At 41.0% G+C, this 68,397-nt stretch overlaps 4 protein-coding genes across 6 annotated transcripts; 3 read left to right on the forward strand and 1 right to left on the reverse strand.

Moving 5' to 3' along the window:
- Positions 1–1,393: 1,393 nt before the first annotated feature.
- bmf1 (BCL2 modifying factor 1) lies at positions 1,394–10,858 on the reverse strand. 2 transcript variants are annotated; one of them, XM_031278866.2, is made up of 4 exons: positions 10,592–10,858; positions 8,460–8,656; positions 7,607–7,809; positions 1,394–2,588 (listed from the first exon to the last, which is right to left on the reverse strand). In XM_031278866.2, the coding sequence occupies exons 2-4, from the start codon at positions 8,629–8,631 to the stop codon at positions 2,472–2,474; spliced, it is 492 nt and encodes a 163-aa protein (XP_031134726.1). In that variant the 5' UTR covers positions 8,632–8,656; positions 10,592–10,858; the 3' UTR covers positions 1,394–2,471. The 2 variants fall into 2 exon arrangements, with proteins under 2 accessions (XP_031134726.1, XP_035850621.1); XM_035994728.1 differs by lacking the exon at positions 1,394–2,588 and adding an exon at positions 2,601–6,378.
- Positions 10,859–29,505: 18,647 nt separating this feature from the next.
- Positions 29,506–33,554, forward strand: LOC116035880 (adhesion G-protein coupled receptor G2-like). 2 transcript variants are annotated; one of them, XM_035994982.1, is made up of 12 exons: positions 29,506–29,764; positions 29,894–30,050; positions 30,137–30,265; positions 30,422–30,532; positions 30,634–30,673; positions 31,042–31,142; positions 31,216–31,337; positions 31,421–31,686; positions 31,782–31,872; positions 32,149–32,253; positions 32,346–33,284; positions 33,344–33,554. In XM_035994982.1, exons 1-11 carry the CDS (start codon positions 29,751–29,753, stop codon positions 32,389–32,391), a joined length of 1,182 nt encoding a protein of 393 aa, XP_035850875.1. In that variant the 5' UTR covers positions 29,506–29,750; the 3' UTR covers positions 32,392–33,284; positions 33,344–33,554. The 2 variants fall into 2 exon arrangements, with proteins under 2 accessions (XP_035850875.1, XP_035850874.1); XM_035994981.1 differs by having other exon boundaries at positions 29,571–29,764; positions 31,970–32,253.
- Positions 33,555–53,337: 19,783 nt separating this feature from the next.
- Positions 53,338–56,265, forward strand: LOC116035878 (cytochrome P450 1B1-like). The gene has a single exon (XM_035994980.1). It carries the CDS (start codon positions 53,603–53,605, stop codon positions 55,178–55,180), a length of 1,578 nt encoding a protein of 525 aa, XP_035850873.1. The 5' UTR covers positions 53,338–53,602; the 3' UTR covers positions 55,181–56,265.
- A 1,074-nt stretch (positions 56,266–57,339) lies between these two features.
- LOC116035879 (cytochrome P450 1B1-like) lies at positions 57,340–59,988 on the forward strand. The gene is made up of 2 exons (XM_035994979.1): positions 57,340–57,378; positions 57,563–59,988. Exon 2 carries the CDS (start codon positions 57,583–57,585, stop codon positions 59,152–59,154), a length of 1,572 nt encoding a protein of 523 aa, XP_035850872.1. The 5' UTR covers positions 57,340–57,378; positions 57,563–57,582; the 3' UTR covers positions 59,155–59,988.
- The last annotated feature ends 8,409 nt before the right edge of the window (positions 59,989–68,397 follow it).

Here is a 68,397-nt window from a genome sequence, read left to right on the forward strand (position 1 = left end):
TCTTCTTCTAAACATATAACAGATTCTCAAGGTTACCAGTAGCCCACAAAGTCTGTCCCTGAGACATCTTTAAGAGAATGAGAGGAAACCCTAATTATGCAGTGATAAACTTGACACATTGTAAGGAGCAAGTAATTACAGACCCCTGATATGTACTGCTCCTTGGGTCCACAACTTGGCCTGGGTTCAGCAATAGAAAATATAACAAACAGCATCTTCAACAGTGTCTTTAAACATGTTCATATTTCAACAATAATTACAGTCTTTTTCACTTTTGTCTTTTTGTCTGCTGAGTGGTTATTTGTACTAAAAATGTCCCAAATCTGGATCTGAGCACCAAGACAATATTAAAAGAGCACCCAACAGAATATTAAACAATGTAAGACCCCATAAAAGTAGCCTGAGATGATCTGTTTTACAGATTGATCATGCAGTATTGTATGGTGTGAAAGACAGGTTGTGAAAAACAAACCAGGACAGAAACCTTTCAATGGAGGCGCGTGCTCTATTGTAACTCTATTGTAGCCTAAAAAAAACCTCTGGTACATGAAATATCCAGAATCCAATCCAGAACCCAGAATGCATTCATTCAGGTCTCAACATTGATTATTTGTTTTGGACATAAGAGTGAATACATTTGAAATGTTGTGGGCATGAAAACAAGTCATAACTGAAAACCTTCATACAAGACAGAGGTTAGCATGGTAACAATCTGAACTCTTGAAGGGTGTACGTCTAGTGCAAAAACAGTGGATCCACAGCTCCACTTCAAGGGCATGGAGGTCTGAAAACAATCACATGAAAAGAACACATCGAAAACACAGGGAAATCTTGAATGTGAGAACAACTGAGGAGTCACGAGAAGAGTACCTGGTGTCCTCATTGCAATTTAAAAAATAATCACGGTAGACTTGGCCAAATTGTTTTGTTACCATTTAGGTAAAGAATACTTAAATTTGCTCGGTATAACAAACAATGTGCTTTACTCTTATGTTATAATTTAGTGCACAGGTGCTAGACCTCTGAAACGCATGCAAAAGTCATCACAACATTAATCTAAATATCTTTTTATGGATCCTTTAAAGTTTCCCACCCAGCCCTTCTTTAGTGTGCTACATCTTAGACAACATCCAGCCACCCAGTAGCCATATTAAGTAAGTAATAGGCATTAGATCAAGCGGCATAACTTATATATAATAATACTAATATATAATAACACAATAAGGGAAGTTGCATAATCAGAACAGTAACTAGACATATCAGTAACAGTAGTGAGATAGATATAGATTATATATATATATATATATATATATATATATATATATATATATATATATATATATATATATATATATATATATATATATATATATATATATATATAATCTGCCAATTAAAATTATCTTTTTAAATGTTTGTGTGTTGCCTAAAAGATTTAAACAGTGTGTTGATCTTAAAGTATTGATTCAGTGTAGTCATTCCACTGTTGATTATGACTTCCCGGTTGTTTGTTAATGCACCTTGGTTTTGTCAATTAACATAATACCTATTAATTACAGCTAACTGCTTTCTGTGTTAATAATCCCAATTCCTAATATTAATATTAGCTGTTGAATGCCGTACACAGGTTTGCTGGCAGTCACCAGGCTTGTTTGACCAGTCACTGATGTTAAGTACTGCAAACTCCACCCCAATACTTCCTGAGTCATCAAAATGTACTCACGGTTTGACATGTAGCATGTGACTGAAGAAAGGCTGGCCTTAAAACATCTGTGCAGATTAAAAAAAGATATTTAGATTACAAATTAAGCTGTGTAGACTTGTTCCATGTGCAAAAAGTTTGTTCCCAATATTATGAATGACACTGAGGGATCATGTTCAAACGTAATACCATACCAAAGAAATTGGAGGAGTAAGAAAACCAAAACAGAGAGCAAAATAAAGGAAATAAGAATAGATAAATGTTCCATTGAGGTGAGGTGCAAAATGCTTTGTTCTGAGAAGTTGCCTCTTTGGAAAATTAGTAAATCAACTTGTCTGGTCACCTGGGAAACTTCAGAAAATTAAACCTCACACCACATTTCCTTTCAGTTCCTAACCATCTCATCTTGCCTTCATCTCACATTTTCTCAATACTCATTCTGGCAGAGGACATTGAATAAGGCATTCCCAGGGTGTGTAGAGGTCATTAAAGATGGATAAATGTTGAAGTGCAAAACATTTAACAAGAACAATGTACTGTACAAAACTACTACAACCACACGTATACCAAAATATGAACATTGTCCTGTAGAGGAATCTCGGAGCATCATGGCATCTTCTACTTCTTGGAAAGAAAAAAAACACTACCATGTATAAAAGTTGGTTGTCTCCGTCCCGCGGTGACCGTTTGTCGCCCTCACCCCCCAACCCGTGTTAGATTTGACAGTGCCATTAGGAGTCCAGTTCCTCGGAGAGATGTGGAGACCCCCTCACCTCCGTCCTGCTCCACCTCCTCCATCAATGAACCCCCTGTCAAAGAGAAGGCTGAGCAGAGCTGCGGCCAGGCGCCACCACATCCACCCCTGGTTCCTTTGGTTTCGATGATACTGAAGCAACAAATGAAGACAAAACATACCAAAGTTAGTGCACTCTACCGAAACTCAACAAAATAAAGTACTAGAAATAGTCACTAGTTTGGGTTTTCAGTGTCAGCTTAAGTGTGTTTTGCCTGTGGTGTGTGCCTATTGACAGTGAACAAAGTGAAAAGGATCAACTGAGAAAAGGGTAAGACAAAACTAGACACCAGAACGACACTGATATTTTCACAACATTCTGCTTCTGTGCCCAACAATACTTATTAGAGAGGCCTCCCTTTGTGTGTGAGATCCCTACACAATCCAGGCTTCCCAACAGACATTCTAAAGCATAAACATATTCATCATACAGTCACACTTTTTCTAATCTTCCTGGCAGAGACCAGCAGCCAGTGGCTCAGGACGACTCTTTCGGGTTTGCGAGCCAACTGGATTGTGTGCGATTAAGGGGATAATGCTATCTCTGCCATTGAGAAGCTGAGATAAGATAATTGCACCGAATGGGATTAGGGAGCTCTTGATGAGAGGCAGGGAGCTCTCTGGAAAACACGTATCTGCATGAGAAAGGTACAGTAGCCTCACAGCTCATCTGCAGACGAAAGGCAGACTCCACAACGCCTGATAATGCTTTGGCTATTTTCAGATCATAAGGGTTGTAAACTGAGGGACATGACAATGCACCAAAGTGTACTACCTTGTTCTTGGCAATATTCTGCTATTGTTTACGAAAGCCAAAATATCTAAAGGCAGGGATTAGATATGCCATATTTACATGACTCTTATGGTGGTGTCAAACATTGACCTAGTTAGCAGCCAAGAACTGCAATTGTGATAAGCCTCTGGGTTTCTTTACTCTTATCAATTTGTGGTGAACATTGCAGGATGTTACATAAGCTTTGCCAGGTTCCAACCAGCAAGTGTATTGTATTGTTTCTTACTACTCGCTTATTTTTACTCGCTTAATCATGGCAAAGACTGCTGGGAGTCTTGATAAAACTAGTTCTCTGTTGTATGACATATCATCTTACCTGGGGTATTTTGATAAGGTCATAATAATAATAGCATAATTTTGCTTCATATACACATAGGCATTATTTATATGCAGCACAGAGTGGATAAGCTGGCAGCCAGAATGGCTTGACTTGACATGCCTTAAGTTTTTAAATTTTAAACTAAATTAAATGAAAGACTGCAGTCAGTTACAACTCTGGGATCAGAGAAGAGGAAGACAGAATGGCCGCAAATGTACATATAGTATGTCAATAATGTGTAATAGGTAATGGTGCTTAGAGTTTCAACATTAGATACATAGTAAAAAAAAATCAAATGAGAGATTTATTACACTACAAAGCTTGTGTATTTACTACAAGCTACATGAGAAGCAATTAATCTTTATAAACAGAAACAGAATGATCCTGTGGCAGTGACCTTTTGCCCTCCACTCTATCAAGCTGAGAGAGACACCGAGCCAAACAGAAAAAGAGAGAGGGAGAATGAGAAAAAGAGGTGTGCTCAGGCCTGTCGCAACTTCATGAGTCACGCCACCAACTGTCAAAATGAGACTCGGGCTCTAAATTTAGCCAGTGATAGAGCTGCAGAGTCTAGCCAGATGCTTGGTTTCGTCACTGTGACACTAGCCTGATGTGCTTTATCAGTGTCCCATGCGGGCTGTCTGTCAAGCCAGCTGCTCAGAAGCTCTGCCTTATCTCTTGAGCAAACAGGCCAGCCTCAATGGCAAGAAACTCTGGATTAGTCACATCAGGGAGGAGACAAGGAGCCACGGAAAAGTTAATTTTTTTATCGAATAATAGAGTGGCACAAATGGACATCACAAACATCGTGAACAAACATCATCACAGAACAATGAATGAAAAGTAAATATCCAAAGCTTAATATGTTTTTATTTCCAGTGCAACTCCACTCCTCCCCACTCTACAAGTGCTGAAAGGAGAGACTGCCGTGCGCTCACTGGAACAGTAAAGAGATAAAGAGATATAAAGACACACACACACACACACACACACACACACACACAGCTTTCAACACCTTCTACGAGAGCAGCAGGAGTCGTCTCTCTTAAAAAAACATAGGGATGAAACCTAACTCTGCTCATTGCCCTGTGCAGGCTGGAGCAGTCTTCCTGCCATTGTGACTGTCATTATTGCCTTGTCTCAAATGGCGGGCCGGCTAATGTCAGCCAACCTCTGGGGACCTCAGTGTTCCCTCCAGCCCTCTCTGACTGAGGAGCAATTTATCTGTCAGCATCCACCAGCACTCCTTCGCTATCTAATCCCTCCTTTCGCCAGGGGCCACAGGCTCCCATGGAGAATGCTCACAGCCACATTACTCCCAAATCCATCAGGAAGATGGCAGTCAAAGGCACTTGAATGGCTTAGGGACAAGTGTCTGCACTGAATAATTGCAATCACCTACTGACAGGAGCACACAGGAATGAGACCTGACACACAGTAACACTATTATGGAGTGAGAGTTTTTGTACTGACTGTCAGACCGTGTGATAGTGAGAAGTGAGAGATACTAACATGCAGAAAAACAAGTATGGGTGTATTCAAGCATGAGCATGTACACGCGCACGCACAATGCAATTAATTGCACAACCAGTGCCTGAAATAGCAATTACAGAGGCTGCAGTGGAATCACACATCCAAAAACGCACATCCGTGTTTTGGTTGTAAAAACATCCCTCAGCAACAGCCAGTCGCACAGATCCTGATCACTCATACACACTGGCAGAAACGTATGTATGCTCCACATGTTAACAGTAGTTACACTGGTCTCAATACAAGTTAGCGTTTAAAGTCCCCTTACTCTTCATGAGGCCAAAATATTAATATTATATTCACTATCATAATATCAGTGTATATGTGTACTGTCGCTTGTAGCTTCAGGATATGACTTCACAGGGCCATTCTCACTCTGACTGTCCTCTCTGCTGTTTACTCAACCAGCAAAAGGAGCACAAGCCACTTCCTCATCCCCTGACCCAGGCCAGCCACCGTCGTGCGTCAGTAGATCCCAGCCGCACACACATCACAAAAACCCTCCTGTCTGATTGTCTGTGTTTGCCAGTGTCACAATACATGAGTCATGCTGAGCTGCAGGGGTATAAATAACTTCATAAGCGCATGAGAAAGTCAGAAACTGTCTTGCACTTCAGAGTATGAAGTAAAAAAAAAAGAATTATATTATGTGCAGGGAGGTACCATTTCCCAAAAGACAACTGAAGTTGTAACTTGATCATTTGAGGTTCATTTTCAAACCTCTTTCCCTCATATTAATGCTTACTGTATATGTGTATCATTATGGATCCCAACCCCCCTCTCTAGGGCGGCGTAGACCTCTTATTTGGATGTCTCCTGTGGCCGCTCCTTGCTGCGGGAAGGGGCTGACTGGTGACTCCCTGGAAACACAGCTGTCCCCCTGGGGGCTCACGCGCTGAGCTTCGGGTTACAACATGTTTACCTTCTCCCGCCACTTCTGCTTTTTCCTGGACATATCGGTATGTGTGGCTGTGTGTGTTTAAAAGTGCACGTGTGAATAAATAGGTGTTAGACTGTTAACCACTTGTGCAACAAGAGACTCTGCAGAAAATCTCCTGAGGGTTTGTGTATATTTTTGATGTAACAGCCAATGGAACAACAGTGTCTCACGGTCATACAACACCCCCACAGCAAAGCAACTTTATGCAGCACACGGACTTAGAGGACAGTGTCACCCTGACCATAGTGTAATGTGTTGATTGAGGCCAGGCATCCTTCATGCCAGTTGCCTCCACAGCACACTGAGGAAACAGGAGAAAAAGAGAGAGAAAGAGAGAGATAAATAAACAGGAAGAGAAGGCAGGGGGAGGGCCTGGGGTTGGTGAGGTGGGGGAAGGGCTGTCCTTGTTCAGCAATGTTTTTGGCTTGAGGGTAGGAGGGGGGAGATGGGGGGCTCTGGGCTCTGTAAGTTCTGCATGTGCACAGTCTCTCCAAAACAAATATGAAGCATACGCAATAAAACTAAGCAAACTCTTGTCCCACCATAAATCTTTGTCAGATCAACATGGTATCAATAACTAATAATAAAAAACTGTGTGAATGATGTTGTAAATGGGTGGAATGCACTTTTTTCTGCTTTGATTTTAACCTGACACACACAAATTAAGACACGCACAAACAAACAACATCTAGTTTGATGGCAGTAGAGTTAATCTGCAGCATGGCACTATCGTAAAGTGATTATTGTGTATAAAAGTAACATTGGCTGATTAAAAATAAAAGCTGTGTGGATTGTCCATGTAAGACCCATATAAGCTACTGATATAATGAGCCATAATTAGAACAAAATATAGCATTACCATTAAGTTTCAGTTGACAATTGAGACCCAGAAGTCTCCGGTCCACACTAAACAAATCACATTTAACTGAGAAAACAGCTCCTGGTAATTAAGGGGGCACACTGGGTCCAAAGTCACTGTAAAAATAAAGAAAAGTCTCTCTTTCATCTTCAAATTGGTTCATGTGCAGCATTTGGTTTCTAAAGTAGCTTATTTAACAAATTAAATTTCCTCCTGCATAACAAATAATGAGGTGTAAGATTCTTTACTAATTCGTTACTACTGCTTAAGGTGAAGAACCAAGAAGTGTTCATGGTGTTTTTCTCATATGGTTATCAGTATAATATTAAAGGGACTGTCAAGAGTCTGATTTGTATAATAGTATATCCTCCTGGCTTTACTGCATTTTATTTTGCCAGCTCAGCTTAAGTGTCCTATCTAGATCTATCCAACTAATGAGAAAAAATGTGGGTTTTTTTTTGGTGGCAGTCACAGGTAGAAATGTTCTAAACAAATGTGAAAACTGTCAGAGGAAGGTTTATAACACTCCTACACACGCAACACTTCATGGAGGACACTAAGGGGGAATACTGTTACTGCTTGGGATATTATTGACAAGTTGCACTTGTTTACGGACATCAAACTAGAGGCCAAGGAGTCTGTACAGCAGGATGAATATTATACTCCTCACCAGTTGTAGGTGTTCCCGGTGAAACTGGTCTCCTATCAGCTGGAGTTTCTGGCCAATGCAGGCCTCCACACTGCGGGCCACAGGTTGCTGGTGGGGAAGCTGCTCCATCCCGTTTTGCTCCCCTTCACTTTCTTGTCCCCTCGCTTCCTGATCCCCAACAAGCTCAAAGTGTGCCGGGAAGTGCAATCGAAAACCTGCGTTGCCTGTTGAGGGTCAAGGCTGAGGCTTATTATTTCGTCAACAACCTTATATAAATTTAAGTACAGCAATGACACCTGACAAGGTGTTTTTACGTTGATACAACAGGTACAAAGAGCCGCCAAGTATTGCTGAACGTGTCATTGACCAATCAGATTGCTTGGCTTTTACCACAACTTTCTCAGCTGTGTGTTTTTTTGTAATCAAACAAGGTGAGTCATTTAAGTGTTTCATAAGTCACTCACACACAACAAACTCACATGACACAGATTTGAGGTCAGTCAGTTGTTATGGAGCTACTTTGGAATGATTACTTGTATATTGCGCCAATGTAACTTTGCTGTCACTGATAATCAGTTCTCTGTGCAGTTGCTGCTTACGCAGGTAAGCACTCCTGTCATGTCCTTTCAGTCACACTGCCAGTCTGGCGCCTTTTGAATAGCAAAGCAGCTGGGTACACTCCATACAGACCATAAAGCCACTGTGATCACGACTACCAGGCGCCAGGGGTGAGATCAGTGCAGCAACACTGTAACCAATTTCTCACAGTAAGTCTTATATTATAGTTTCGTACTTCAGTTTATTACACTGGTTATCACGCACAAGGCAATGTTCCTTTTTTTTCTTTTGAAATACGGTATGTCATCAGCCTCACCGTAGAAGAGTGGTCTGGGCTCCTCTGCGACTCCACAGGGCAGCATGCCGTTGTTCAATGCCAGGGCAGGGCCAGGTGTCTGTGTTCCCCGGTCTTCACACTTTATCTCCCTGAATGTGGTGCGCCAGCAGTGGGGGTCTGGCTCAAACACATCATCCTCCTCATCGTCCATACGGGTGCAATATAAGATGAGCAGCCTTAAAAGTAACAGGGCAGAGAAAGAAAGGTTATGGCTATAGCTGAATGTAGAACACTTGTCTTCCAGTCAGTATATAAATGAAAGGCATCCCAAGTTCCCTTTACTAATGATGGAAGTAACCTTGGAAAAGTCTGCATTAGGCCTGATGAGATGATCTCAGACACATTCATTATGCGTTCATTTCAGTTCATTCCTCCAAAGCATTAATTATCTTTATAGACAACCTGTCTGGTTTATAATGAGTGCCCTCAAATCAATAAAACCACACTGGACAAGTCGGGGAAGAGAAAAAAAGGCAAACGATCTGCCTTCACTTGTGGCAAAGAGCTCAGTGCTTATTCAGACAAATGGCTCTGTTCATGTCAGTGATGAAACCGCACAATCCACTGCGGTTAGTAGACTCGGTTGAGCCACATTTACATAATTGGGAGTTTGGCTGACTAGGTTAAATCTCTCCGATCTCTGCTATAAGCAGCTCTGTGGACAGGACCCTTGCTTCTTAAATAACTTCCCCCAAGATTACTAACTTATATATCAGGTATCAGTGCACATATAAATATCTGAAATGTGCAGTGTGTAAACTTGATGACAGGAATAATTCAAATGCATTATTAAGCAACTCTACCGCAGTGTAGCAAGAATCAGGGAGCACTTCTCTCCAGTGTTAATGATGGACTGCACTCAATAAATATTATAGCGGGTCGAAGAGTTATCAAAATAGGGTGAAATTCAAGTTGCCTCAACAGTTAACCCCCAAGTCACCATCGAGTTGTAATACAGGGTTAGACTACTACCACACGTCCAAATTAGGATCCACAGCAAAAGGGTAATGACAGTCTTTGAGGAAAATCCTAAACCACTCTCCCTACCCTGGCCTGTCAGCTTGCCAGCTCCCTGAGAAGGAGTTTTCATTCCAACATAAGCAGATTGGCCTGTCTCTAGCATGCCCAGACCTCACGATATACTGTGTGCGTTCACAATAAACCCTGTGTGTAAAACCACTTAATGCTTTGTTTTGACAAACACAGAGTAAGAACATGGGAGGCTTAGGAAAAAAAGCCTAAGCTCAACTTCCAGATACCCTGGTCTTGCTTTCTGTACGGATCTACTGTCCCGACTGAGAGCTGTGTGTTTGTGTCAGACAGTGGCTCCCCCTGCTGCAAACAAAATAACCCTAACAAAAGGTAAAGGGTGGTGGTGAGGCAGCTCTGTTGACACCGTTTCTGTCCACTAACATCTAAAACCTCGCATCACACCATTTTCTATTATGTAAATATTAATGCACATTAAGACCTCAAATGTATGAGCTCTTCGAACTCAAAGCAGTGCCAGAGTATCGCGATATGTTTTATCCAGAAATCTAGTTAATAATCCACAGGGGCATGTCTATAAAAAAAAGCATGTTCTAAACCAAAATGATGTCAGAAAGAAAAGAAAATGCGAAAATACACATACAGTGACGTAAAATAGATAAAAACACATTTGAAAAAGAAATGTCTACAGTACACAGTCTAAAATATGTAAGTACACGTTTGCACGCGTAAATGATTTTAATCTAGAAAACGGATGTCACTACATTTCAATACTGAAACACGACAGACACAAGCCGTAAAAATAAACCGGCCGTCTTTAGTCCATTCACCGAGTGAGCTCTGTCAACCGGGAAAGCCGGTATATTTCAAATCTCTGTTGTATGAACGACACGCTGAGTTACACTAAAACTGTTTTAAGTTGGAGTGATTTGACGTTTCGATAAATTAATATACACGAACTATCGAAACAAATGTATTGCAGCTGTTTTAACGACAACAACGACACGTTGTTGTTTCTTCCTAAGGACGCGGATGTTACTTAATGTTGAAGCTCGTGCCGACTAGCTGGTGTAAAGTTTACACTGAAGTAGGACATTTAAATGTGTTTTTGAGGAGCTTACCACAGAGATTGGCTTCGTTGTAAAGGTTGTCTTATACTCAGAGAAAAGGGAAAACGGGTTCAATATCCTGGCGAGTCAAGCGAGTTTAGTCCGTATCACCTCCACGACTACTTCCATTCTGTGAGGGAAAATGCAGCAAGCCGATTTCATTTCGCCGACGTCAGCTCTAAACTGACTCCGCCGCCGGGGCGTGGTGCTGAAAGTTAGTAAATAAACCCTCCTTAAAAACGCGAGTGTTTCTGTCGTCCAACTGTATGCGACTCAGCGGAGGCGGGACATGCCCATTTAAGGGTGATTTACATTCACGTTGTAACCAATCGTCGAGTTTGTTTTTGTCCCGCCTTCTCCATCGCGTATTCAGACACGTGGACGGGAAATTCCCCATAGCACGAGACCGCTTTTACGCCATTACCATGCTCATCTGTTCAGTTAAGTGACATTAAAGAGAAACTGTAAAGGAAAACACAAGGCTACAACGTGTTCATAGTGACCTGATGGTGCCATAATTGCCCTCCATATTTATCCAAATGTACGAGTTTATTAATTATTGTATTAATTCTGTAAGTAATGCGAATTAATGAAAACCTTTTGTCTGGCTACAGCGTATATTGTCTTATTATAACAATGTACAGTGCATATTCAGTGTATAGGTATAAATAATAAATATATCTATCTATCTGACTGTTCCAGCTTGAGGCATAGGCCTATGTCTACAAACTGAAAAACAGTAGATTTTCCCATTTTATAACAACATACCCAAGTTCACATTTCATTTATATTTCACATTTACAGCCAGATTTTAAGTTTCTGAACACCCTATGTATTGGTTAAATCAACACACAGTTCACTGAGAAACAGTTTTGACTTTTTGTTTATTATAAGTGGAAATGACCCAGATCCTACTGGAAGTGGCCTAGATCTTGATCAGTATAATTAGGCACCTGTAGAAGAGAACACATATGTGTTTGTAGGTCGTTTGTGTCACACAAAAAAACAGGTTTTCGACATAGATCTGCCTTGACACCATAAGTTAAGTCTTAAAGCAGTCATCATGGGAGGCTTTATTATGGTACCTATCAGTCAATATAACCACAAACATATTTCAGTTTAGATATAGGCTACTAACATTCTTTTTATTTTCTAGGTGATTTACAATCAGCTCATAGCTTGACAGTTAACCATGTCCACGCTGAGCAGATGCAGGTGCTGGTGCTCTGCCCCCTCCCCTCAGGGCTCTCACTGATCAATAAACCCTTGGACAGCTGGAGCTGACCCTCTGCATTCTCTCACAGAGCATTACCCTGCCCCCACCTCCCCTTTCTTTCTCCCTGTCCCTCAGCTGTGATCATGTCCCACCACTGGGCTGCGTGAGAAGTCACGGGTCCCTGCCTCCTCTGTCCTGCCTGAATTGGATAGACCTCTAGGTTCGGACTTTGTCCCACCTGCGGCCACTCCAAAGAGGTGGGGATTCACTGTGGAAGAGGGGATTGGTTTTCTCGCTCACTGTGATATTGAAAACTTGATCACTTCTTGCATGAGTGACCACTGTAAACAACAAAAGGCTCAAAGATGTGGGAGCATTAGTTGCAGCTTCTTTTTGTGCTTTAACAAAACAAAGGAGACTCCTCCCTACTAAAGACCATTAAGAAAACACCTGTAATTACTAAAGAGAAAGTCAGAATCCTTTATGGCCAGGTATTTGTCACAGTATGAAAGTTAAAGTGTCTCAGTGCAGAGTAATGTAAGTTGTGAAAAAAATAGAATCAATCAAGTCAGATAACATTTTCATGGTAATTTGTTACCAAGCGTTTAACTGGTTCATTATTCGAAGAGCCTGCAATGAAATATTAATGAAAAACCCAAGTATACAGGATTGATGGCAGTACATATATCTTAAGAAAACAAACCTAAGTTATTCATTACCATACATTAGTATGTGATGTATTAGTGTTTAAGAGTAGCTGCAGAAATCATTAAAGCCATAAGGCATCTCTCAGTGGGACACATAGACAAGCTTTTATAACATAAATAATGAATATGGATGAATTCACTGCAGCTCTTACCACTATCCAGGAACATGAATTTTATATTCAGCACATTGTTGACTTAACTAATTGAGCCATGTCTATCAGTATGTGGATTATGGCTCTTGACAAGTCTTTGAAGTGCACACCCACAAATTAGCCTACATTTTTATACACTTTATCCAGACAAGACTCCATCTCCACTCCAGACTACATTAACAGAATACGGTGTCTGGTAAATATCTGTTAATGTCTGTTTCTCTCACTCTCTCTAACACTAAACAATATTGTCATTGACTTGTGTTTGCATTGTGGAAAACAAGCGTTCATAAATAAGTTCTCATAGACGCCTGAGAACCCTGGGAGAGAGAAGACTGGCATCAGTTAATGTTACACCAGAAAGCATGTTGCATGCACACCCACACACACTTGCAGAAGCATACATGGACACACCCGTGCACGCAAGCACGCACAAACACACATGGCTGCACAATCACATGCCCTACTTCCTCTGTAACCTCAAAAGTCCATTCTCCCTCTTGATATTGCATTCTCTATAATATAGAGAATGAAATACTGGCATAACCCAGTTATTCACTTAACCGTATACGCCGGTTACTGCTGTGCATGTAAACACACTGATTGTTGACAGAGTTGAAGGTTTAAAATTGCCTAAGTCACAAAGGCATGTTCACAAATTTGCCTAAGTCATTTATTCCTCTTATGTTGCATAATTGACAGACATTGTTATTAGTATGTCAATAGTCATCTATTGTCATAACATTTTTGAGTGAAATTATTAATAAATATATATTCAGTATTTAGTTCAGTGTTGTGTTTTCTGAAAAACTTGAAAAAATGACTTGGGCCATTATTTTAGGAAGGTGACGATATGCGTTGTGCACACACATCTATCACAAACACACACACTGCCTTTCTCCCACCAAAACATTCTCAGCATGTGAATCCTGCCTGGAAACTAGAAAGGAGGGATTTCATTTGCTCCAACTGGACATGTTCCATGGCAACCGCATCCTGACTGCGAGCCAGTTGGATGAGACATGTGCAGCACACTGACCCAATGGCAGAGATCATGATAACAAAAGGGAGCTTGCTTCTCTGCCCTCTCTGGCACTACTCATGACAACTTCAGCTAGATAAGCCCAAAGACATCACTGTAATTCAGGTAGTGTTTAGGCGATTTTTTTCCCTGGAAACTTGACGATCAGCAAAGTCTGATCTGGACCAAATAATTTGACAGTATCTGAAGTTGCCAGGTTAAGTATGCACACACACATGCATCCATCTAGACATCTGTGTAAACCTGTGGGAATAGCTCATCATCAGAGTCATCTGTTATTTGTTTTATGTCAAGTGACCTGGAGAAATGTATGCAATATCTGACTTTTGCCTTTACTCTTTCAAACATCAACAATGTATATTGTATTTACTAGTATGACCCATATAAGTAAAAATAGTCCCTTTGCATGAGTTTTAAAATATACGTTTACATGTCTACCTGTTTTTTTCATAAGTTGTATGATATTTAGCTGGTAGGTAACAGTCAGAAATGGCAGCTGAATGAAATGAAGACAAATGGTGGAAGTGTGTTTATTTTTCTGTCGGTTTACAACACCTGCAGGTCCTTTCACATTCACTTATTGAATAATGTAGCAGGCGTGGAGAGGTGGAGTGGGGTCATTTTGTGCTTGAAACCAGCCTTTTTCTAGAAATTGTGAAGGTGAGGCTAGTTATGAGAGCAATGACACCTGATCTGACCGCTGTAAATGAGAGCCGTGACACAAACGGCCACCTTTGTAAGGGCTGTCTGGTAATCATACATCCCTGTCTGGCTGTAGACTACTGGCCAAACCTCACACTCTCAAAGTGACTCAGATACAAAGGTCTTTGTTATTGTGGGGGATCATCTCACACACAGAATATATATACTGAAAAAGCAAAATGTGTTTGGTGTAAAAAATATCCTAATGCTGTGCATTTTAAGATCCCTCAGTGAATGAGGTCATATCGGAGTTACTTACTGTAAGGAACATCCCACGTCTTTGTGTTTCCATTAGTCTAGATAATGACTTATAACACTATCACTCTGACATTTCCCTTAAAACATAAAGTTGGTAATATTCTATAGTTTACCTTTTTTTCAACAAATCCCATGGAAAGACCAAAACCATCAATCTGTGTAACCAAAGCCTGATATATCTTATTTTTCTGTGCCATCTACCTCCATTGTTGTCCAACAACTACACAACAATCACTGTTTACATCATAAACATAGATACTGTATTTTATTTTGAGACAATCCCATAAACACTGTCCGCCACAAATATGTGGCTGAAAACAGTCCCCAACAAATGTGCAATTTACTTCTGTTTGAGTAATGTTTGCTGAAAACTGCAGTGTCCATCTGATTTAGGGAACTATTTAGCCTTTAACAAGTATATATTTAATGAAGTGCATTTTAAAAGATTTATTTCTTCAGTAATTGGGTTTGGGGCTGAGATGTTAGGGAAGCTGAAGTATTAGGAGACACACTAACACACTGTTGTTTTTAATCTTTTCATGAGAATTGTTTTTACAATAAGAGAAATATATATATAGAATATTGTATTATGTATTGTATTATCCATTAATGAAAAATAAGTTGTGTAATATAGTTTGTTTGCACTTAATCCTGCAAATTAGCTTTTGGCATTTAATGTGCTTAAAATAATTAATTTTGTTTTACAGGGAATTATTTGTTATTGTTTGATCGACTGTTTAACCTTTGAAACCATGTCGGCTGACCCTTGTGAAGACTGTATGATGCTAACCACAGAACGGTCACCATGTCAGTGCATTAATCCCAGCTCATGGAGGCTCTCCCGTGTGGGAAAACTGAACTATTGTGGCATTTGTAACTGTTCTACATTCACTGACCCTTTGCTGAACCAACCAGAACTTGATTTTTGCTGCAGGCAATGTAGCATAGCCCTGCATGATACGTTGTAGTTTATATTATAGCGGAGACACATTGAAGTCCAGCAATTCACAGACTGCAATTGATACTTTCATGTCAAGTGAGAAGAATCAATTGAAAGTCCTGTCTTTAAGTTTCTCCAATATTTTGCCCGCCGGCTACTGGTAGGCAGGATTGGTCTCAGAAACTCTGGGCTTCACATAATGAGACTGACCGGTGTGTCAAGCTGTTCTGCTCGCTCTTTGGAGAATATGAAGGTGTATGTGTGGCAGCAGCAATAACACCCATTCACGAACATGCAAACAGTGGATAAGATTGGATAATTGTGTGGGAGAGCTGACCAGTTATCCAGCCTGCACAAAGGCACCCTGTTAATCTGCTCCACACATTAAAGCCACGGCACCTCAAAGCAGGCATGTCCTAACAGCTGTGGACATGACTCCGTCTCTCTCTCTGAAGTGAGGCAGCACAGCGGTGTCCACAGCCATGCAGCCGAGAAGCATAGGATAAAGACTTTGAGACTGCTCGCCATGAGTGAGTCAATCTCACACCAGGGTTATGACAATCCAAAGAGCCCTCAAAACCCAACACAGCCCTTCAAGCATGCACAAAGGGCTTTTCTCCACCATAAAAGGCGTCACACTGGTCCTTCAACGCTTTGAAATGCTGATATTGTTTTCTACAGGATTTTCGTCATGCTTTCAACATGAAATCCCCAGAGGTAATAAAAATGTAACAAATGACTTAATATTTAATCACTGTTGATCATTAAACAATTTAAATAAAGCTGATTACAGTCAGCGCTCTGTCTTTTGAAACAGTACAGAACCACCACAGCTGTATCAGGATTTATTTATTTGCAAGTTAATTAACTGTGGATAGCTCAAAGACGGCCTGCTGCTGCACTGTGGAGGTCCAGCTCAGAGGCCTGCAAGCAGTGTGTGGAAAAGCACCATTAATGGTATCCATCATCAGCTACTAATTATGCTGCCTGTGGGCCCCGACTGGATCCGATTTCAGCTTTGGGCTCCAGCCACCAAACACTTAGCATTCATATTTAATCACACCTCATTATCCACCAACAATGTAGGAAGGAGACAGAGACCTTACCTGATATGCCAGACAGACACGGTCAACATACAGACAAAAAACAAATGTCACACACACACACAAACCGCCACCTGCAAAACAGAAACCCCAATGGCCGTTGGGAAAGAGGTCTCCTCTCTTGAAGTTACTCAACCTCTTTGATGAGTGGTAGAGCCCCAATTTTATGCTCTCTCTGCAAGTTTGTCCTTTCATGTGAGATCCTTTTCTTTTCAGTGTTTTCTGGTTCAAAGAGCAGCAAAAGCAAACGGAGGCTAATCCTTTATCCTCACAACAACTGCTGGTGTGTTGCTGGGTTATCAGCTTAGAGTCATCATGATGTCACACTCTTCAGGTGTAAGTAGTCTGATGTTGAACATCAAATATGACTTTGGTCTGCTCAGGACACCTGCCCTTGTTATTGTCATGCAGGTGAAACAGAATACACCGAGTCATGCTCTTCCCTTATCGTGCAACGGAGACAGTTTCACGATAAGTAATCAGTGTCATGTTTTTCTTTTGATTTGACTGTGTTTGTTCACTTGTCTTCAAGTGTTCTTTATTTGCTTCTATTTGCACTAGTAAAAACGTGGTCAGTACGAGTTAGCAGCCAACTGGCGAGTTACTTTATCTGATGTGCTTCAGCAAGTCTATTCAGGAGCCGGTCCATGCAATTTGTACTTAACACTGGTGCGGATAATTATCCAGCACTTGTTTGTCCAGTTCTAGGACTCTAGCCAGCTGAAACTGGAGATGCTCCTGAAAGATGCAGGAGCCATTAAACAAAAACACTCTAATATCCTGTTTCTTTGAGCTGTGAATCAACATATAAATCTAGTCCCTAATGACTGATTTTTCCCTTTATGATTTTATGAATCTAGGAGTGAAAATCAAGCACTTATTTTCGTACATCCCTCCACACAAACAGCTGGCCTTAACTGACTCATCATTGAAACCATAGACAGTATATAAAGATTGGATCTATAAGATAATAACTGCCATTCAAAGATCTGACTATTAGTACTTGGTGTTATTTGAGGTATTTGGTGGCATGTCTTTTGTGAATATTTTGGTTAAATATGTATGTTATGTTTTTCACTAACATCTACATCTTTTGTATGTCAGTTACATGTCCCCAGAGTCATGTCATGTTTTCCCTCCTTGTCACATTGTATGACACGGGACCACAGAATCGTGGACACTGCATCAGTTTTATGCAATCTTTAGGCCCCACTTTACTTGGTTCAGAGCCGACTCAAGGTTGTAGAAGTGTAAACAAAACATTTAAGAGTCATTTGACCCCATGTGGGGACAAGTAATCATTGTGTGACCTCAGACACTGCCGTCTCTTATTTCTCATCACAGACAGAAGGCCAAGAGGGAAAGTCGTCAACAGGCACGTACACTGACCCCTCAAACTCCCTAAATACATAGAATACATGAATATATGGATCTGCAAATACACAAGTAAAGCACTATGACGATAACATACTGTACATGCATAGAGACAGAGTCCTCTTTCATCTGATCCAAGCCTTGTTTTTTATCAATTTCTACCAAATTTCAAATCATTTTTTTTTTTTTTTTTTTAAATCAAACAGAACATCTTGATGAAAAGCATGTAACGGAATATGCTGAAGGTGTCACAAGCTATAACCCTGAATTATTCATTCAAGAAAAGCAGCCTGATAGAAAATCATTCAATCCTGATCTGATACACAGTCTGCTGAAATATTAGCTGTGGGGAAACATCATATATCAGCCCATGAATGCTCCTTAATGTATATCCCATTAAAAATTTACACTCTGGTCAGAGAGTGTGTCCAGTATGTGTGTGTTTGTGTTCAAGTGAGGTAGGGTCACTACATCCACTGTCTAGCCTCGGTCTGGAGGGCTGACGGGCTGTAATCGGGGCAGCCAGTAGACAGGAGGGGGTCACATGGGTGTAGTGACCTCCAGGCAGCGTTATGTGAACCCCCTCATGGACCGCGATGAAGTCAGATTGCCTAATCTACGGAAAACAAAAGTGCTGTCAGTCAGGCTGGACAAGTCATCAACAACAGCAACACCAGCAGCCTGGGAGAATTTCACCAGGCAGGCCGGGCCCTCGGCGTACAAGCAGCGGCCCACTTATGGGATATTGATGATGGAAAGACGCCTGGCTTTTACACTACCAGTGCTAATGGTCTCTAAGTGTGCACTAGTAAAAATGTATTTTCTGTTCGGTTAAATAGGATATGACCATGCTCTGTGTTTTATTGTAAGTGCTTTTTGACGATTGGTCTCTGAGTGTCAAATAACAATCAATGCCTGGCCTTTAAAGCTGCATATGGGACTTAATGTATGACATGTATTTAGATGGGAGATGGTTAGAATAAACAAAGGAGTTCTGTGGTTGCCAATATGGACGGATTATATAAATCTCCTGAAATTATAATCCAACTCACGTGTAGCTGGGTGGTGCTTATCATTCCCACAACACTCTTGAACACTTTTCAAGTGACTAATACACTTTTTGTTTTCTGATTATTGTCTGGGTAGTTTGTTGTTGGTATGATAATCCAATCCCAGTGCAATCCAATATTAATATTCACACTTTTCGATTAACAAGAGAAATACCATATTTAATGCACCACACGCTACACTGTTTACATACTGTCTGCAGTTGTTTGTTACTCTGAGGATAAGCATCTCCAGTGAACCATTATGCGCATTATGAATGAGATCATCATCCGCTGTAATGTTCAGCCAGAACCCGAGAGCTAACAGTTTCTTTTGGTGGAACCCCACTTTTCTACTGAACTCGTCCTTTCCTTCCACTTCAGATGATGTCATTCCAACAGCTTTTGTTATTCTTTGTGAATATGTAACCCACATAAGCAGGCGCTCAGACAGGATGAGCCAACTAAGAAGTAGAGGGATGCGAAGAGATGTGATACAGAGAGTGAGCTGGACCGGCGCTTGACCACATGCCAGGATTATGAGGTGACCGGTGGTTGACTGCCCCGCAAGGAATCCCTTTGATAGTGCTCCTATCTGCCCAGCGATCAATACATAGCACCGTGCTGATAAAAGAACACGGCTCACATCAAAGCGCGTCTGCTACGATGAGGGGCATAAGTAATAAGATGTCAATTATTAATGGAGGGGAAGGGTCCCCTTTCAAGTGGGAGAGAATTTAGATAATGAAAATCAAACAAAATCCATCCTTTCGCAAATAACATCCTCAAGGTATTCAAATGCTTTACATTTTTTTGTCAAAGCCACTTCTCATGTAAAACAAAAGCTATTGTTGCACGATGTCAATGCTGCTTAAACAAAATCCAGATTGTTTTGAAAAGATGCATTTTTGCATCAACAAAAGATGTAACATTCCGGTAACCTTCAGACAACATCGTTCCACAGCTGTGAGTTTGAACCTGCAACCTTCACCTCCACATAACCTCGCATCTGTCCCTCCAAACTATGGATGCACAGATCCATATTCACATGTACCTGAACTCTGCACACCTTTCTGTGGCTCTCGATCAATATGTTCCCCCTAGAATGGCTTGTTCTTTCATGTTTTGATTCAGGTGGCAAAAAAAGTTTTTTGTTTGGTTACAGCTGAGCTGACCTTTGAAATCCATGTCTTTTGATTCAGCTTGTCAGAAGCTATGATTTATTGATCAGGATGCCCATAATAACCAAGGAAAAAGAGATTGACACTGGACTTAGGACCTCTCTGCTGTTATTAGACAATGTGAAGTTTGTATTATATGCCTCAATGTGGCTGGAATGTTAAATATTCATGGCAGAAGACTCAACATATGGATTAACATACATATTTTATGTTGGCAGTCCCATATAGCAAAGAGATCTATTGTATAGCACCAACAGGCTATGCAATAAAAACATCTTCCTTATCTGTCTTTTTGCCCTTTTCACTTTGCCCATAGGCAACTGCTTGCAGTCTCCGCTCTGCTGAAGTAAAAAAAAAAAAAAGCAAGCACAATCCCTAATGAACCTCTGTGAGTGTTTCAGGGTCATTCCATCCCGTGAAGTTCACATGAAAGCAGTTTTATTGATTTCTCAGACCAGACAAATGTGCTGTGAAGTTCTCTCTCGGCTCCCACCTCAATCCTCGTACCCCCTAACTACTGTCTGTGTGATCTCGATGGAGGGTCATGTTTGTTTGTTTTCATCCTACTGGTCGGGGAAATTAGTCTCTAAATACACCACTGTTTTATTTGCCTCTATTATTTGCTGAAGATTGCTTACTGAACTCCTTGGCATTTTCCTTTGAATATTAATTTGAATTTCCTTGGGAGATTAACTATACATCATGCATAAATGCAGAGCTACAGTCTGTGTCTATAGGTCTGTGAATGCATTAGTATAAAGCAAACAATCTTTGACAAGTGCCACAACATATAAGTAACAACAAGCAAAAGTAAATTCCAGAGGTCTAACAAAAGCAATATAATACATTTAAGTTTATTAGTTGGTAAAACAATCATAAATGTTTACGGCTGTAAAGCAGTGGCAGTCAGGGGGTGAGTGGGGGGTGCAGGGGTCTCTCCCTCCAGCTCTCCCTGGTTGGCTAATCTGCTCCCTTTGACAGGCTAATGTGCTGACTCTGGGATTCTCCAGCACTCAGCAGGGAGCTCCTGGCCACCTGCAGCTGAGGACAGCCCAGGAATGATCACATCACCTTCAACAAAGGGACCTCTCAAAGGTCAAGCTGGGATGCCTTTTTTTGCCCCCCCCCCCCCCCCACATCAGGGCAGTGACCAGGGCAAGCCCCTTTACAGTGATCCCAGGGGAGTAAAGGATTCCTTTCCATTATCGCCTTCATTAAAATCAAATAATGGAAACCCAATGACATTTTGACAAGATTTAGCTTGTGCAGTGGCAACTCAATCTAAAGCTGTTTGCAATGAAAAGTAATGTTTACCATGTTGAGGCTTATAAAATGAATGTTTGCTTGCATTTAAAAGGAAAGCTCTTGGTAGGAAAGTCTAGAAAGTCATGGTATTTATATTGTAGTGTTAGTAGTGGAAGTTGGTGACAATAATTTGGCAAGTGTGTATGGACAAAAGAGAATTTTTTTGAATCAATTAAGTGCTACATCAGTTTTAGTGTCGCAATTGTAAAACAGTTTGTAATTAGTCCTAAATATCAGTATAATCGTCCTGTGGGAATGTGTGGTTTATTTGTCTGTTGTTACAATCAACTCTTCATAATTATGGTACAAAGGCTTGTCGACTGACCCAGAAGCTGCTAAATGAACAGATTTGCTTTATCACCTCCGCCATTGTTGTTGCTTTTCATTGCATTTAAGTCACCACTAATTGCAGTTTCCATCACTTACAGCTTACCTCTTTCATTTCAAACTGCAAGTTTAATTACTGCAAGTGTATGATGTGAAGCTTCAGTGAGTCCATATAACCGCTATAAACAGAACATTCTGGAAGAAATGCCAAATGTAAAAGACTACGACAAACCACAAAGCACTTAGGCTTTGTAAGGAAGCACCACAAAGAATCATTTCGATCAAATTGCCTTGAAGTATTCCCGCTGCCACACATGCAGTATGTAACTCTACCGCTGCATGATGAAATCGTCAATTCCTAATGAAAGTGGATCTGTAGGCGTTTCCCACAGTGAGATCATTCCTTTCTTTATTTGCCACCCTGACTTACCTAGAGGGGTATTTAAGAGACAGACTGAAGGGATGTGGTTAAGTAAGCTCCAACAAATTGCAGTGACAATTTGGAGAATAGAATGGGTTAGTGTTCCCCCTTGTGTATTCTTTCTTTTACATAAATCTTAAACTTAAATCTCAAGTAGACATTTTCACATAAAGGTTAAAACTTAGAGGAACAAAGACTTAACCCTATGACCCTTCCAAATATTTAAAAAACAACTGTCGTCCAATGTTAGTCTTTCTCATCTCCCCACGACTCTCAGCAGACCTCCCAATGACCCATCATCATCTGCGCTTCCACGTGGCCTTCCTTTGATTTCCTGCTTTTTCACACTCCTTTGAGACTCATCTCCTAGTTCACACCTCTATTGTTACATGGTTCCAAGGTTTGTAATCTCGGTCCCACTCTGGCTCCCTCCCAGACCCTTCACACCTCAGTGTGGCCTCCACACCTGAAAGGAGATTAGCTGACCCCCCCCTCCTCCTCCCACTTTAGTCCTCACTTCTTCTCACTCTTCACCTAGCTCCTGTGTCGCCACTCGCTGCTCTGCCCCCCCCTCTCTGTGTAGAGCCTGAGGTCCAGGATAAGGTTACTGTACTGGGGTCACTGACCTGCAGGAAGAGGTACGTTATTGGGTCATAGGAAGAAGAGAGACACCCCCCACCTCGGTGCAGACGCTGATGTCATGGCGTGGCGCCTCAGGGACAAACTGCAGACTGGTGATGTCATAGTATGCTTGAAAATCTGGTGGGTGGGTGATGGAAGACATGGGTGTATGAATGTGTTCAAAATTAAGCAGATGATGGCAAGTTCAGTGCGGCAAGATCGTGTCACTCATACTGTGTTTCTCATTGATGCAATGAGGCTATATCTGGTGCAATTCATGAAAACAGGATGGAATTAGTAAAAATTGACATTGTCCAGAGATTGTGTATATTTTCTCAGCTTTTTCCTATTGTCATGCACTACAGACAAAAGCAGCAAAGATCTTAAATCACAAAAGTCCCTCCCCTGGCCAAGGTGACCGTGAGTGAGCCTACTGTAATTCTAGCATGGTGACGAATGCCTCTCTGCCAACCACAAAGACGTTCCACTTGAGAAGGTTACAGTGTTCGTCTGTCTATGTTTATGTTTGTTTGTTTGCTTGAATGGTGGAGGACTAGGGAGGCACAGCACTGGCCAGTATAGGGTGCCACCTGTGTCCTTGTAAAAGAGAAGTGATGAAACATTTATGTATGAAATTTGACCGCTTGTTCGTTTGTTTTCTTTTGCTATTCAGAATCTCCACAGTTCATAAATTATGTCTACTCCATACTTTTCGACACAAAACAATTGTACGGAGACCCAAAGCAGGTTGCTGTGGTTGTAGTTAGTTAACCGAAGAGCGACCAAGCTGCATTAAACTGATTTATATCTGTAATGTGACATTTTTTAGCCGCATGCCGATCAGGTTTTCATTGAAGCTGTAAAGCAATCAATGAGCCCAAAGCTCCACCACATCAGTCATGGTTGTGCAGGGTGACACACAGTCCCTGAGGTGAACAAAGAGTCATGCACAGTCACTGACACTGTACTGTACATTTAAAGATACCACATTAAGGATTAGCTCTGAAGTGTGGTTGCTGTACACGCCTGTGAGTGTGTTATTTACCAAAGGAGAAAGTGTTGACCCCGCTGTCCCCCCATGCCTGTGGCTGACTGAGCAGATCAGAAATAGCTGTGTAATGTGAGGGGCAGCTGTGATGTGTGTGTGTGTGTGTGTGTGTGTGTGTGTGTGTGTGTGTGTGTGTGTGTGTGTGTGTGTGTATATATACAGGCTCTGACATGCAAAGACAGCATAAACAGGTGCCTTGAAAACACACACACACACACACACACACACACACACACACACACACACACACACACACACACACACAACCTCTGCTATCCCACATTCCAGCACAAGGCCGAGCCAGCTCCTCATTTTCCTCACACCCTTCAACACTTTGATTGCGAGATCCATTTACCCTAACAGACTGATAGTGAAACATTAGCGGGAGGTAACTCTCTGTCAGAGTTATGGATTGTGCTGTATAGAGGATGAGGTCACCAAGGAAATACATAGCTGATCTGCCTCACTGTCACTTCTGTAATTGGACTGACAGGCTGGGTTACATCGTTCCTTTAAGTTAAGTTAAGATCTTAATCTCCTCAACAGGATTGATGCCGACAATGTTTTATACCCAGTGGACATAAATATTGACACACGTATCCAGATGTATATGGGATGATGTGTAACATGAGGCTGTCCCTCTGTGATAGATGACAGGTGATCTGCTGACCTTGGTGATCACAAGTTCACGCACAGGGCGTACTGCGAGGGATACAGCTGCCTGTGAGGGCTGGGTGCTCGGGGGTGTGGATTTGGTACATTGTGCCGGAGCATTGGAGCTTCAGCATCATTACCAGTTGTCTGCCTGATAAGCTTTATAGCTACCCCCCCAACCAGTACGATGAAATCACGGGCAGCTGTTGTGTGGAATGGCCAGAGAGGCAACCAAATTCACCAGGGAAGCGCCAAAATGGATGCCGACCACATAGCTCCACCATCTGCAGCGCGTGGTGGGAAAAACAGAGCTATGGCATGAGAGCGAAGCTCCATTAGGGGCCATCAAATATTCATCTGCCATACGGCACAGAGCCCTTGGCTCTAGCCTCACAGCATCGTGCAACGAACCACCAAGAAAAACGGCTCCTGAAAACAACAACAACACAGTGAACAGCCTGCAGTGCAGAGCGAAGAAACAGCTTTCATTACTTTTGACCTCACACCAGGAAACACTGATTTATTTATTGATGAGTACCGGCAGAACTAAGAGCAATACACATAAAACTACCAAGCATTACTAACTTAACGGCTGTTCAATTTGCACAGTGCTTTCATATGACAAACTAAGCTAATGTTTGTGTAATGGAGGGAGAAGTTTGCTTTCTCACCTGCCCACATTATGCAGCGCTGACAAACAACTAATGGCCACACAGACATTAATGAGGATAGCCATGACATCATCAGACCGACCACATGGTTCAATACGTTGAGTTAACTCCAAACTGTCAATAAAAACTCCATCAATGAATCCAAGCAGGCCTATCCAGACTGCGATCGGGTCTTAAATGTGTTTAGTGCTGCTGGTGGGGCGGTAATTGCCTTAGCAGGCTAGCAGGCTGGCTGTAATGACATTATCAACCTGTTAACAACCGCAGAGGAGCTTGAGTTGTTCCTCTAAAGGCTCTGTCATCCGCCAATTTACGGTCAGTTGCAGTGTTGTTTATTCTACAGTGCTATTTGTTCAGGTCTCTCATCTTTTGAGCCAAAGATTATCAAAACAAAAAAAGGCTTGTATTATTTAATATCAGCCAAATGGTGTCAACCAATACTGGGAGTAAGCATTCAAGTTTTCACCAGGGGGCAGCATTAACACATTTTTCAGACATCAAATTCATACTCAGTCCCCTTCATTTATCCCTCCCCCCGTCCTTCCTCTGAGGATATTTACCTGATCATTTAAGAGCTCAAACAAGGCATTGTTGCTGTGGACAGTTACACATGAAGCTTTGACTGTATTACAGCACACAAATGCAAATTTTATTTTGCTTTCTAGTATCCAAAATCCTTGCAGGGCAGGCTGTGACTGTAATTTGTTTATTCCATTTGCATCAAATAAGCATACAGGACACAAGTCTATCATTTTACTGTATGAATAGACACAACTTTCCATTACGCTTCAGGTGAGAATCAAACACAATTTGTGATCCTGTGTTATGACTGCAAGTTTCAAAATTGAAACAACATGCAACCTATAAAAAAGAATAAAGATGGATGAAGTTGACAATATTTCCACAACTTTCCCTTAGATTCAACTGCTTCATCAACATGTTCCAGCTCTTCATTGACACTAAATCACACTTAATGTACAGATATATTGATTGAAATATTCAAACATCAGACATCATGTTCAGACATCTTCTTGTATTACTGGTTGCGCCAGATAAGAACTAGGTGCCTTTATAAAACATTTCCATGTAAATCAGCAGGACAAACAATTGTCAATAAGGCCTATCAGCATTTTTTTAAACAATGTTTTTTTTATTAATTTTCATTAAATACAATTTTCAATAATGTTGTCGCACTCCCAGACACAGTACATAAATGTTCCTTTAGCCTCATTGCATTTAAAACAAAGGTCAGGTATATTACTGATGTATTTATTCAATTTAACAGGAATTGTGTATGTCTGCATCAGCCAGTTATGTTGGAGTAGCTTTAAATTAGAGTTTGCTGTTTTTTCTGAGACATGTCATGAGTTTTCTTCTAGTCGTTTTCTGAAATGTCCTCTTTTAAGTCTATCCTCCATGTGCCAATTAAAAGCAATTTAAAGTAAAGTTTTGTAGGTTTGAGCAAAACTTCTCTGCACTACAGGAGTTTGAAACCAAGGACAAACAAGGTATATTGTGTTAATTACTGATCTTTACTTTTGGACAGAACCAGTCGAGCTGTTTTCCCCTATTTTCAGTCTTTTTGCTAAGCTAAGTTAACCAGCTGCTGTCTGTAGCCTTATATTGATTATTTCTTTAACATTTTGTCAGCAGTAAAAATCATGAGCTCCTCCTGTGACTCTGAAAAGGAAAACACATTCATACAAACTATTATAGTCTACGATACAAACACGAGACTACAGCCATGTTAGTGGCACTGTGAGGCTGTGCTTTGAGCTAAATGCTAACATTGGCATGTAACTCATGTGCTCACAATGACGTTGCTAACATGCTGGTGTCAGGCAGGTATGATGTTTAAATACCATGCTCTCCATTTGCTGATGAACAATAAACACAGACATTGCCAGTACAGCTCAGGCAGATGGGAACATAATTAGTTTTGCAGGTATTTGGTCACAAACCAAGTAGAAGTCAGTAGATCAGCAAAGTTGTTACAATTTGTTTATTTTAATTTATTAGGGAGCTGTGAATCAGAGCCCTTGAAAGAGAGGGCTCTGGTGGGAATGTGTGTGGCAAATTTCATGGCAATCCCTCCAATAGTTGTTGAGACATTTCACTCAGCCTCATTGTAACACTAGAAGAAACGTCAGGGGGTCGCCAAAGTAGGATTCATTCTTTGGGAACCATGAATACAAGATTTAATGGCAACCCATCCAATACTGTTGTTATTTAGGTATTTCAGTCGGGCACAAAGTAGTGGACAGACAGACGGACATTGCCATCCAGAGAGCTACACACAGCATGACTAAAAGTGAATCAATGAACCGATGAATGAGCTATTTAAATAAAGACTTTCTTCTTCAATAAACCATAGAATGTATTCACCACTTGTTTTTAATCCATCCTATCATGTGAACACAGAGACATAACTACAAGAAAGTACTACAAATTATTGTAGTAGTTGGTATGATAAAGTAAGTACCAACCACCACAAGAAAACAAAACTAAATTTGGTTGATGGTTTCAGCAGCTTACAGGTACACCTCATTCCAGTCAATAATGAAACGTGGCAGTCTGTTTCCTTAGAAAGCGGACACAACATGTGGCGTGATATGTGGACGAGCTTTATTTGCAAGGTAAATCAGACAGGAAGAACATCAGTGGTATATCTAACAGTGACATGTAATAACTGTAAGGTGGATGTGAGTCGCTCCCAAGAGTGACAACGCAGAAAATCACCTCACTCAGGTAATGAAAGCTGCTATACAGTTAGGTGACACTTAAAAATAGATATGTCAGATGACTAAATCCCTAATTATATAATGCACATTGTACTTACTGTACATTGTACTTACTCATCAGGATGTTACCACTGGATGCAAACCATCGCTGGATGTTTGTAGCAATCCTGTTCTATGGGATATTGGTCAAGAACAACATAGTTGGGAGCTCAGGTGAGTGCGTTTAACTATAACTAACTTGAAACAAATCAGTATTTCTCAACACAATTAAGCATCTGTTGTACAGATTAACATGTATACCATATTTGTCATTTTGTAATTTTGTTTTATAGACACAAATGACACCTGCAGACAAAAGAATGTACTGTTTGCCAGTGCCATAGAGTCATCATATCCGTTTCCATCTGGTAAACTTGACAACACTGTTGAAAGATAAAGGTCTTCAACTGAAAGTTTAAAAGAAAATTCAGAGTAAACAGTGGTTTCTTATCATCTTTCAGAGGTTGTCTATAATAAGTCCAGTGGAATGAAACTCTGTTTCAATATCAAACCACAGGAGGGGAACAAAACACCAGGTACTGTTTCCTAATTAGCCTGATTTGAGTCTACTGAAATCAACCATTCAATTGTTTTTCTTGGTCATTTGATGAATGTGAGTGTTCAATGGTTTGTATTTTAGCCTGTTGTCAAAATGCAGATTTCAACTGCAACTTCACAATAAAGAAAGGCCATGAAGACGACATCTGGATACTGATTCTGAATAATGAGACTCTTTCCAAGCAGGATATTGTACTGATGAGTTCACAAAATCAAGTCTTGAAGTCATCAAATACAAGTTCAGGTATTGATGAAAAACTCCTTTCTATGTGAATACTTAAAAAAACAAAAAAACAACTAGATTTGTACATACCGGTAGTCAGAATGACTGAATCCAGTCAACTCTCTACTTTCCTTTTGTTATTAATTGTACTATTAAGAAATACGTATGCAAAATAAAATGTAACTGGCATTATTGCAAGTGAAAGCTGTGCACACTTTATTAAAGAGTACATAATGGCACACAAAAGCAGTGAGAGATTGCCCCCTATTGGTCAAAAAGTTCTGTACTAAAATAACTCACAGTCAAACCAATCATCTTATAGAACCTTGCTTCTGTTGCAGGTTTCCTCTTATACATTCACCAATGGTTGAATACAGGTAAAATCACAATTCTACCACATCTCTTACTTTCATATCTATAAGAGCACATTTAACAGCATTGATAGCACTCTTAACAAGGCACATGTATAACTAGAATGTAATGTTTTAATATGTTTAAGGTAACCCAAATATTAGATTGAGCCAAAACAGCTTCTGTGAAAAAATTCAACCCTATGACGAAAACGCTTGCAAAGGTATTATCATTTTTTATTAGATTATATTATTTACAATCTTCTATTGCTAATTAAATCAAGTGTTTCTGTTTGTGTATGTACGTATGTGTATGTGTTTGTGTGTGTGTGTGTGTCCTGATATGCAGATTTAAAAGGAACAGACTACAACCTCACCATTTCTATTTCAAAAAAGAGCCGCCATTGTGTACCATGTAAGCCACCTGGAAAAAAGCCAGGTGGTGCTATTACTCTCCCTCCCCCTGATAGCAATAATGGCACTGGTATCAGCATGGAAGATGCAGCGTAAGTATTTCAATAATTGACTGGCAACAGGAGTCAACTGCTACATTTCGGTGTGGTGTTGTTAGGAACTGTAATGATGCTCACAGTTTGCTGGAAATGGGAAATGATTTGTGTGTTTTTTCATTACAGAAAAATCGTGAATAATATCTCCTTATTGCTGGAACGCATGGTCAATGAAAGCACAGCAACCATCACAATAGGCAATATTAAAGGGGTGATCACTAAACTCCCCCCAAAAAATCAAACCGACATCATCTTTGGCATTACAACAAGTGTTGATATAAATGTATGCAGTTTGCCAGTAAAACACAATATTAAATAGAGTTAAATCACCCTGTAGTTTTTCTGATAATCTTTTTTGTTTTTATGTAGGTTCTTGAGGATAATGATTCGATGACGGGCTTTTCTCGATCGGTGCTAATCCCTTCAGAGGCCAGCACTATGGCAGTGAAAAGAAATAGTTCATTTGCTGCAGTTCTAGTTTTTCCGGGAATTCGTCAGGTAAAACTTAAAATACGACAGAAAAGTTGACTTAATTGCACATGAATTGTTTTGGACAACTTTAATATAAACACAATGATTACATAATTATATCTACAACCCGGAAACTGTTTTCCCCCCCTGTGCCTGTCATGACTTATACGGTATTTCCAACAGGATGACCCCAAAAGTTTTTTTCTTAACAATGAGGGAATGGGAATTGAAATGGGAACAGATATATCCAATCTCTCACATACCATAGACATCCATTACAGAAATGTGGACAAGGTAAAAGAGATGATGAAGCTATATAGATATATTAACAGGTTTATAATAACTGCTTATGGAAAGAATGAGTGGACTGATTTTTCTTTTTTATTCCAATACAGAATGGAAGAATTGCTTCTTGTAGATCGTGGGATGGAAAAGGTACTGTAAAATACTCAGTTGATACTTTAAAACTGCCTTAAACAAACCACAAGTTTCTGTCACACCTCCGCCAGTGGTTAAAAGCTCAATTGGTAACTTTTATAAGAAATGCATTTTTGTAATATTTGCTCAAACTGTCACAATATCCTGTTACTATATTGGACAGATAATCAGTGGAATCTTGCAAATGCCAATAGGAGCACTAGGAGGAGGCAGAGGAACATGATTTTCCCACAGATTATCTGTCTCATCCGCTACTGCAGAATATAGACAGTTTCAGCAAATATGACAAACACTTACGTTTATAAAAGTTACCAACTTCAGCTTTCATGTGAAAAGGACTTCAATAGCGTCTTCTCTCTTCGTAGGGAAAAAGGTGATCTGGATCAAAGATGGCTGTAAGACAAAAGAAACCAGTGGCAGCATCACATGCCAGTGCTCTCATCTAACATTTTTTGCAATACTCATGGTAAGATGATTGTGTTAAGTAATTCCAGATTCATCATTCCACACATAATCTAACACATCTGTCTCTAAATCAGTCCCCTCCACCTGGAAACATAAGCTCTTCAGATTTCACGTCTCTGACCTACATCACCTCAATCGGCTGTGGCCTGTCAATGTTTTTCTTGGCGGTGGCTCTCTTCATGTATTGTTTTATCAGGTAAGGGCAACCACGGGGCATTTTTAAATTTTAACATATAATATTAAAGGCTTTTGCTGACACAAACCTAACTCCCTCCACAGAAAAGGGAAAGCAAGCCAAGCAACTAAGATCCTGATGAACCTGTTTGTTTCCATGTTCACCCTGAACTTGTCCTTCCTGGTAAATGAGAGCATTGCCAACTTGGGAAACTTCGGCGCATGCGTGGCGGTGGCAGCAGTTATGCACTACACTATGTTGGCCACTATTTCCTGGTTTTTTATAGAGGGTCTACACTTTTACTTTACTCTATGGAAGCTTCCCACTGACATCAAACATTACATGATGAAGATTTGCGTCACAGGATGGGGTAAGAGAACTGAACCTGGCATAGTTGAGCAAAAAATAATGTGCTTAAATTCATACCACATAAGCATAACAAAAATATGTACACTTTTTCTTTAGGCACACCAGCTGTAGTGGTGATCGCTCTTGTCGCCGTGAGACAATATGATTACATGGTCATTTACACTGATGCTGGGAATTCAGCAAAAATGTAAGCAACTCTTACTGATTGCCAAGTGTCATTTCTTATTTAAAAACAAAAAGAGATTAATGTCACTGAAGTGCATTATTATTCATGATTTTTTTAGGTGCTGGATCTCTAATGCTGTTGTCCACCAGGGGGTGAACGTTGGTTACTATGCTGTAGTGTTCATCTTCACCTTCATCGTATTTATCATGACTGTGCGGAAGATTGTTCTCCTGAAGTCTGCAGCAGGGAAAGCTCAAGACACTAGCTCCATCAAGACAAACTTTTTCTCCATTCTAGGCCTGTTCTTCCTGCTCGGCATCACCTGGGCTTTTGCTTTCTTCAGCTTCGGACCTCTGCTCATAGCCTCCTACTATATCTTCACCATCCTCAACTCCTTTCAAGGTAGACTCCAAAAACTACAAACTGTCTATTTTGCAATGGTAATTATGTATGTAATGTAATGTTAATGTAACCCATCTACCCTGTTTTTGCAGGTTTCTTCCTGTTCATCTACTATTTCAATTCCAGCAAGATCGCTAGAGAGGACAGAAGCTTTATAGCCAGCGGTAACACCACAGATACATCAAACACAGTTGTCACAAATCCACATTGATACTTCAAGTGGGGACAGAAAGTGTTCTGTGCCAGAGATTATGTTGACACAAGAGGGCAGCATTTTATTTCATATAGTCAAGCAGAGCCTCTGTTGAATGAGGTGCTGGTAAGATGCTATACAAAGGTTCTCATTCTCCCTGACTACCCAGCTAATTTGGATTACCTTCATTGAGAAAAATGACTAATGAGTCAAGCACTGACACAGGAGATTGAGTAATCTCCTGGAAATAATTTGTGCCGATGACTCAACAGAAGCCCTGTTTTACTCACTGTGAAACACTCAGTAACGATTGTGATTCACTCAGAATATATCACAAAGGTCCTAAATCAAAGCTTCAGTCATACACTGGAATGTTCAAATATGTTCAATATTATAATAATGTTCAATATTCAAATGCTAAGAAAAATATGACCGATGTGGTTGTCATATGGACTGAAGATGGCAAAGCACAAAGAAAAAAAAAAAGGTGCAGGGAAATCTTATCTCTCACACTCTTTACAGTGTTTGGGGGCTGAGCTAGCCAGCTAGCGCTTTGCGTGCCTGCAGATAATTACCTTGTGTCTACAGAGAGCAGTATCCACTGTGCGGGGAGCCTTAACTGGCTAACAAGAAATGAGCTCATGGCTACCTATAGTGATAAGAGGCCTGAGGGCACGCCACTATGTTGAAACTATTCTCTGAAATATTGCTGTAGTTAACTAGCATTTAAACCTTTTAATAAGTTAAGTGTAACTTGGTGAAATGCATTACCTTAATGACCAGGAGTCATTGGAAATTGTGTATTTTTTTGTGTGTAATTGTTTCCTATAGATTTAATGTATTAAATATTACGTTCATAATAGATCCAATGTTAAAACATTAACCATGATATATAAGTTTTGGATATATAGGTTTTGGATATTGATATACGGATGCCTGCTTCTTTTCTATTTATTTGTTTTTGTGTTCTAATAGCCTTAAAAGGCTTGATCCTTGATCCTTGATTCAGCATCTCAGGACAACATATGTAGACCTAACTAAAATGTGTAAATTGCTTTAGTGAGATTGCCTGCAGAAGTGCAATAAAGTTTAAGGTTTCTTAAGTGGACACCAGAGGAGTCTTTCCATCTGCACAACTCTGGGTGTATAAGGTTGGGGAGTGACATTCAGAGAGCAAAGTATGTTTATTTCTCCGTGACTGATTAATCTTCTAAATGACCGCAGCGTGCCAGCCAAAAACTAGGGTAATTACTGCCATACACATCTGATTTGTGTTGCCCCCCCCAAAAAGGCCTTTCATGCAGAGCACAGCGGGCTTCTATGATACCTGTGTGTGTCCATGCATTAGAGCTCTCTAGGTAAGCCACAGCAGAGCCTTCTTCTAGGAACTGAGATCACTGTGGTAAATGATGGTGAAACACACTGTAGAAAAAAAATATGTCAATTTCAAGAGCTAGGTAATTGAGCCAAAAATCACTGCTTTTTATTCATTAATTTACAAAATCACAAATCAGTTTCACACGCAAAGATAATGGTTTGAAGTGTTTTTCTACTGCTTTCCCAAAAACATAAATCTAGACATGTATGAAAAGAAGCCCTTGTGTCTGGGAACATTTAGCCAATCTAATTTATTTCAAAACGAGAAGGGTGAAGAATGTCACGCTATCCCATAAAACTGTCTGTTACCAGAGTGAAAATGTGGCCGCTAGAATTGAATTTGAACATGAGTAGATGTGTTGCTTTTAGTGGAGGGAAACTGAGAAAGCACTTTTAATTACTCTGTCTTAAACCACATGTACAGTAGTGGCTTGGAGATTAAACACCAACACCATTGGCATGTATCTTCAGATTTTGTAAGACAGTACAATGGCACAAAACTCTATGATACTGAAATACGGTGAGGGAAATAATGGGTGGATTTCACTGCTGCATGCTCCTTGGAAAGATGCATACCTAGATTAAATAAGTTTTATTCCGCCTAATCAAGGGAATTATTCTTGGAAAAGTGCAAGATTCCTATTTCCTAGATTTCCTGTCTAACCACAGTTTCCCTGGGAGATCATTAGTCTTTAGCAGAACAGGAACAGTAATACTAACACTGTTACTAATCACAGCCAAAGTGTGAATAGGTTTGGTTTTATGATTGGCGTATTTCAGGTGCAGGAAAAGAGACATCGGCTTTGCATGTATTTTATTAAATAGAGTCTGGACTGAATCCTGCCCTGTAAAAGCCAAATTGCCCATCTCAAATGACCTATAAAGCCTTAAGGTCTTGTTCCTGGAACCTTGCGTGTCTGGAGGAAATATGATTAGTCAAATATAGCTACTCATGCACCTAGATGTATTATTTATTTAACTTAATAATAATGTAGAGCTATATAACTGGCTTTTATCAACATGGAGTTACCACGAAGATAAAATGTGACCCTTCTTGCACTTTATTTTATGCACCCCTTGTTTTGCAACCCACTTCTTAGCATCCCCCCTCTCTCCTTTTTCATAAATCCCCAAAATGATTTATTTCCTAGTAACTTTGCTTGTGAAATTGATGTGGACCCGGGGCCTTTGTAGCGTCTGGTTTCCCTGCTGGCTGCAGTAAAATCAGCCTGAGGTCCAGGCACGGGGCAGCGCTTGCGTGACTGAGAGCCCCCTCCACCTCCTTGCATGTCATGATGTGGCCCCCAGACTCAAAGCACTCAGGCTGATAGATTTGAGGGCCCATAGTTAAGTGTGTAGATTTATGATGGCCGGTTGCAGCATGTCAGAGAAACTGTGTTACATTTGCAGGGAGCACGAAATGAGGCCTCTTCCTATGGGAAAACAGGGAGAGAACTGGAAGAAAAAAAAGCCTAAGGTGCTTTCAGGTTACTGGCCGTGACTTAGGAAACTCTCCAAACAACAAAATTGCCTCGCAATTTGGGAGGGGTAGCCAGATGGCTCCATACACAGCACTTGACTGTGAAGAACTGTCTCGCCTGGGTCCTGGAAGTCGGCGCTCTGTCTTTGCTGTTCATCAACATCTTTCATTGGGTAGAGAGAATGGAGGGGTCACGAAAGCGGAGAAGAGGAAGGGAGGGGGAGGTGACTGAGGGCGCGACCTGTTAAAATATTCAGATTGAAAACTTGACCTCTGGATTTCAAGCTTCTCCTCCCTACAGTTGCCTGTCTTCCCTTCTCACGTCATGTGCAGCAGCAGGAAGGATCATTCCCCTTCATGTCACGAAATGGGGTTTTCCTTCACTCACTCACCGCTGCATGAAGTAGCCTGATAAAAGTGGAGAAAGCTGGAGAACTCTCACACATTCAGATCTGTCCATCAAAAGTCACCAGATGTATCACAATCACTCTATTGTGCAGCCAACACGTATGCAAGTATGGGCTTTTCTTGCATGTTTTGCATGCAACAATGCATAGAATTTTGTGGTCGTTTTTGTTCAACCATCAGTTGTATTTCACAGTTGCTGCAGAGCTTTAAGACCAAGCTTAATAAATAAAAGCAGTTTTCAACATCTAATATTGATAACACATGTGATAATCTCTAAAATGGATTTCATGTATACGTAATGAATACGTATGCATATTATTACATCATCCTTGGTTCTTAGAAGTCATTGCTGCCAGCATTTCACTCTGAAGTATTTCCTCTTTTAAGCAGGATTTAAACAGACCTCATAACTACCAGTTTGGTCCCACACTTAAGAGACATGAAAGCTTATGGTTAAGAAGCTAAAGCCGTCTGGATTCACTCATACTGCGCCTAGTTGGCTTGCTATTGACTTGGCTGTCGTTTGGCCTTTAAAATTCACACTTGGTGAAGTTGTGGTATTTGCTTCACACAAATGTGCAGGCTCTCCCCACAACGATGAAGAGCTTACCACAGGCACTGATTCACCCGCTGGTTTAATGTTGCACAATCACAAAATCTTCACAGGTAGAAAATAAGCACCTAGTTTGCTTGCTAAACAGCATCTAGCAGTGCAGGTTTTCTATAGTGGCTGCAGGTATTTATATTGTTACTATTCCCAGTGTGATGTAGTACCAAAGGCAGTTGTACACTACCTCTTCAAAACAGCAAATTTATCGACTAGTTAGTGATTGCAGTAACACATTTAGCAGCTAAAGAGTCGGATATTTCTCTCAGGAGTTGGTGGAGACCAAAACAGAGTGAAAAGGAAGTGAATATTGACTTACATTCATCAGGTGGCCAGAAATAAGACTCCACACAAATGCTACTGTTGTTCCGTATCTGCTAGATGTGTAAAAAAGTTCACCATATCAACTTTACAGGGTGAAAATATGTCCATGTTGTGTTTACAGCTTGTTTCCGCTTCCCCCTAAGTAGCTAAAAAAATTTAAAAGTTAGTTCAAAGTTATATTATGAAACTATTGTGGGGAAAAGAAATCCTGTTTTCTTTCTTGTGGCAACCCCAAAAGGAGTGGAGTGTGTATGTGTTTTAATATCCAAATCTACGTGTACATTCGCAAATGTGCGTGTCTATGATATGTGAGCATGCTGAGCCCGTTGGGATCTGATTTCAGTTAAGCTACACTGTTGCCCCAGCACGATAAACTGTCTGTTTCCTCTTTCCCACTCCGTAGGGAGCCTTTAATCACCCTATAGTGCTTCCCTCTACACATCCAAGTGTGAGAATATGTTCCTCTGTGCAAATACATGAACTAAGATCACATGAGGAGACCAATATTGAAAGTATCCACTCTCGTGCCAATCCTAATCAAATCTTGTTTGTAACTGTGTGTTTGCATTTGGGTTAGTGTCAGTTTAATGTGAGGGACCACCAGAAAAGTTTGTTTCCTGGAGCAGCAGGAGTAGATTTCTTTTTCTTTTTTTTTCCATCTTCTCCATGGCTCATTTTTTAATGTCTCTTGTTTGTCATTTATGGCAGTCTCAGAACATAAGGATGTGGCTCTTCTAAGTGATTCGTGTATTGTCCCAATATGTGGTCTAGCTCTTTCTCAAAATGGTATTGAACAAACCGCACAATTTAGGCTTGATGAGTGTTCATTTGGGGCAAATAAATCTTCTTAACGTGCTGCTTTGTGTGTCAGTTAAATACATGGAATGAAAGACAGGTTTTCTTTTTCTTTTTACCCCTGTGATGTAGCAGTCAGTCAGTAATCACATGTTTAAAAAATCATCATGTGAGAATTTCACAACACTGTGCCGGGAATATAAGTTATATGGACTCAAGAGACCAAAGAGCGGCGTGACTCTGTGGGCTCCCTCCTGATCTACAGCTCCTCGTTAGAGACTAGTGTCTGTGTTTACAGCTAAAGCATGACTTCCAGCTTCCAGAGCCAGACAGCTCCAAGTGATTCCATCCCAGCAGAGGTATTGACTGAAGTGGTGGCAGAGGTTAATCTAGAACATACTTGTGACATGTCGGGCTGTGTTATCCTGCTGTCCCGACATCCTGTTTGATTTATGGGCCTCATCTCACTGCTGTATACCATGTCTCTTCTCTGACTTAGAGGATAAGCGGGAAGTGACGTCAACTATAGTTTCCTGCTTCTCTGTCTATGCTCATACTTTTCATAAAGGTCTGTGTGTCAAGCTGTCCATATCCAGGTGAAATTAGATGCCTCTGTTGTCACTATAAACTATAAATCTTCTGGTCCAATCTCATAATGCTGTTGTGTTGACCTAATGATAGTCCACTAAACACTGTGGGGAGTAAAATCAACACAACCAGAGTAACTGAGTCAACATCCACAGAATTGGGACATGTGTGTACATGCTGTTTTCTCCTGCTCTCTGTGTCTTTATTTATTTAGTTAGTTAGTTAGTTAGTTATTGCAACATCTAAAATAGCCTAATGCCTACAGTATGCATGATACAGATACAGACTTTTATTGTCCATTAGAATTGCATAAAAAGTAGCACACAGGACAATTTTTGTTTGTTAGCGGGTTATTGAATGGATGTGCACCAGAATGCAGAGCGATAACTATTTAACATTGCCATTCCTGCATTTGTTTATTTCTTTGTTCGCTTTGCAGTACAAGCTACAAAAGAAAATGTTTTTTAAAATAGAAGTCAGAGTGAAGTTTTGGAAGATGTTCAGATTAGTTAGTGAAGTTACTCAGAAACTCAATTAGAACCATTTTTGTATCTGTGTTTGTATTAATGTGATTAAGTAGCTTCAAGAAGTTTCACATAAGTTTTACTCACCCCTGTGTGCTGTGGGACTGCACAGAATCTGCGCAGGTTCAGCAGCGAGTGTGGGAGAAGGCTTTAAATACAATCTCCTTGCACAACCCTATTTTGCAGATTCGTTTTAGTCCTGTCCCATTGATCCTATGTGTATTCGTATAACCACTCAGAATACAATAGAGGCAATTTGGCAGGAGAGAGAATGTGCAGGGACATGAATGTTAGCACAAGCATTTGTTGGATTACTTCAGTGGGAACAAGTGAAATCTCCACATGCTGCCACGAGCCTCCTGTTCCCTTTTCTCCGGCACTCTCTGTGGACCGCAACCAGGACGGTGAACTCTGAGTGACCTGCCTATGCATGTCATTCCTCAAAAGCAGTTACAGTGTGGCATATTTCCCTTCGACCAGGCAGAAATGTCACACACTCCAGCCACACATGCATAGCACAGAGCTCTTTCAGCTGCTCATCCTACCGCCCCTCACTAAGATTGTCTCCACACACACACACACACACACACACCAACACCTCTGTCATTGCTCCACTCCAACATAACCCCTCCCTGAGTGTGGTCAAAATGTGCCTTTCACACGGGCAGCTGGCCAAAGCAAATAAACCAGCCACATGCCAGCTAACAAGGGCATGAACAGGGTCAGAGGGGGGGCTCGCCGGGAGGTGCCAGGAGTGACAGAGGGAGGGACGTGGTCACGCAAAGAAAACAAGCCCAGCAAGAGCTAGCCAGCCTTCTCACGCAGGGGCCCAGACATGTGTCTTGTCATGCAACAGCCACCCCATCAACCCAAATTAGGGCTGACGGAGGTAATAAAGCGAGGGAGCAAAAAGGGAGGAGAAAGTGAGGAGCAATCCCCTCCTTCACCTCGTCGAGTGTAAAAGTGAAAGGGAAGACAGATTGTTCACCTTTTAGAAAAGTTTTACAAAACAAATCTGGTAACCTCAGTGTACCTCAGAGTGGCACACTGTCTGCATAGTAAAAACAATCACTGTCTGTCGGCACGCACACACGCACGCACGCACACACACACACACACATACACACATACACACACACACACACACACACACAATGTCCTCAGTTAACCTTCAATGAAAAGCAAACTTAAAGAATACAAGGATCTGTCACATCAATTCTCTCAAAAGTACTATGGAAAACTCTGGAAAAGCCCATTTATTTGGCTGTATGCAGATACTCTAAATTATACTGCAAGTAGTTCTGCGGTATCTCTGTAGCCTCTGTAGTCACGACATGCAGCTACATCTTTGAGGAGGCGCACATCAGCTACAACTTAGTTATGGCGTCTGCGTGCCTAGGCTACATAGCTACGTTGCAACCCTATAACGCAGCACTATACATCCACATTTAGGAAATGTGTCAATTTTGGACTCTTCTAGACTCCTCCATCCACAGTTGGAAGGCTAGAGCAATGAAAGAGCGGGAAACATTGTGGACAGGTTGCCAATATAAGGCCCTGTTTACACGATGACGCTTGCGGGTGAAAATGACAAAATATTTTATCAGATGTGCCTTTCGTTTATACGGCGATGGCATTTTTGGGGCTTAAAAACGCAAAAAAGTGAAACCACCCTCCAGAGTGGAAATCTTAAAAACGCTCCACTGTCGCGTTCCCATCTAAAGGGTAAAAACGCAAAAGTCTGAAGACAGCGGTGTGGAGAGAAGCGAGAAAAAGGCGTTCAGGTAGTCTGTTGTTACGGAGTAGGCTACAGAAATAATAAGCTCCTGTTATCTAAAAGATTTTCAATGTAATGGCTCAATATTTAAATGATTTTGACAATGTGGATAAGGTTGTTATAGTTCGATGACCATATGTAGGATATTCATTTGAGCCAGCTGCCAGAGTAGCTCGTTGTGGATGAAGAGAAAGAGAGAGAGCGAGTGGCAGTGGGCAGAGGAGGGTCTGCTTCAGCCTCCTCTGCCTGCTGCCTCTCGCTCTCAAGCAGCGGCTGAAGGGCTGCGAGGCTCAGGATATTGGTAGTGCTCCCGTGGGTGCTGTGCTGTGGCTTATCATGGTCGACTGTGTCAGCCATCATCAGACAAACATGCAACTCGTCTGTCCAGACAAAATTGTCAGCTTTTGTTGTTCGCTTCGACATGTTTTGGTTTTGCGCTACTAAGGAGAGAAGTAGAAGGAAGGTTCTACGCAGGTGTGCGGACTTGGTGGTGTTGTGTGCTGGCGTGCATACTACATCGAATTTCACACACTTTTGCGTCACCATATGCAAGCAGATTCCCCCCCCCAAAACTCTTGTCTAAAAGCGAGAGAACGCAACACCACTTTTGCGTTTTCTCTTCAGATCATTTCCGTCTAAACATAGCCTAAGACAGACACAATCATTCACACCTACAGGTAGGAATCTACTCTCTCAACTGCTCTAAAGCCCCTTTAGAGTTGTTAAGAGAATGTAAGGTCATGAGTTCATGGTTGATGGTGGTGATGGCGCAGTGGATATGACACATGGCTTTGGTGTGAGAGATCTGGGTTCAATTCCCACTGCCATACATCAACCAATGTGTCCCTGAGCAAGACACTTAACCCATAGTTTCTCCAGAGGGGTACGACCTCAGACATACATAGCAATTGTAAGTCGCTTTGGATAAAAGCATCAGCTAAATGACATGTAATAATGTAATGTAAGTTGTCTTGTGACAACAACATTAACAAAAGACTGTGGGAGGACACAAGGAGGCAAACTCACATAGGGATATCATACAAACTCTACACAAAAGGCTGAGATTCAAAGACCTTGCTTTTGACGTGATGTGGAAAACACTGAGCAATTTCATAAATAATAGATGCAATGCCGATTTGCAAGGGATAATGTTAGTGAAAAGTTAATTGTGTCCATTTTTCCTGATCATAGCGTGATAAACCCACTACCCCTGGGTGTCTTTAATTCAGAAACAAATACAAACATCAGAGAAGTTGGAGATCATTGATGGGGCCAGTTCCCTTTCACTGAGAGGCAGCCAGTCTGATGGTCTGAGGAGGAATATGTCAGCTAGCATAGGTGGTCTGTGCCAGATGTGAGGTATAGGGTGCCTCTTGGCCTCTGAGTGAGCATATGGAATACATTGTGCTTGAGGGACTCCTCCGAGACTGTTCTCTTTTAAGTTATTTGGGTTTTGAGGCAGCCCCCGCTTTCCCCTGCAGAAACTTATGAGATTTAGAGATGTATCACCTTCAGTTTAGGGTGCAACAAGGAGAAAAGGGGGCAGCAAAGCATGTAGGGGGACAGGGTAAGAAGGTCAACATTTAAGGTTGTTTGTGTCTGGGTCTGCCTCTATGGGAAGCCTGGGGATGGTGGGACTCCTGTCTCAAAGGTCATTCAGAATGTTATCCGTAGGCCTACAACAAACAAAATGTACATTGTGTACAATACTTTAATACATGAGAATAACTTGACCTCTTTATTTGGCCATCTCTGTATTTTCAAAAAAAAAAAAGCTTCAGTCTTCACATCTGCCCCAAATCCAGCTCCTCCCTAAGGTTCCTATAATAATGTCAATAAATTACCAAAGCATATCGAATGGGGAGGAAAAGGCATATCATTCCATATGAAACACAGGGCCAACACCAGTCTTCATTGCACATCTGTGAAATTGTTTCCAAACAATGACAGAGCACCACTCGCTCCATCTATGCCTGAAGGGCTCGTTTAAAACGCCATAAAAAAACAACTGTTGCATGCTAATAATGTCTGTTCTGCAAATTAACAGGAATCTGACAAAGGACCGCTTCACACTTTCTACTGATAATTACCACATCCTTGGACTCTGTCCACTCCACTCAAGAAAGAGGTAGCACAAGTTAAATATTGAGCATATATCCATTTGGAAGCTACATACATGATGCGTAGTGTGTCATTTTTTTGCTGGTGTGAAATCCGGACTACCATATCACACTACATGATCAACAGTAGATGACCGTGTCAGTTTAGAAATTCTCTCCTCGAACAATGGCTATTAGTCTGCTAACAGCTATGTGTTTACATTCCCCAATAAATGACTGTTGCTCCGAAAAGAACACGCCTTATATAGACAAAATCCACTGAGTGTAACATTTGAACCTATCCCATACCTAAACAAAGTACCTGGGTAAGATAAATGTGTTACTTATTAATCAGAGGATGTTGTTTTATATTCTCAATCATCATCTACGCAAAACAACAAGAAGACAAAGGTTCTGAAGGGCAGACAAAGTCATAAAATAAATCATTTTAGAGCCACACTTTGCTGTTCTCTGCCTTTCTGCAGCTCTCTGACATTGAGAAGTTTTGACCCTTGGCCATTGGTCTCCAAAAGCCAAATATGACATCCCTCATTTTTGGAGAGCAACAGAGGGGCAAGAGGCTGCCGGACGTTGTGTCATCTCCAAGATTCACACTGTTATTTTACGTCAGCTTGCTCTAAGAGCCGTAATCCGTCTCTCTGTATTCGAGGACAGAAGTATAAACACTTCAGCGGCTTGTTCGAGAGATCTCTGCTCAAGCAGCAGCGAGGAGAGTATTGAATGTCTGCAGCTTATATAAGAGAGTCAGTCTCCTCAGTACGTGAGAACTGCAACTGAATTAATAAAGTTCGACTGAGTTGACAACCACTGAAAGTTTCCCTCACTGAATCTATACCAATCCACAAATGAAGGAGCGTAGATAAATAGAAGTAGGTGAGTCAAACAAAACGCTTTAAGGTTTGAGACAACTGAAATGTCAATTGAGCGGAAGGAGCTGCAACAGTGTCAGGAAGATGGCATTAATTGTACAGTCAGAGTATTTTTTAAACTACCGGCACAATGCAGAAAAATGACAAAAAGCTGGTAAAACTGGAAAGCACTTGGCAGTAGTCATGATTTAAAGCAATTCAAGTAAATTCCCTGGTCTTAAAGACTCTCTAATTGCTTCACAATTTACAATCCCAGATACGCAGGGCTGTGGTGGTGTGCAAATGGGGCGTGTAGTACAGACTAACACACACACACACACACACACACACACACACACACACACTAAGTTTACACTCTCCTAAACTCTGCTTGTTCCTAGTTCAGAACACAATGACTTTCACAGATTTTGAAGTTTGTCTGTGTATATTTCTGTTGTTTGTTTTTTTAACACAGTTTACTTATATTCTTAATATAGTTTCTTTCTTTCCCATCTGCTAATAATTATTTACAGTATAGATTTTTCTGCCCTTATATTGCAATGATGTATGCCCCCCAGTGAGACTACAGCAGGGCCTCTCAGGGCCCAGGACAGTGGATGAGCTCTGCCCTCTGAGGTGTCTGTCCCGCTGCTGCTGTGGCGATACCATTGGCTCATCTGCAGAATTGGAGCAGTGAAGGGGGGTTACCCGACCGCTCGTTGACCCCGCTTAATTTTCAGGATACTAAAATGCACCGAGCTGCTCAAGCGGAACATATGGAGGTGCAAAAGAGAAGGAATCACGGAACATTATCCGCCCAATTACACAATGAGAAGAGCAACCCACTGGTAGTATCCATACTGCACGTAATGTTCAGTATGCCTGTGTCTGAGCCTCAATCAGACCAGCTCAGCCTCCCCACCTGCAGTCTGTTCCAAAGACAGACAGACACAAAACAGCTCATAAATATGTAGGTTAGTAAAAAGTATGGAGAAGAAACAGGAACATCCTGTGTCATACCCAAAGAACAAACTACTTCATTGTCCTGCACTATAGATGATGTGATTTCTAGGGTATCAACTGGGGGTAGACTGCGAAAAACTTTCTTTAACTGTTTTCATTTGAGTGATAAGAATCCCTGATAAGCAACGTGTAACTTCTATAGTATTATTTTGGCTATTGGGATGCAACTTCAAGAACAAATACAGAGCCTCAGAATAATCAGCACTTTAGTCTACCACGGAGCCGCTGTAAAATATACAGTACATACGAGAGAAAACTCAGATTGGACCTAATTTACCCTGCAGAGATCTGAGGAGCAGTTAACCATAGTCCAGATAAATCCACTGGAGTTTAAAATTCCAACACAAAGAGAGCGGAAGGAAACGGAAAATACATGCATCCGGCGGAATTTCCTGCGGCACCAGAGCAATTCCGGAAGTGGAACGTCGAGGATATAGACTAGCTCAGTTGTAATGGAAATAGCTCATTCATTCTTGACCTTGGGAACTTATGTTTCCCATGTCAATTTTAAAATAAGCCCTTTATCATAAAACCATAACATTTATAACAATATATAACAATTCATTCTAAAATGATAAACAATATGTAGGATGTCATGCCATCGCTCCTTTATTCTACAATCCTTAATGCAGATGACTTAATATGCCAGTAGGAGTGCATGTGCAGCAGCAACAAGTAGTGTCAGCTGTTGATGTAGTGTTTGTCTTAATGGCTAACATACCGTACATACAGACACACAACAAACAAGAGCAGGATCTACAATAGACAACACGGAGTAAAAATATATATTTTATATACTATGGTTACAGTTAAAGTGACCTGCTACAACACTGCACAGTTCAAACAATGCCGGATATTGACTAATGACAGCAAGAAAGAAGTTCAGGAGAGTGCCGAGCAAGTCAGTAGCCTTGTCTCTGGGAAATCACTTTGAGTACTATGTCCCAGAGAGACTGTAAAAGATCGGGAACAATAAACCCAGTAACTTCCAAACATGTAAGTTTGGCCTTGCAACCAGGCAAATCTTGATCACATAGAGTGCTGTACACATAATTACTGCACAGTAAGCCTGGAATCTCGATCTTTCTGCTGCCGTCTGGCTACTTTTACCTCGTCTGTCCGCGTCGTCCACATCTTAGGTAACTGTACTGTCTCTCAAAACTTCTGAACACTTAGAAAGTACTGCCCTTTGCTGTGCCAGTTAAAGGTATAATATATAGCTTTTCCGCATTTAAAATGTCTAAAAACGACTAGACCTTTATTATATATTTTGTTGAGTTGTGTTCTTACAATACTTCTTGGCTTCCAAAAATGTTTAAACGCAGAGAAATCTGTCATTTTAATCAAGGATACGGTCAGTGTCTTTTGGTCGCCTTCGCTGTCAATGGCGTCTTAGCCCCTTTGCGCATGCATCAAGCGTTATGGTTGTCTGTCAGATGCTTTTCTAAATTGAGTTTTTATCCAGTTTTAAGCCACATTTTTACGACACACTATTTTTAGATCTTGGTCATTTCTAACTATATATTTTAACAGGATGAAGGACGCCTAAGTTATCAGAGCCGATGACGTGCTGAACAGCGTAGGAGAAACAATGATTTTTATTGTGAAACTGCTTTATTCAGGGTTTTTACCGGGTCCATTTGTTTTGGAGAGTAGGAGACCTCTATGCATAATTCGGCTCCTGTAAAAACCTTCTGAACGTCTGGATCTTAAGTTATCAAAGAAAAGAAGGTGAGTAAAAGTTAGCAGCAGCCCCTCCATCAACGAGCCAAAAAGCATCGGAGAAACACTGATTTTTAATGTGAAACTGTATTTAGTGTTTTTACTGGTTTAAATCACCAAGTCTGTTTGCTTTGGAGAGGAGGAGACCTCTGTGCATAATTTGGCTCCAGGTAAAAACCTCATGAACGATATACACTGAAGGAATCCTAACCGGGAGAAACTGACTTTCATATTGTACATTTCACATTATCTTTTGTTTCTGTTGAAATAACTCTATTGTCAAGCTACTATGAACATTTAATTGCAAAAATGTTAGTTTATGTGGCTGGGTTGGTCAGTGGGTATAGCAGGCGCACATATACTTAGAGGTTTATGCCTTGACGCAGAGGTCCAGGGTTCGAATCCGTGACGATTTCTTGCATGTCTTCCCCCTCTCTCTCTCTCCCCTTTCTCACCTAGCTGTCCTGTCAAATAAAGGTGGAAAAGCCCAAAAAAGAATCTTAAAAAAAAAAAGTTAGTTTATGAAATGCAGTTCTGCCATGTCTCATATGAAGATGGCACTTAAATGGGATGAATATGGATACGTGCGTATTAAACACAAGTTAGGGCTTCTGCTGTGAGCTTTTTTTGCATAACCACTATGGAGACCACTATGGAGATGGAGTGTTAATCAAAAGTGCATTCTGATGACTCAGAGCATAAAGTTTATGTCAAACTCTTAATGGTAGGCTGTCCATCTTCCCTATATTTCTCCACTGCAAAGAATATAAGGCATAACAGTAAAGGTTGTATATCATGGATGTAATAATCTGACCTTTACAAAAAGGAGCCACCTGGGTCTATAATCTTAGTATAAATTTTAACAGCATAGGCTGCAAAGTGGCGTATTACAAAAGGTTGAATTCCTAAATTTTAGGTCAAAAAGCATGAAATTATCCACTAATAATTAAAGCATAACTGATGAGGTCTCTATACTCTCTTGCCTTTATGCACCTTGAAAAAACTGCAATCATTTGCTGGCGACATGGTGACAAAACCCTACACCAAAGCTGTCGTTTCAGAAATAAAGTTCTCTTAAAAAGAATATTTTTTTTCTTTTCCCAAAACCAGAATACTTACTGGATAAAAAAAGCATAAAATACAGAATGTCATGAAACACAACCCACATCTTTTTACAAAGTTACATGGATGTCTGAGCTGCAAAACAGAGAAGACAATAAAAGTTCAAAGTAATTATTTGAATGGCATGTCAGAAGAAAGTTTCAGAATAATATTCAGATTTAGCTTTACTAAAATGTCAGTTTAACAGTGTCTCCTCATGATAGATTACTTCATTTAATGCTATTCTGGATTGTAATTTAATAACATTCAAAGACCTATGCGGCTAGCAAGTTGACCAAATAGCATCTTTTTTTGCTCTTTTAAATATTTATGTAGGCTATCCTCACTTCTTATAATATTGCCACTGTGGCACTTTCCTTTAAAGTATTTAATTAATAAGCTAATTCATCGGGCAGGAGGTGGGTAATGCTTAATGAACTGTGTCCTACCAATTCTATGATGAGCTCACAGAGTCGGGGTCATCTGGAAGCCATTTCTACTTGTGCTTTCTCCCTCGTCTCATTTTAATCTCTCTGCAGCCCCACACCACCTCCTCCTCCCCCGCCGCCCCCGCTCCCTGGGGAAACCGGAGTTCAGTGACCGAGCTCCGCGCACGCCAGCCCAGCATGGCACGCAAGCTCATCCCTGCTCTGCTCCCCTAGCACGCAAAAACTCTATGGGATTAGAAACAAATATCTCTATACTGTACATAATACATGGCTCCTGTCCTGGGTGCCACATTAAGTGAAGATCTATCACGCAGCCTGCACACAGTGCAGAGGGAAACTGTCCGGTCCAGGAGGAGTGTGGGAAAAGAGAAAAACATCCTAATAAGTTACTATATTAATGATAATAAATTTGTCTGCAGTTGCCAACAGGGTGACCTTCCTGAGCTTTGATGACGTAACTGACTGTAACTGTCTTTCCTCAGCCACTTTATTGGTAGTTTAATATCCTTGTTTTTATATTTATTTATGCTGATCTGGGTATAAGTGCATGCAAGGACAACTTTCATTCCTCAGGATCTTGAAAGAAATGACTGTGTGCCACTTTGAAAGAACATTTCATATTCACATTGCTAAATGTCTGGAACCCTGGATGATAGAAGTGTGGAAAATGTGTAGTGTGGGTGGTCACTGGATTGAATCAAACCCCTAACCTTGAATGTGTCGTTGCTTTATTCAACTACAACGCCACATGAAAGTGCAGTATGTGTAAGAAAATAATGTACTAAGGTTAAAGCCCATACTTTTGGGAAGGGTCTAAATGCATGTCTTCATGGTTTAACCAAAGACCTTAAATCATTCCAGGAAAACATTTTCCAAAAGTAGCACTCTCCTCTTTTATGTGGGCTGTTTGATATCGCCTACAGCAACACATCTTTGGGCACAGCAGGTCCAACACAACAGAGCTATCAGAGATAACTAGATTGCTTGGGATGGTATTTTCTTTTTTTTACCCCAAATCTAAATCAGGACATTGGACCTGCTGTGATACTGTAATTCTCCCCATTTGACATCAGGTTGTCTGGGCCGTTGTGAAACAGTCTGTCAGACGAGTGAAGACATGAAGGTTTTGACAAGTTCACAAACAAGGAATGGAATTCTCAATTACTCAATTGTGTTTTGTGTGCCTGGGGTTCATTGTGCTGTGTGTGGTAAAATGTATATGTAATGCAATACAAGCAGAGTGGTCACAGAGAGGTCATTTGTCATTTTTTACAAAATAAAACACAGATTTGGACCACAAATCAGTCTGAGCATGGATTTAGACATTTTCAAAAAGGAAGATTTTTAACCTAAGTGCAATATTTTCACTTCACAAACATTTTGTTGGTGGATGAAATCATCAGTGTTCTACTTTTGGATTATCGTTAAAACATTTGTAAAACAGGCACATTCCACTAGTCTGGCTTTCACCAGACCAAGCTCAATCTTTTAAGATTGAACATTAGTCTGGGGAGTCTGCTCTGTATTTTCTACTGCACAAGAGGCGTGATCAACGGACATAGTTCAAATGACTCTGTACGCAATTGGATAGTCCTTCAACCAATCAGACCAGCGATCCAGGTGACGTAGCAGCGACAGTAGCACCAACGGGTTGCTGCGCTTCGGTGGCCGAATGTAAACAAGAAGCTGCTTGGTCGCTTCTCTATCGTCATCGTGTTAAACCTGCCAATAGCGCGCCAGGTGGATAAGCCAGTTTGTGATTGGTCCCTGCAAAATTGTAACGGAAGCAGGATAGATAAACGTACAGGTTTCCAGCCTGAGCTGCAGGGCGAAATCTGCAGGGCGAGATTGGGCTGGGTTTACCCAGTCTAACATTCCACAGCAGTGCTTTGAATAAAAAATATCAGTAGTTAACCTGCATTAATAGACACTTTTGACAAGTAGTGCAACAAGTTGTAAAGACAACATTGCCATATTATCACGTCATAGAGTTGCTATGGTGAACGTGTTAGCAAACACTTGCCTATTCGCACACCCAGAAGATACGGAACAACATTAACATTCAGAGCTATGTTTGTGGTAAACTAATTTGTCTCCTTTTCACTTTTTAACATGATAACACCATGTGAAACAATGACCTCTAAGAGCTGAAATCAGCAAGACACAGGGTTGAAATTGATCTTTTTTTTTTTTTTTTTGTATATATGTGAAAAAAATACTTATAGCACTTTAACCACCAGTCCGTTTGGTATCACCCCACTGAAGTGAATTTTGCCTTTGCATGTCTTTTCTCAGGCTTGCTACAAACAAACAACAATCATGTCAGACAGTGACCATTTTCCAAGTATCTCTCTTTCCTCATATTGTGGTCTGGCAAGCGAAAATGTTCTCATTTCAAACATCACCATCCCTAACTAGCAATGTCCGGTGGTTACGTCCTGGCTGCCTGAGGTGGCTTTGGCCCAGAGGATGTTTTTGTTGGTCTGTTTACTGGTTTGTCAGGTTGTTTTTGGCTGCAGCTTTTTCAGTCTTGGCTCACCTTTGTTCACTCAAGAAAAAAATAAATCTTCACTTTAATTACTGCATTCTCTCTACTCTTCCCTTTCCCAAGTCCCACCAGCTCCCCAACTGCCTGTTGGACCCCTGGCTTTCCTCTCCTTGCTCCCCCCTCACACCCCAAACCCCTACCCCCCTCCCCTCTTCCTTCCTCTCTGTTGGTGCTGTGCGTGACAGTAGCTCACTGAGAAGTGGAAATGAGACTAGTAAACAATGATTAGCTCCAGAGCCGGGACAGCCTGGTCTGCTATTGGCCCTGTCTCCACACAGCGAGTGCCCACCCGCCAGCACATGACATGCAGCGGCCTATAGACTTTCCCCGCCTCCACCCCCCAGCCCCAAACCCCCTCCGACTACTCCCCCTCTCAGCCAGAGTCAACACAGGGTCAGGGCCAACCTTTCACAGCCAGGTTACAAGGGGTAATCACGGGCAAACACAGCAGCCACACGCAAAACGCACACACGACACACCCCCACCCCCACCCCCACCCCTCCCACCCACACACACACACACACATACACACACACAATCCGAGCCTCCACCCCTCGCACGCACATACACACAAACTACTCCCTCCCATCCTCCCGCCAACCAACCACCCCTTCCTTAGCCACAAACCTGGCTCTAATTAGCGTGATGGGGATGCGAGTGGCCACATGTGTATGAGGAGCAGATTCAGGCGAGGAGGAGGAGGTAGTGGTGGTGGAGGGGAGGGGGGGGGATTCCCCCTATAGGAATAGAAGAGAGAACAAACAGTCGTCCCCAGTGCAGGCAGTGTATTCGAAGACATTGCTATGTCTCTGGTTAACCGAGGAATCATTCTGGAGGCTTTGGTGCTGAGCCACACCACATTTCTCAAGACAAACAGCTCTCAGGCAGAGCTCTGAACCAGCAAAACTCTCGACATTTGTAAAAGACTGTTTAAGGACCATTATTGTGAAAGAATGACACATAATGTAGATACACTTAAGTTACTTTTATTGTTTATCTGTTTGTTTTGACAATTTGAGCATGCTGTGCCTTTAAGATCTGTTATTTATCAGTTTATAAAATCAGACATAACAGTTTGGGAGTGTATCTGGTTGGATTGTGAAATTGTAACTTGCAGAAGTTTTCTGTTATATCTAGTGAAGCAGTGAAATGTTGAGGGTTGTAAAACATCCAATGTTACAGAAGCAGTTCAACTTTATGGTGAATTAGCGCATGGTTAATGTTCTATTTGACTAATGCTGCATATATAGTAATACGTTCTCCTGCATCCTTGTCTTTATCATTTGTTTTAACAATGGGTCAATAAATTGGACCCATAACTCGGTATCAATAATTATTATTGTTGTTAATAATTGTTGTAAAACACATTTTTGAAAAGTTAATTAGATATCATTTTCTTCCCCCATTCCTCACCCATCCTCCCCCTTTCCTGCTGATATTGACTGACTGTGCTTGTGTGGTAGTGAAGTCTCTGTCCCTCTGACTTAGTGCCTTGCTTCGGAAATGTTTTAGTACCTTCAATTAAGGTCATTACCTCCCTGCAAAAATAAACTTCACAGTTGGTGGGAAAACAAGAAACAAATTTTGCCTTCTGCAAAGAGAGAGGAAATGTTTTGCCATGGGAATTCACATCACTTTGAACTGTAAGTTTAACAGAATCAACAGAACAAAGATTTCCATAAGTCTTATTTACGTATAATGAATGCCAGATTTGCTTCTATCTATCTATCTATCTATCTATCTATCTGACAGAACATTTAACGAAAAAACTATTTACCTAATGTGATTGTGCAACTATAACAACACAGAGCTTGTGATTTATTACCTGAGGCAAAGAAATTAAATATGACCAAGATTGGGCCTCAGATTTACCTTTTTTGTCCTCAGTTTAATGTGATTTCCCCATATTTTTGGGGACTGTAGCTTGAAAGAAGAATAACTGTTGAGGGGAGGGGGGCACCTGAAGTTTGTTGTGGTATGATGTAACCTTGCGTGTAATACAAAACTGCAGTTCATGTGTTTGGAAAAAAACAAGACGTTGAAGAAAATTCAAGTATCAATATTTCATGGCTTGTCCACACTGCGTTACTGTGCTAGTTTGTGATGTGATTTTAGTGCAATTATTCTGCCACTGTCAGATGCCTTTACTGTAATGTGGAAAATCTGTCTAATTAAAATAAAGAAAATCCAATATCTGACATGTCATATTTCAATAGGGATCATTGAGCTCATATTGATCTTGATATGTATGTAGCGTATGTGATATTTTGGAATTTTCTATTATATCTGAGGTGTGGTTTTTATTTTTTAATGTACAAACTGCAAGTGTGACATTTCATAGTGGGCATACTGTTTATTGTCTTCCCTGTTAATTCTAAAAATAAAAAATAAAAATGTTGCGATAAAGCTATAGAAATGAAGTAATACGTTAAAATCCAATATAAATGCGGCCGGCTGAGACTCCTTGGAGTTGGGCTGTGGTGCGCAACCTTCTCTCAACTTTTTCTTTTGGAATGACATTTTATGATAAACTAACACAGAATTTGCGGACAAAAACAACAATAAAATGACAACATACACTTTTGAAATCACTGAATTGATCACTATGGACTAAACATATATTTAAGCGTGTCATTAAAGACACGTTATGCTGCATATAGATTCCATCTGATTAAATTCAAAGAGGATGCTTAAGCATGCAAACTAAGTTTTTAAGCAGACCAAAAGTCAGGCTAAAAGGAAAGGAAAAGTCACGTAACTGAAAATATAATTACGCTTAAACAGATTTTGTAGAAATGTAATTGCTATCAACTCACTCAAGAGTTAGACAACCCGTATGCAAACAGTTGTTTGCGCCCGCTGAGTGCTGTGCAGCCAGAAAATAAATCATGTTAGAAAGATACACTTTGGAACGTGCAAACTCTGCCAGTCCTCCAATTAGTAAAACAAATTGGCTCGACAAGTTTCATTGAATCGGTCACTAGTTGCTGACTCTTTTTTCTCTGCAGTGGACGGCGGTCGTTCACGCTGCACGTTCACGGTGTCCCTCGACGCTCACAAAGCGCGTGCATCCGACAGCGAGCGACAACAGAGAGATGATACAGCGGGGTCTGCAGGACTACCACAATGGGAGGAGTATAAAAGTTACCCTGAGCCCTGCCCACCAACTGCAAAACATATAAGACGCTGGAGTGGAGCATAAAGCAGGCACTAAATCTTTAAATCTTGATGAAAAGACTGACTAAAGACAAAAAAAAAAATCACCTTAACTCACTTCTTTTTATCAGTTATTTTTAGTTTCTTATCACTAAGACACATATGTATTTGATTGACATTGATACCTTAAATATTTTTTCCTCATCTGATATGGATATATTGATTTGTTTCTTCCAAACATACAACTGAACAGACTTTGGTGAAAAGATTTTTTTTTTTGAGGAACAAGTGTGCAGAAAATTTGTCACAATGGCACTGGACACAGAGTTTGGTGTGAAGGGCAGCAGCATCATCAGGGAATGGAGTGGACAGGTCCAGCCTGCTCTGGTCGCCTCCTTTGTTTTCCTTTTCTGCCTGGAAGCCTGTCTGTGGGTCAGGAATCTCAGGCTCAAGAGAAGACTGCCAGGACCCTTCGCCTGGCCAGTGGTTGGCAACGCCATGCAGCTGGGCCAGATGCCTCACATCACCTTTGCCAAGCTAGCCAAAAAATACGGCAATGTGTACCAGATAAGGCTGGGCTGCAGCGACATTGTGGTTTTGAATGGAGACAGGACGATACGTAAGGCTCTCATACAGCACAGCACAGAGTTTGCTGGCAGACCAAACTTTGCCTCTTTTCAGATGATCTCTGGAGGCAGAAGTGTGACATTTACTAATTATGGCAAACAGTGGAAAGCGCACAGGAAAATAGCCCAGTCCAGCCTCAGAGCCTTTTCCTCTGCAAACTGTCAGACCAAAAAAGCCTTTGAGCAACATGTTACAGCCGAGGCCATGGAATTGGTGCAGGCATTTTTGCGCCACAGCACTGATGGACGGTATGTTGACCCTGCTCATGAATTTACAGTAGCTGCTGCTAATACCATGTGCGCTCTCTGCTTTGGGAGGCGATACGGACATGATGACCTGGAGTTCAGGACCTTATTAAAAAAGTTGGACAAGTTTGGGGAGACCGTGGGGGCGGGTAGCTTGGTAGATGTCATGCCCTGGCTTCAGTCCTTCCCTAACCCAGTCCGCAGTGTCTATGAAAACTTTAAAAACCTCAACGAGGAGTTTTTCGCCTTCGTGAAAGACAAAGTGACGCAGCACAGAGAGTCCTTCAACCCAAATGTGACCCGGGACATGAGTGACGCCATCATCAATGTGATCGAGCACAGACAGGACAGTGGACTGACCAAAGAGTTTGTTGAAGCAACAGTCACAGATCTGATTGGAGCAGGTCAAGACACTGTGTCAACTACCATGCAGTGGATCCTCCTGCTCCTGGTCAAATACCCAGAAATACAAGCCAAACTGCAGGAGCTCATAGACAAAGTAGTAGGCCCAGACAGACTGCCATCAATTGAGGACAGAAACAGCCTGGCCTACCTGGACGCCTTCATCTACGAGACCATGCGCTTCACCAGCTTCGTCCCCCTCACCATCCCACACTCCACAACCTCAGACGTCACTATCGAGGGTTTCCACATCCCCAAAGACACGGTTGTCTTTATCAATCAGTGGTCCGTCAACCATGACCCCCTGAAGTGGAAGGACCCTCACATTTTTGACCCTGCACGCTTCCTTGATGAAAACGGGGCCCTCGTTAAGGACATAACCAACGGTGTGATGATTTTTTCCACGGGTAAAAGACGCTGCATCGGCGAACAGATCGCCAAGGTGGAAGTGTTTTTATTCATAGCTGTCCTGCTGCACCAGTGCAGCTTTGAAAGTAACCCATCTGTGCCTCTCACTCTTGACTGCTCGTACGGGCTCACGCTGAAGCCCCTCCAATTCTGTGTCAGCGCCAAGCTCAGGGGAAAGCTGCTGGGCTTAGTTTCCCCAGCATGAAAAACATGTCCCAATACTGTGACTCAAGGCCAGCAAACACTTTTCCACCAATGACATTTAACAGTGAGTATCAACATGCCTGCACTAAATCCTACTGTTGTATGATTTTCATATTTAATAATAATATTTAATGGGTATCTTAACACAGTCTTATTTGAATTATTGTTGGCGCAGGGCTGTGAATATGATGTCAAAGATGCAATACTAGCTACAGGTAGAACTCAAGGCTGTGGACTGTTGAAATCAATGCAAATGTATTACATTTCTGCTTTACAAAATACTCTATACTTGATCAGATTTTGTAAATAATTCTGAGTCGTGAGCTTGTTTTACATCCACTATTGCGCATGTACATGTATAGTGTGTATGCAAGACATAGCTACATCCCTTAAATGTCAATTTAAACTAATATAATTGTATTCAAAATGCTTGTGAATGTTATAAAGTCACTTGATGACTTCTTGTTCTCATTTGTAATATGTAAGATTATATTTAACCTTTGCCACGTAAAGCAGTTACAATTTGTTTTTTATAATTTCATATTTCAGGTATGACAATACATGTATAGATGTTTAATGTATTTCACTATCTACTGTACTCAAAGAATATGAACACATTAAACAAAGAATGCTGATCAAAGTGGAGGAAAAAGGCTGGCATGTTTGTGAAGGAGGAAGTCTTCAGGACGAAGAAGAGACATTGCCATGAACCATGAACCCTTCACAAACGTTATGCAACTAGGGTTCAGTTTTACTGTACAAGCACTGCAGCGACCCCGTGCCAAACACACAAGTCTCACCAGTACAAAAAAATGTGCAGCAAATGTCTTTCACTCCTGGGGCATTCTCAAAAACATGTTTGTTTACAAAGTCACTTTTTCAAAGCTACATGGATCACATGGTCACTGCACTCTCTTTAAGCCTCTGCATTCAGGAATTGATATTACAATGTCCAAGGGATGTGTTTCTCTGCCTTGAATGTTTAAGCATTCCTCATAGAAGATAATTTGTTATCAATGTGTTGGCTCTATATGATGGAACAATAAGCTATATCTGAAATTAATAAAGTGAATTGTTAATGCTCAATGTGTCCTGTTTAATTGTCACTTAGCTTTTAGAGTTAGGCTAAACAGGCAAAATCTCACAATACTCCTTTAAACCTGCTGAGCAAGGTGTGACTATGAACTACTTTCTCAGTCTCAAAGCGTTTCTTAGCTAGTGTTGGCGCTGGCAGATATGCCAACAATGTGATATTAGGCGCCACCACTGTTTAGATGTCTTTCATTACTCATTGTTACAAAAACAGAAACCTCTGAAATACTTGACTTGTGGCTGAACATTACTAAAACCAAAGATGTTGTTTTAAGTTCCTCCTTTTGTTGCACAAGCACCCACATAAGCAGATTTATAGCTACACTGATTTCTCTATAAAAGTATTTTGATGCAGCCACACAATGTAACAGCTACATTATCTCAGTGACCTTTGTTTAAAGGGCTATTACTGCATGCCAACAATAACTTGTATGTATGTTTTATGGAGCATAATTAATTGTGTTGTTTGTATCTGTTCAGAGTTTGGATCTGAAGATCTCAGCTTTCATGATGATACCCCAGAGCCTTTTTCCCTGTATGGTTATAATTAACAGCTTGGCTGTAAATAACAGAAACCAAATCATGTTTAAAAATGGCCACGGAAAGTCCATAGGAAACTCCATTGGAAAAAACAATCAAATCCAGCTTATTGTCCATTACTTACACTATATGCTACCACTTCCATCCATTCCATCACATGACTAAAGTATTTCATTTTCAAACATTCAACAACTTTATATAAGCTATTTTATGAAAAAATACATCTGAGGGCACACATGGTGTGTAGAGTTAATTATCTTTTAAAAGTGTCATAGTCATCTCTGTTATATCCTTGGGCAATAAAACTTTCAATCTGTAGGTTTTGGCAACAGGGCCTATTACAGTGAGTAGGTGCTCTCCTTTTCTGTCATCCTACAAGGGTAGGAAGGAAGCCTGAGTGGGAGAAGTAAGGTCTGCAGGCTGTGGTCAAAATGGGAGGGGAAAGATAATAAAAAACCTGAGTCGCTGACCCCTCCCACAATAGAGATACATATAAGTGAAGTGTTAAGGCTTGAACCTGATCTAGTCCTTCTCACTAGCTTCTGTGGTGGAGTGGTGAAACAAAATGTGAGTGCTGCTTAGAGTTCTTTTATTTTGGCTTTTTTGTCAGTCTGATTATGATATAGGTTGAGAAATCAAAAATAATTAGTATTTTAATGTATGTAAGACTGCACAAAGAAAAAGCACTTGAAACGGTCTCCCGTTTTTAGTGAAAATTGCCTTTTTTATTGGACGCAGTGGTAGATGATAGACAAACTACAGGATAACAAAATGGCTCAAATGGATGCAGAGTTTGGTGTGAAGGGCAACAGCTTCATCAGGGAATGGAGTGGACAGGTCCAGCCTGCTCTGGTCGCCTCCTTTGTTTTCCTTTTCTGCCTGGAAGCCTGTCTGTGGGTCAGGAACTTCAGGCTCAAGAGAAGACTGCCGGGACCCTTTGCCTGGCCCGTGGTCGGCAACGCCATGCAGCTGGGCCAGATGCCTCACATCACCTTTGCCAAGCTAGCCAAAAAATATGGCAATGTGTACCAGATACGGCTGGGCTGCAGCGACATTGTGGTTCTGAATGGAGACAGGGCGATACGTGAGGCTCTCATACTGCACAGCACAGAGTTTGCTGGCAGACCAAACTTTGTCTCTTTTCAGGCTGTCTCAGGGGGGAAAAGTATGACTTTCACTAATTACAGCAAACAGTGGAAGATGCACAGGAAAATTGCTCAATCAACGATCAGAGCATTCTCATCTGCCAACAGCCAGACCAAAAAAGCCTTTGAGCAGCAAGTTGTGGCTGAAGCCACAGAGCTAGTTGAGATTTTCCTCAAACTCAGTGCTCAGGGCCAGTATTTCAACCCTGCTCATGAGCTGACAGTAGCTGCAGCGAATGTGATCTGTGCCTTGTGCTTTGGAAAACGTTATGGACATGATGATGTTGAGTTTAGAGCCTTGTTACAGAAGTTAGATAAGTTTGGCGAGACAATAGGGGCTGGCAGCTTGGTGGATGTAATGCCATGGCTTCAGTCTTTCCCTAATCCAGTCCGCAGCATGTTCAATAACTTCAAAGACCTGAATCAAGAGTTCTTTGGGTTTGTCCACAACAAGGTGGAGGAGCACAGAGACACATTTGATCCAGAGGTAACAAGGGATATGAGTGATGCCATTATTGGCGTGATTGACAAGGTTGACAGTGACAATGGCCTCACCAAAGGCCACACAGAGGGTACGGTGTCAGATCTGATTGGTGCAGGTCTGGATACCGTCTCCACCGCTATTCATTGGATTCTCCTTCTGCTGGCTAAACACCCTGAGATACAAACCAAACTCCATGAGCTCCTTGACAAAGTGGTGGGGAGAAACAGGCTGCCATCTGTTGATGACAGAAGCAGCCTGGCTTACCTGGATGCATTCATCTACGAAACCATGCGCTTCACTAGCTTTGTCCCCATCACCATCCCCCACTCCACAACCTCAGACGTCACCATCGAAGGTCTCCACATCCCCAAAGACACGGTGGTCTTTATCAATCAGTGGTCCGTCAATCACGACCCCCTGAAGTGGAAGGATCCACATATCTTTGACCCCTTGCGCTTCCTGGATGAAAAGGGCTCCCTAGACAAGGATCTCACAAACAACGTTATGATCTTTTCTGCAGGGAAGAGAAGATGTATTGGGAACCAGATTGCCAAAGTTGAAATATTTTTGTTCTTTGCAATTCTACTCCATCAATGTAGCTTTGAGAAAAGTGCTCACGAGGACCTGTCTTTAAACTGTACCTATGGTTTAACACTAAAGCCTTTAAATTACAAGATTACTGCCACACTCAGGGGAGAATTACTTAAAGGCTAATACAAGTGTTGTAAAACTGGTTATCCAATAAAGAACAGCAATGCAATATAAGGTATGTGTTCTAAAATAAATATATATGCCTTGTATCACAGATGAATTGTCTGTAATAAGCTTTAACTAACCCAAAGTATGCAAATGATAAGCTTTCTTACTTCTACTGACATTTATTATTTAAATTGTGACTGACAAGCAATATAATCATTCACTTTGTTACAAGTTGCCAGTTAATGTATTAAAAGTAAAACTTTGAAAAACTGTGACTGACTGAGAAAATCTAAATATATCTGGCTCTGTCACAGAAGAAAATGTAATGAAAGCTTTTGATTTGTTTGCCCAAAACCACAATTCATAATAAACCTTAAGTATGTATTGTTATTTATATGAGGGTAATCAGCAGAATCACCCTAAATAGCAATATAAACTGGTGGTGATGACTGATTTTCACTTTAAGCATTTTGTGTTTCTCGCTGATGGGGAGAAATCACATGCCAGCTGTGTGGTCTCAACAGAGCAGTAATTTACCCAGACTCATTTATCTTCCCATGTGTTGACCTTTTTAATGTTTGAGCTTAATACAAATACAGTGTACAAGTCATTTACAGTCACATGCTCTTAAATCATGCATAATACTGTTGTATTCTGATAACTCACATGTATTATATGTTGAAATCCTTATAGAACATGCTATAGGCTATTACGGCACACTGCATTGTCTCTGAATAACAAGCTGTGTAGAATATCTAAATAATGTTTTGCATAATGAACATCACCCAGTGTGATACACTCTGTACTTTACAATGTACAATAAACAATTTGTATGGATTTCTAACTGAACCTGTGGGGTGTATCAGTCAGAGCAGCCAAAGTGTTGAGAACCGCAGAGGCCAGAGAGGCCAAAGAAGTAATAATAGATCATGATGTCTCAGTGTTGTTGTGAAAGATTAATATGGGTTACAGTCAGGCCCTGCATGCTCTTGTTCTCCACTCCTTACAAGCAGGCTGCGACTCAGTACATCAGTACAGGCAACAGTAGGCAGCCACAAGGTTCACTCGTCAATATTTTACACGGAGCGCGGTGTACTTTTGAATGCTGTGTTTTTTTCTTCTTCTGAACAAGCACATTCAGTTTCAGCCAAGTCAGTGTTATCTTCCATTTATCAATACACATTGCAGTTCTTCTTTTAACATCATGTTAAATAAAACGTGTGAAATAGTAAAGACCAGAGTTATAAAAAATTACAATGTTGGCATTAGGGAACAGGAAACACATTGAGTTCACTAAATCACCTTAACAAACACTGTTACAGAGGGGGGGTCACATTAGTTCGTATGCCAGTAAGCAATATTTGTCAGCCGTGTCTGCAGAAGAGTACTTTTACTTTTGTTACATTACGTGCATTTTGCTAATGATACTTCTGTACTTAGGGGATATTTTGAATGAGAAGCTTTTACTCTTTTCTTTTTACATTGTTGTATTGTTACTTTTACTTAAGTACGATCTGAGTACTTTTTCCACACAAACTTATATACCAAAGCAATGATTACCAGACATTTTTCATGGCCGTCAAATGCTGCTTACTGGCATTTAACCGGACATGACCCACCTGTGTCTGTACTAGTGTCCAGGGGCGTCGGACTGGGGGGGAAAAGGGGACTGAGTACCCAGGGCCCTCATGTGAGGAGGGCCCAAAAAGATGCTAGAATGAATAGCTGTGGATGCGTGGAGGGGCCCATAGAAAATGCCTTTCTACAGGGCCCAGAATTTTGTGCTACGCCCCTGCTAGTGTCTGCCATGGTGATTAAGGTTGCCATTATCACCTTCAGTATCATAGGATTTACAGTGGCAATCATATGAGATCTATCTACTCCAACAAATGCAGTCAACAACCTCCCGAAAATTCTTCCTCCTGACTGACTTTCCTTATTTTGGGAAAACCAAAACAGCCCAATGCATATATGCTAACATATATCCTTGCTGTAAGTATAGTACATAAATATTAGTTTAAGTGTGGGTTAACAGTTTATCATTTCCATACCCCCTCTTCCTTTTATCTCCCCGTCCTTGCCACATTGAAACATTTCCTCAGTAAGTGGTCCTATGCTCTGGAGTCTACCTGTGTACTTGCAGGAGCAGCATCGTGGCTGAATTAAGACGGAGGCTTGTTTTCACTGAGGTTCATACAGAGCAGGCTGGAGACATTCTGTACAGCAACAGGCTCTCTATCCTTCTCTCTTTGCTCTGACACCCCAAGGACCCTGGAGGGAGGAATGGGCCGCCTAACCTCCCCCATTTCCATCACTGCTTCCCAAAACATCCTTAAAATGTGTCCAGCTGAAAGACTCCCTTTCACCCTGAGTCACCCTCTCCCAGCTCCACATACCCCGCAGCCCTCGACCTGCGGAGCTTCACTCCTTAAAGGAAAACAGGAAAGTGTACAAGCTGAGGTTATTCACATTCTGCACGTACACAGAGCCACAAAGTGACCTCCCACAAGGTTCTCTCCGCTACCACAAGACACAGCTCAGCACTCTATCCAAAACCCCCTCTCCTCTGCTAAAGGTTTGACATGCAAACTGCAGTCACTGCTTGGTAGATGACACACAGTGAGGTAGAATTACTTGAAAGCAGACAAATGTAATTCTCCAGAAAATCTCTTTCTCTGTCCCCTGCCATCATCTGCTGCAACAAAGCGGAACATTGTGTCTGAGCTGGAAACGGCCCCATGCTCATATTCAGTCAGTCTTTCCTATAACGCCGCCCTCAACACCAACACACTGACCACAGCTTGATTCAAAATTCAAAAAGTTGCAGACAAATAATATGACTTTAATTCTGCATGCTCTTCGTTCTGACCCAAAGCATCAAACATCAAAGCAGATCATTAATCATTCAGTTGGGGGGGAAAAATTGAAGTATCCCAGTAAACATTTTTCTTTGAATGACAAGAACCAATAGCCTGTGTGGGAAAAAAGAAGATCATGCTAACTATGAATCAACTTTTTCCCAAAGAGCACACTGGGAAGGCATAGGTGAAATTTCCAACAAGTCAAATAACCGTCATTGCCCAAAGGTCAACATATACTCAGTCTCTCCTCTGTCTATTTACAGTAGCATATAATCCCAAACCCTCCCTAAACTGAGGGTCCTTGTTTTAAAAGACTGTCATCCTGTCCTCAGAGCATGTTGCAATATACAAAGAATTCAATTTTGTCCAAAACAAAATGAAAATAGTTGTAATTTGCATTCTGATTCAGTGTAATATATTCCAGTGTGTGATGTTCCACTTGTTAACTCAAAAAAATGTTTCCCCTCTTTTGAAACCCCCTGTGGAATTATGTCATAGACATAAACACTAAGCAGGAGTATAATAATGTTCCAGTTGACATTATAATCAAGTCGTGCCACCTTTAAGTTCAATATCCTGCTATAGACTCTGTGTTTTTAACACATCACTGACATGGAGTCCAAAAATTTGTGACAATTCACTTCATGGTTTTGGAATACAACCTCACGCAACCATCATGAAAACATGTGAAGTGACCCTTTTCAATAAACAATGACCCAACTCATTATTATAGGGCGGGATGGTTAGTGCTTGTTGTTTTGTCCGTGCCAGGGATTGTTTTGGAGCGGAGGCAAGGAAAGGACCTTTGATATAAATTAACACAATGTGCAGTTCCCATTTGCCACATTTCTTTCCATATAACTAACAATTATTTTTCAGGAAGTGCAGGAGGAAGTCATCCGTGATGGTCAGGATGAGAACACGACAAGCATGTGGTTTTTGTTCATGGATGGGAGTTGACATCACGGGACACAGTCACTCATATTAAGTGGTCATTTTTGATTAGTATGGAAATGCAGCAACCCTGTCTCCTATGATTTATGTGAAATGGCTATGTTGACTGCAAGTGCAGGAAGCACTAATGTTCACAGAGTGGAGTGAGATGAGAAGGGCGTGGAGGCTATGGCGGTGGAGAAGTTTGCGCCTCTTCTCCTCTAGTCTGCCGTCCATCCCTAAGACATGCTGATATGGAGTCTGAGGTCGTGGCTATCAACCCACAGTTGCACCATTCACATTCTTCGGTGTCTAAACAGCTGTACTTTCCATCAAGAACAGGACTTTGCAAGTTTTTTTACCTGTCAAAACCTAGAAAGCAATTGAGAGGCGAAGTCCCTCCCCTTCCAGTGGACCACCATGGAACCTAATTTCCAGACTGATCTCATAAAGTGGCGTATCTATGACATGCCAATTCGTATGCCATTACTGGCGTGTTATCAAGACGCATACTCGCTTTTTAGCGTGTTTATCAATGCTGTTTGGCCTCCATTGACTAACATTACCTTACGATTGCGTGTGAATTGACGCCGTAGCGAGTATTATGAAAGGCCAAAAATCCGCAAATAAATAAATAAAATTTATTATATAATAAATTACACGTAGCCTCGCGATGTGGCATGTATGTTTACTCTGTGACGTTGCAGACTGACGTCCGCTGTATACAGCGTAGACATACACGCAGATAGCTCAAAATGCGTACAGATAACACCCCACTTGGCTTTAGGAAAGTGGCGAGTATGTTTACGCGAAGTCATGATGTTATGTTGTAATTTCAGAAAAAATATGTAGTGAATGAGGAGAGACTAAATATTTTTTTGATCCCGTTTGAGTTGAGCCATGGATTACACATATCAGTTAAAAAGATAATTCAAGTCAACTTCAAGTCAAGAAAGTCTCAGTTTGTCGTAAAACTGTTAAAGTATAACAAAATACGTAATTAGAAAGACTACACACTTCAAAGTTGCATGGGTTACGTCTCGCTGAACAGCCTGGTCTCACAGAATTCCGTGAAATTATCACAAACTGTAAACAGCACATTACGTGGTGGTGGCACGGAACGTGTGAAAAATCCGTGTGGCCACCACGGAAAACAATGCCAAAGTAAAGTCAATGAGAAGCTGACGTAGCATTAAGAGCGACAATGCTAGCGAGTAGTGAAATGAATGAATGAAAGCCTGAAAATCTGCATAGGGAGGTTGGTTGGGGTGGTGGATGGGTCAACAACAGGACTTTCACCCAGGAGACCGGGGATCGTGTCCCGCGTGTCACGATTCCTAAATCTAACCGTCCCGTTGTTCTTTTCCTAAACCCAACCCGTCTGCTGTATACGGCTGTCCTGTCCCGTTCTTTTCCTAAACGCAACCTGTTGCTGTCCTGCCCACCCATGACCTTTTCCTTAACTTAAGGGGCCGTGTTCATTTCATGGAATTATTCTGTGGGCCTAGGGCTGAATGATTAATCGAAAAATAATCGTAACCGAAATTCAGAGCCTATAACCGACGTAATTTTACCAAGTCGGTTATTTCGGTCTTTTAATCCTATTAATATTTCTGCGGCCGCCCACTGTGTGTTAATGTACTTTCCCCTTAAAACATATTACGGCCGCCGCGTGTGTAGTCACGTGACTCTGCCCCGTCCAGTCTGCGACCATAGGTGCTTTCCGATCGGCTAGTACTTGTACTTTTTAGAGGAAAAGTACACTTCTAAGCAGTTCTAAGAACTACTCTCCAACAAAATCTTTTTTTCCGTTTGCATTCCCACTGGTGGCCATAGGGACTGGTAGGAGGGGTAAGGGAGCGACGCAAGCACGGCAACGGTCTTTATAGCATCGTCACTAGACCTTAGCGTCACATACAACAACAACAACAAATGATGCTAATACTTGTGCACTTTTCCTATATTAAATGCACGTCCATTCTCGTAGTAATTCACGTAATGTTTTGCTCAACACAGACGGGGCTTTATTATACTTGGAACAGACCCCGCCTCTGCCTGCAGCACTGTGGACGTGTGTGTGTGTGTGTGTGTGTGTGTGTGTGTGTGTGTGTGTGTGTGTGTGTGTGACGGCCGGCGAGCCGCAGGACACGCTTGTGGAGTTTAACTCCGAAAAGACAGTTAACCACAGGTTCCCGTTAATCTTATGATGGACATTTATCATTTATTTTCTACATTTTTAGGAAACTTTTTTTTTTTACATTAAAACTTAAATTACTTTTTTATAAGACGTTTTTATTTCATTGTAAAATCTACTGTTGTAGATTTCAGTTCAGTTGTTTGACATATTTAAAAAATAAGCATTAATTGCTATCTGTGTGTTGTTTCCTTATTTTAGAATCACAAAGATAGGCTTATGCACTCTTTCATTAGAAAAAATAACCGTGAACATATTTACAGTATAAGAAAAGAAAAAGAATTTAAAATAATCGTTCAATAATTGTAATCGAGATAACTTGTTCGATTAATCGTGATTATGATTTTAGCCAAAATCGTCCAGCCCTACGTGGGCCCATCACAGACTTTTAACACTAGAACGGCCATGACGGTCATTTTGACCGTTTTGAAATTTATATGTGTAATAACTTTGCTGAATAAAAAAATAAAATCCTGCTGCTGCCTGACTTTTCCTAAAAGAGTCTGTATTTTAATTTAAAATAGTTTTTATATACATTACACAAAAGGCAAAGAAAATACAATCACTTTTACCTATTTCGGCCATACATGGTCATATTGACCGCTCGGATTTTCGCGGTATTGTTTTTAATTTTGTGTTTTTGTATTAATTTTGAGGATGTGTGCAATGATTCCAGCCAGTTCGAGGATGTATAAAGTTATATGTAAACAACCACCGGCCATCTACGTGTTCCGCGCCTTTCACAGAGCGAGCGCCCGGTGTTGCCTTCTAATTCAGAACAGAATTACGGTTTACTATGCCATGATATGAATTATTGAAACACGTATTAGGCTACTACTCAAATGTATAATTAAACTCGTTAAAATGTACATTTCGGTGTTATTACGTTTTTCTAAAGGTATCCTAACACAATACATAATACAATATCGCAATTAGGTATGTATCATGAGAGATTATAGAGTTTGGAATCTGGCGGTCAAAATGACCGCTCACGGCAGTTCTAGTAGTTATGGAATTCCGGCACTTCTAGTGTTAAGGGGCTGTGTTAATTTCACAGAATTCTTCCGTGGGTCCATCACGGAATTTTCGGCAATTCCATGAAACTGCCACAGATTTTGAGTTAAGGGTCATTTCACGGAATTCTGTGAGATCAGGTTGTGCTGAAGCTACAGAGTTTGTTTGTTTCATACCGGGATGTAACCCAGGATCTTGCTTGCTTCTCGGCTGATAAAAAGACACTGGATAAAACACATCAGGTAAGATAACGTTACATGTGTTGTGGAAAATAGCTAAGCTAGCTAGCTAGCAACCAAGCCGAGAATCAAGCAAGGTGATGTATTTTGTGTGAGACAAGATATGTAGTTCACTGAGCAGTTTCACACAAAACTAAGTGGTACTATGACAAACCTACAACAGACTTTCTTTAATCGCAAATTATCTTTTAAATTGACGAACACCATATGTGTAATTCATGGCTCAATTCAAACGGGATCAAAACAATAATTAGTTACCATACTACCATACATAATTTTTTTTTCTGAAATAAGATCCTATGAGGTCCACCGGAAGCGGAGGGACTTCGCTTATCTATCTAAGACTACTATAGTATGTCTCCTACAAACAGCTTGTGATCTCATCTATCTCATGATAAATCAGTTCTGGTGGAGCTTCAGAGTGAGTATCTGGTACTTCCCTGTATGTCCGGGAAGCACCTTCAAGAGCCCATCAATCCTGTGCATTGTCAGAGATAGTGGTGTCTGCTCAGACGATAACGAATTACTGGCACAAGTAGACATATCTGATTTTGTTTTGAAAAGAGAGAAATAAATCAGATTATTGCTTTGTGTATTTTTTCAAGTAACATGAGCACGTTGGAAACGATCAACAGAGTGATATTCCATACATGAGTGGGAGAGAGACTTGAAGATGAACTAGAAGTCATGCAAATAAATGCGACTTTTGACTTTTTCAAAAGTCATGATTTGGATGAATTGAAGTTTTCGTACAGAACTCTTCCACACCAAACTTACTTGGTGCACGGAGGTATTGTCGTATTGAAATAGAATGGCCTTCACCAAACTGTTGCCACAAAGTTGAAAGCCACAATTGTAAAATACAGTCTGCTGTAGCATTAAGTTTTCTATTCGTTTGAACAAAGGGACGATGCCCAAACCATGAAAAACAGCCCAAACGCAAAAGTTCACAAGAGGAAGTAGAAAAGGGTGTCTGTATACTTTTGGCCACATAGTCTATACCAGACAATAAATGGTTCATAATCTGAACATTGATGTCTGAGTCAATGGCAGTCCAAGAGTGTGTGTCTGTGGTCTGAAACATTGGCCTTGGCACAGTGCAGAGGGTAATCATCTGAATCCACAATAAATATGTAATGTTTTATAATCACTGGTAAGAATAAGAGAGCAACATATTACCATCATGGCATTTAGGCTAATCAAGATGCGGTCTGTCATATCCATTGTTTTGAAGAAATGACAGAAGAGACAGGCAGAACTGTCTTTGTGTAATCGTCATTATTTCATTGTTGATAATTGTAATGATGAACAATGCTGAATAAAGAAATAAGTAATGACCCTGGATCTGCCATAACCTGCCTCTGTTTTGTAGTGTATATGAAATTCTAGCTGATGTATTGGAATATGAAATATTTTGTAACAATCTCCCTGACAAAAAATAAAGACACATGCACCCATGTCAAACAAGCTACCCATAATTCAGCTCTCCGCTGCGGTAGAACCCCTCTCCTTACATCCTTCGCTTTCACGCCATCCCACTTCAAGCTTTTTTCTTGGCAATGCTTTACGCCAGACCAAAATAATTTAGCAATAAGCTATTTGCGTTCGTAGGGATTCATTTTCAGTTGTTTTTACATTCTCCTTTTGTAGTGGGCTCTGATTGCCTGTCAGAATTTCCCCACTCACATAAAGAAGAATGGTTTGCTGGAGCTGACCACTCTGCTGAAAATACTTTACTCTGTTCAGACTTGGAACAGTCTACGCTTGGAACATGTTGGCATGTTGACAGTCTGAGTTGTTATATTTCAGTTGCTGTTATCCTAAACGACAATTTCATCGTCTAAGTGTTGTGCCTATTTTGAGGGGGTTCACTTTCACTGAAAAAACTGAAAATGTGGACTGCACATTTTGGCCTTTTTTGGTAATTCTTACTATAAATATTAGGTAAAGATGCTTAAATATATGGTACTTTTGGGTTAAGGATTCTTTTATAAAGATCTGATAAAAAATTCAGCAA

The sequence above is a fragment of the Sander lucioperca genome, chromosome 18, assembly GCF_008315115.2.
Source record: "Sander lucioperca isolate FBNREF2018 chromosome 18, SLUC_FBN_1.2, whole genome shotgun sequence".
Classification (NCBI taxonomy): domain Eukaryota; kingdom Metazoa; phylum Chordata; class Actinopteri; order Perciformes; family Percidae; genus Sander; species Sander lucioperca.

Excerpts from the sequence above, each read along its gene's own strand:
- LOC116035880 (XM_035994981.1), top strand. Across the intron at positions 30,266-30,421 it reads TTTTTCCGGGAATTCGTCAG|GATGACCCCAAAAGTTTTTT; the intron begins GTAAAACTTAAA and ends TATTTCCAACAG. Across the intron at positions 31,687-31,781 it reads GATTTGCGTCACAGGATGGG|GCACACCAGCTGTAGTGGTG; the intron begins GTAAGAGAACTG and ends CTTTTTCTTTAG.
- bmf1 (XM_035994728.1), bottom strand. The coding sequence starts at position 8,631 with ATGGACGATGAGGAGGATGATGTGTTTGAGCCAGACCCCCACTGCTGG. Across the intron at positions 7,810-8,459 it reads GCCCAGACCACTCTTCTACG|GCAACGCAGGTTTTCGATTG; the intron begins GTGAGGCTGATG and ends GACCCTCAACAG. Across the intron at positions 6,379-7,606 it reads ACCGGGAACACCTACAACTG|TGTGCTGTGGAGGCAACTGG; the intron begins GTGAGGAGTATA and ends CTGTTTCCTCAG.
- LOC116035878 (XM_035994980.1), top strand. The coding sequence starts at position 53,603 with ATGGCACTGGACACAGAGTTTGGTGTGAAGGGCAGCAGCATCATCAGG.
- LOC116035879 (XM_035994979.1), top strand. The coding sequence starts at position 57,583 with ATGGCTCAAATGGATGCAGAGTTTGGTGTGAAGGGCAACAGCTTCATC.